General features: G+C 40.5%; 3 protein-coding genes across 9 annotated transcripts; all 3 read left to right on the top strand.

The window, feature by feature from the left end:
• The first annotated feature begins 18,560 nt into the window (after positions 1-18,560).
• Positions 18,561-27,727, top strand: LOC140710731 (sperm protein associated with the nucleus on the X chromosome N1-like). Of its 4 annotated transcripts, none has more exons than XM_073013144.1 (4): positions 18,561-18,677; positions 26,990-27,184; positions 27,323-27,474; positions 27,670-27,727. In XM_073013144.1, exons 1-4 carry the CDS (start codon positions 18,594-18,596, stop codon positions 27,725-27,727), a joined length of 489 nt encoding a protein of 162 aa, XP_072869245.1. In that variant the 5' UTR covers positions 18,561-18,593. The 4 variants fall into 4 exon arrangements, with proteins under 4 accessions (XP_072869245.1, XP_072869244.1, XP_072869246.1 ...); XM_073013143.1 differs by having other exon boundaries at positions 26,990-27,242; positions 27,360-27,474; XM_073013145.1 differs by lacking the exon at positions 27,323-27,474 and having other exon boundaries at positions 26,990-27,173; positions 27,564-27,727.
• A 12,650-nt stretch (positions 27,728-40,377) lies between these two features.
• Positions 40,378-49,544, top strand: LOC103232702 (sperm protein associated with the nucleus on the X chromosome N1-like). Of its 4 annotated transcripts, none has more exons than XM_073013141.1 (4): positions 40,378-40,494; positions 48,807-49,001; positions 49,140-49,291; positions 49,487-49,544. In XM_073013141.1, exons 1-4 carry the CDS (start codon positions 40,411-40,413, stop codon positions 49,542-49,544), a joined length of 489 nt encoding a protein of 162 aa, XP_072869242.1. In that variant the 5' UTR covers positions 40,378-40,410. The 4 variants fall into 4 exon arrangements, with proteins under 4 accessions (XP_072869242.1, XP_037844802.1, XP_037844803.1 ...); XM_037988874.2 differs by having other exon boundaries at positions 48,807-49,059; positions 49,177-49,291; XM_037988875.2 differs by lacking the exon at positions 49,140-49,291 and having other exon boundaries at positions 48,807-48,990; positions 49,381-49,544.
• Positions 49,545-61,757: 12,213 nt separating this feature from the next.
• SPANXN1 (SPANX family member N1) lies at positions 61,758-62,705 on the top strand. Its single transcript, XM_007992887.2, has 2 exons — positions 61,758-61,835; positions 62,475-62,705. Exons 1-2 carry the CDS (start codon positions 61,758-61,760, stop codon positions 62,703-62,705), a joined length of 309 nt encoding a protein of 102 aa, XP_007991078.1.
• Positions 62,706-71,879: the final 9,174 nt, after the last annotated feature.

Genomic DNA, 71,879 nt, shown 5'->3' with positions numbered 1-71,879 from the left:
GCCATGCTGCCTGTACAGCCTGTGGAACTATAAGCTAGTTAAGCTTCTTTTCTTTGTGGATGTGTAGGAGGGTGGGGCTATTTGCCCAGTGGTAGTTGGGTACCCCTAGCAGGTACCCCTATGAATGATGGGTACTCCCAGAAGGATCTGTGGGAAGGACTCAAAAACTTTGATCTCTTTACCTTGTGAGTCTCTTTTATCATCTGTGAAATGGGGATGATCACAGTGCTTCCTTCACTTCGTGGAGCTGTTGGGAATTTCAAGGAGATTCATGCCTTTAAAGCTCCTGGCACAAAAGGAGCCTCCATAAGTCAGCCCAAGTTGTTATCATGATGACTAGGAAGAACTCGGTTTGTGCAGTGTCGCAGCACTCTTGGGACAGCTTGGGAGGAAGGGGCTGCGGTGTGGAGCAGAGAGTCTGGCCCTGGTCCTTCTGGAGGGCTCTGTGGCCTTGGTGCTTATAGTCATCTCCCTTAAGCCATGCCCTAGTTCGTGAACCAAGAGGGTTCTTTGGAAACTCAGTGTGTGGTGCTCCAGAACTCAGTCCCATGCTTGTCTGAGTGCAGATGCACGTCCTATAAGCTAGGGGGACTGCAAAAATATTGAACACCTGCAATGCCATGGGCCCTGACAGATTGGAAAAATGTGTACTGCAGAGAACCCACACTCTACCTCACCTACAACATTCACGTGCAAAATCCAATCCTATGACCAAGTCCTCACTTTCCCAGTGGCAGATTCAGGTACACGCTAACCTTGATTGAATCATTATATAGACCCCACTCCATGTTAAGTCATAACAGACACCAAGCTATTGGCAAGTATGCACTCCCCATTGCAACTCCTGCCTGAGGAGCTCCCTAGCACTCCTCTGCCTTGAGTTTGGTCGGGGAAGGACGTACACATCTGTTTGAGGAACTGGACCTGACGTGGACAGGATGTGTAGGTCACAGGCACTTCTTCACTGGCTCTTGTTATTCACCATGGTGACTCTTCACAGCACACCACTGGCATTATTTCCTGAGGAAACAGGCTGGGAGTTAGTGAATGTGCCCCAAGTTACGTAGGTAGCAAGTGGCCCTGCTGGGACTTGAGCCTAGTTCTGTGGACGTCAATGCATCATCCTGACTTCCCCTTTATTGTAGGTATTATGCACCTTAACCCAGGCAATTGCTCCATTTGAACCGTACAGCACAGATATAGGGGGATGTGAACACTTGGCTGTCTCAGGATGCCTCCTGCTTCCCCCATAATTAAGACAGCCCCTTTCTCCAATCCATAATAAAGCAAACAGTGAGTGATGATCAGGTGCGATGTTCATGATTTCTATTCCACGTAGTGGGAAGAGGTGATGCTTCACAACTTCTCTCTTCTAGTATTTGCTCTGCTTCTCAGGGGCTCTCACCACATAGTGCTTTAAATCCCAGGATTTGGAGTTAGTAAAACTTTGGTCTGGTTTCCAGCTCTTCCACTTCCTAAGTGTGCCTGGTCTTGGGCCACTCACTTTCACCTATACATCCATCAGTTAAACAAATATTGATGACTCTCTTGATTGTCAAATTGCCACATGTTATTTTGTGCTAGAAATGGGGCTAAGGAGATGAGAACATGGTGGATTCTACTCACATGGAGGTCACAGTGTTGAGACAGAGACCGAGCAGTGAGCACATGAGGGTGGAGGAGTGACGTACGTGTGACATGATGGTGCAGAGAGGAGTCATCCTGCCCCACACCCCCTTCCCCTGTGCTGTTGCTTCTTGAACAGCTTCCTTTTTCACCACTAAAGAAGAGCTCTCCATCCATAAAAGCCCTTCCAGATACAACTTCCTCCATAGACCCAATCTGTCTTCTGAGATCTGTCCTTCTTTGAACCTCAAAGACATCCTATACCTTCCTTAAAATGCAGTCCCTTGGTCATGCCATATCTCACCTTATTTTCCACAGGGAATCCACGTCTGACTCATCTCAGCGTTCCTCACAGTTCAGTGGCTGGCACAGAAAGAAGTTCAGTAGATGTTTACAGGTTTCAACTGGGAATGCACTCAAATAATTCTGCCTTTCCCAAATGCTTCCTCTGGTATGGAAATTAAATGCAGGGCCTGGAAGAATGCATTCTGCTTAAAAGTGCAGCTGAATGTCCATTAATATGATACAAGAGTGTTCGTGACTCTAACTGGTGACCACATGGGATGGTATTGCTGTTTCTAATCCTAGTTATTTAGAAATGCACCCACATTTTTTCATACTGATAAGATTCATCTAGGCAAATGTAAGCATCTTCCTGTGTAATGACAAAATAAATTTAACTCCAAACACTTGCTGAAATAAAACATTATTAGTGAAAATCATATTTTACTCTATTAATGCCAGTGGCTAAGTTTCACTTCCATTGCCAAGTTTAACAAGGTGGAAACTTTGCTAATTCTAGGCCATTTTTTGGAAACCTGGAAACCTCTCTGCCTCTGTTTTTCTCCTCCTCCTAGAGTACCCCCACCAAGGAAAGTGGTAACCACGTTCACCTCTAAGACGTCCTTCAAGCTTTTGCAGATATTAGCTTTTGGTTTCCATTGAACAGAAAGGGCTTCGGAGGCAATGTGATGACTGACAGGTGAGAGATGGATTGTGTCCTGCATGGTAGAAACAGAATGGCTGTTGGAAGTGGAGATGTGTATATGTTCATGCAACTGTACCCAGCAGCACGTTGTTCTGGTGAATGTACATGTCAAAGGTATTTTCATCCCCTTTCCATCCTATATTTTCCCAGGCTAGAAATACCTGCTTCATAAAGGGTAAATGTTCTGTAAAATATAAAGCACAATACAAAAGAAGACAGCAGATATAGAATTAAATAAACAGCAAGAAAGTGTTGCTTATAATGAAATGATTGAAAAGCCCATTCTAAAACAAAATTGTCAGTGGATCCTAAATATTTATGTTACTGTGGTAATGACCTCAACAGTCTTTAATCAAGGTAAGTATGCTTTAGAAACATGTTGGTATCTGCAAAGTGTGAATATACAAAATTGTCATGAGTTGGGAAAAAGAAAGTAAACCATGCTAAGTTTGAGGAGCTTTTTTCATGGAATGTGAACTGGAAGGTGGTGGGAAGGGGTTAGGCGTGATGTGGTGAGATCATTTTTAGACCAGTGTGTCTATTATCAGCTTTATAACACTCCCATTGGGCATTATAATTTCCTGAAATTCATCATTTAATTAAGGCTATAGATTTTGATGACGGCATTTTTTTTTAAATGTCAAACAGCATAATGTTTATAGTGAAAAAGAAAACTGCTTGGTGGATACACATTGGTTTGTAGGACGAGGCACTTTAGGGATTCAGCATGGAGTCACCTGTCAAAGGGGTTTTAGTTTCTGTCTTTGAGATGACTTTCAGATAGTGCCTCTCTGTTGAGAGTTCAGAGGATGTTGGAGAGATAATTAGGTAAAACAGCAAGATCTTCTCAGGATACATGAGGGAGTTAAATAAAAATACAGGAGCAATTACAATTTTAGTTATTCATAATTGTTGTTTGCTAAGTCTTAACATTGTCATTGATAAAATGAAAAAATAAAATATACTAAATATCAATAGACAAAAACCAGTTTTCTTTTCTCCATCCAAATACTTAAATACCTAGCACTGATTTCCAGAACAAAATCCCCCAAATACCAACACTGGAATAAACGAATATTCTTTCAAGTTGTCGGACCACAAGTTAAAAACAAAAAAATCCCAATGCTTTGTTTCTTACTCTTTGGTATGTACAATTGAAAGTATTTCTCATTGAAAACTAATATTTTCATCCAGCATGTGACATTAAAGCATTTTTCATATTAGGATGGTAAGAAATGATCACACTCTTTAGCCTTAGGCATTGCAGAGGAAAAAAAAACTAAGGTGGGAGAGGTGGAGCAAGAAAAGCAGAACAGACGGCTGCACAGATCAGCCCCCTCGCAAGGACACAAATTTAACAAGTATCCACACAGAACGAAACACCTCCATAAGAACCCAAATCGGGGGAACTGTCATAGTACCTGGTTGTATCACTGAAAGAAGCGCTGAAGAGTCAGAAAAAACAGTCTGAAATCGCGGACCCTGCCCCTTCCCTAGCCTAGGCAGTGCAGTGTGCTGTAGAGAGCGTCTCCGGAAGCCGGAAGAGCAAGAGCACAGCAGTTCTGAGACACTGAACTCAGCGCTGCCTCTTACAGGAGAAAGGAAAACCAGTCCAAACTCAGCTGACTCCCACCTTGGAAGGGAGCATTTAAACCACCTCTAGCCAGAGGGAAATTTCCCATCCCAGTAATCAGCGGGGCTGTGGAGGGGTGCACATGACCTACTGAGATACCAGCTGGGGCAGCCAAGGGAGTGCTGGCATCACCCCCGCCCTAGCCCCAGACTGCACAGCTAGCAGCTCCATAAAAGAGTCCTTCCTTCTGCTTGAGGACAGGAGATGGAATAGTGGAGGAGCCCTTTTTTTCTTGCATCTTGAATACCAGCTCAACCACAGCAGCACAGGGCACTGGTCAGGGTTGTGAAGCCCCTGCTCCAGGCACTAGTTCCTAAACAACATTTCTAGACACACCCTGGGCCAGAAAGAAAGTTGCTACCACGGAAGAAATAACCAAGCCCTGGCAGCATTCATCACCAGCTAACTGAATAGCCCTTGGTTCCTGAATAAACAGCAGCAATACCCAGGTACTACATCAAGGACCTTGGGTGAACCTCTGAGACTTACCGGTTTCAGGTATCAGTATGATAAGAGGGGAATAGGGTAACAAGTGGGCTACTGGGGCCTTCAATTTCAGGACTTGACTATTTGACAGCAATTCTGGACCTGCCCATGACCAGACAGGTGCCCACTGCCCTGAAGGGTGAGTCCCAGGCCTGGCAGCATTCACCATGAGCTGACTTAAAAACCCTGGGGACCTTTACATCCCTTGGAAGTTGGATTCCTAGGTATTTTATTCTCTTTGAAGCAATTGTGAATGGAAGTTCATTCATGATTTGGCTCTCTGTTTGTCTGTTACTGGTGTATAAGAATGCTTGTGATTTTTGCACATTAATTTTGTATCCTGAGACTTTGCTGAAGTTGCTTATCAGCTTAAGGAGATTTTGGGCTGAGACAATGGGGTTTTCTAAATATACAATCATGTCATCTGCAAAGAAGGACAATTTGACTTCTTCTTTTCCTAACTGAATACCCTTGATTTCTTTCTCTTGCCTGATTGTCCTAGCCAGAACTTCCAACACTATGTTGAACAGGAGTGGTGAGAGAGGGCATCCCTGTCTTGTGCTAGTTTTCAAAGGGAATTTTTCCAGTTTTTGCCCATTCAGTATGATATTGGCTGCGGGTTTGTCATAAATAGCTCTTATTATTTTGAGGTACGTTCCATCAATACCGAATTTGTTGAGCGTTTTTAGCATGAAGGGCTGTTGAATTTTCTCAAAAGCCTTTTCTGCATCTATTGAGATAATCATGTGGTTCTTGTCTTTGGTTCTGTTTATATGCTGGATTATGTTTATTGATTTGCAAATGTTGAACCAGCCTTGCATCCCAGGGATGAAGCCCACTTGATCACTGCTCAGTGAAATAAAAGACGACACAAACAAATGGAAGAACATACCATGCTCATTGATAGGAAGAATCAATATCATGAAAATGGCCATACTGCCCAAGGTTATTTATAGATTCAATGCCATCCCCATCAAGCTACCAATGAGTTTCTTCACAGATTTGGAAAAAACTGCTTTAAAGTTCATATGGAACCAAAAAAGGGCCCGCATCTCCAAGACAATCCTAAGTCAAAAGAACAAAGCTGGAGGCATCACGCTACCTGACTTCAAACTATACTACAAGGCTACAGTAACCAAAACAGCATGGTACTGGTACCAAAACAGAGATATAGACCAATGGAACAGAACAGAACCCTCAGAAATAATACCACACATCTACAGCCATCTGATCTTTGACAAACCTGAGGGAAACAAGAAATGGGGAAAGGATTCCCTATTTAATAAATGGTGCTGGGAAAATTGGCTAGCCATAAGTAGAAAGCTGAAACTGGATCCTTTCCTTACTCCTTATACGAAAATTAATTCAAGATGGATTAGAGACTTAAATGTTAGACCTAATACCATAAAAACCCTAGAAGAAAACCTAGGTAGTACCATTCAGGACATAGACATGGGCAAAGACTTCATGTCTAAAACACCAAAAGCAACGGCAGCAAAAGCCAAAATTGACAAATGGGATCTCATTAAACTAAAGAGCTTCTGCACAGCAAAAGAAACTACCATCAGAGTGAACAGGCAACCTACAGAATGGGAGAAACTACTCATCTGACAAAGGGCTAATATCCAGAACCTATAAAGAACTCAAACAAATTTACAAGAAAAAAACAAACAACCCCATCAAAAAGTGGGCAAAGGATATGAACAGACATTTCTCAAAAGAAGACATTCATACAGCCAACGGACACATGAAAAAATGCTCATCATCACTGGCCATCAGAGAAATGCAAATCAAAACCACAATGAGATACCATCTCACACCAGTTAGAATGGCGATCATTCAAAAGTCAGGAAACAACAGGTGCTGAAGAGAGTGTGGAGAAATAGGAACACTTTTACACTGTTGGTGGGATTGTAAACTAGTTCAGCCATTATGGAAAACAGTACGGCGATTCCTCAAGGATCTAGAACTAGATGTACCATATGACCCAGCCATCCCATTACTGGGTATATACCCAAAGGATTATAAATCATGCTGCTATAAAGACACATGCACATGTATGTTTATTGCGGCACTATTCACAATAGCAAAGACTTGGAATCAACCCAAATGTCCATCAGTGACAGACTGGTTAAGAAAATGTGGCACATATACACCATGGGATACTATGCAGCCATAAAAAAGGATGAGTTTGTGTCCTTTGTAGGGACATGGATGCAGCTGGAAACCATCATTCTTAGCAAACTATCACAAGAACAGAAAACCAAACACCGCATGTTCTCACTCATAGGTGGGAACTGAACATTGAGATCACTTGGACTCGGGAAGGGGAACATCACACATCGGGGCCTATCATTGGGGGGGGAGAGGGATGGCACTGGGAGTTATACCTGATGTAAATGACAAGTTGATAGGTGCTGACGAGTTGATGGGTGCAGCACACCAACATGGCACAAGTATACATATGTAACAAACCTGCACGTTATGCACATGTACCCTAGAACTTAAAGTATAATAATAATAAATAAATAAATAAATAAATTTAAAACAAAACAAAACAAAACAAAAAAAACCCTGGGGACTTATGGGAGCATCAGTGGTAATGTTGCCGTACTCTCCATGGCCTGTAGTAGGGGTGGCTACAGGGTGAGGCTCCCCTGCCTTTGAAAAACGGAAGGAACGATGGGAAAAACTGCTTCTTGTGGTTTGAGTTGTGGTTTGAGTTCCAGCTCAGCTGTAGTACAATAGAACACTAGGTAGACTTCTAAGGTCTTTAACTCTAATTCCTGACTCTGGGATGGCATCTGCGAACTCACCTGGGCGAACTCACTGCCCTGAAAGCAAGGACACAGGCATGGCTAGCTTTGCCACCTGCTGATTATAGAGCCTCAGGGCTTTGAGAAAATATAGGCAGTAGATAGGGAGTGAATACAGCAGACCTTGGGCAAGGCCCAGCTCTGTGCTGACTTTAGGTCTGACCCAGCACAGTCATAGTGTTGGTGGCGACAAGAGTGTCTGTGTCACTCCACCCCAAGCTTTAGGTGGCTCAGAAAATGGAGAGAGAGACACACAGTTTGTCAGGGAGAAAGTAAGGGAAGAGAACAAGAGTCTCTGCCTGATAACCCAGAGATTTCTCCTGGACCTTTTCCAAGACTATCAAGGTGGTACCTCCAGAAGTATGCAAGAACTGAAGCATTACTCGGCTTGGGGTACCCACTAAAGCAGATAGAGCTTAAAACAAAACCCCAAAGTCTTTGCAAATACCTGGAAAATATTTCCAAAAAGGATGGTTACAAACAAGCCCAGACAGTGAAGACTATAGTAAATACCTAAGTTTTTAAGGACCAGACACTGAAGAATATCTACTAGCATCAACACCATCCAGGAAAACATAACTTCATCAAATGAAGTAAATAAGCCACAGGGACCAATTCTGGAGAAACAGATATGTGATCTTTCAAACAGAAAATTCAGAGGAGAAATGGGTTGAGTGTGGTGGTTCACGCCTGTAATCCCAAAACACTGGGAGGCTGAGAACCCAAAAAATGGGTTGGGTGTGGTGGTTCATGCGTGTAATCCCAACATTTTGGGAGGCCAAGACAGGTGGATCACCTGAAGTCAGGAGTTCAAGACCAGCCTGACCAACATGGTGAAACCCCATTTCCACTAAAAATACAAAATTATCCAGGCATAGTGACACATGCCTGTAATCCCAGCTACTGGGGAGGCTGAGGCCAGAGAATTGCTTGAACCCAGGAGATAGAGGTTGCCGGGAGCCGAGATCACACCATTGCAGTCCAGCATGGGCAACAAGAGTGAAACTCTGACTCAAAAAACAAAAAAACAAAACAAAACAAAAAACAAAAACAAAAAAATAACAGCTGGGTTGATAAAACTCAAAGAAATTCAGTGTAACACAGAGAAGAATTCAGAATTCTATCAGATAAGTTAACAACAAGTTTCAAATAATTAAAATGAATCAAGCAGAAATTCTGGAGCTGAAAAATGCAAGCGATAGCCCGTAGAATCTCTCAAACTCTGTTAATAGCAGAATCAATCAAGCAGAAGGTAGAATTAGTAAGCTTGAAGACAGGCTATTTGAAAATATACAGTCAGAAAAGACTAAAGAAAAATGGAGAAGAAAGCAATGAAACATGACTACAGAATTAGAAAATAGCTTCAAAAGGACAAATCTGTTATTGGCCTTAAGGAGGAGGTACAGAAACACATAGGAGTAGAAAGTTTCTTCAAAGAGATCATAATAGAGAACTTCCCAAACCTAGAGAAAGATATAAATATCCAAGTACAATAATGTTATAGAACACCAAGCAGACTTAACTCAAAGAAGGCTACTTCAAGTCATTTAATAATCAAACTCCCCCAAAACAAGGATAAAGAAGGGATCCTAAAGCAGCAAGATAAGAGAAACAAATAACATCCAATGGAGCTCCAATATGTCTGGCAGCAGACTTTTCAGTGGAAACCTTACCGGCCAGGAGACAGTGGCATGACATATTTAAAGTGCTGAAAGAGAAAAAGCTCTTTTACCTTAGAATAATATATCTGAAAAACAATCCTTCAAACATGAAGGAGAAATAAAAATGGTCCCAGAGTAAGGAAAGCTGAGGGATTTCATCAACACCAGTCCTGTCCTACAAGAAATGTTACAAGGAGTATTTCAATCAGAAAGAAAAGGACGGTACTGAACAATAAGTAATCAACTGAAGGTACAAAACTCAGTGGTCATTGTAAGTACACAGAAAAACAGAGTATTATAACAAAGTAACTGTAGTGTGTAAACTACTATTACTTTAAGTAGAAAGACTAAAGGATGAACCAATCCAAAATAAAAAGCACAACTTTTTAAGACATAGTCAACACAATAAGATACGAATAGAAACAACAAAAAATTAAAAAGTGGTGGGATGAACTTAAGGTGCAGTTTTATTAGTTTTCTTTTTGTTTGCTGTTTGTTTATGCAGATAGTCCTAAATAAATATAAGATTAAAAATAATGGTTTATAAGATATTATTTGTAAGCCTCATGGTAACCTCAAACCAAAGAACATGCAATGTATAGACAAAAAATAAAAGGCAAGGAAGTAAATCATATACCCACAGGAAAATAATCTTCACTAAAAAAAGACAGGAAGGAAAGAAAGAAGGAAGATAAGATCAAAAAATCCATTGGAAAATAAAAATCAAAATACAGGAGTACGTTCTTATCAATAATAACATTGAATGTAAATGGGCTAAACTCTCCAATTAAAAGACAAAGGCTGGCTGAATGTATGGAAAAACAAGATACATTGATCTGTTGCCTACTAGAAACACACTTTGCCTCTAAAGAGACACATAGACTGAAAAAAAAAGGGATGGAAAAAGATACTCCATGGAATGAAAACCAAAAAAGAAGCAGGATTAGCTATATTCATAGCAGACAAAACAGACTTCAAGACAAAAATTGTAACAAGAAAAAAAAAGTCACTATATAATAATGAAGGGATCAGTTCAGCAAGAGGATATAGCAACTTTACATATATGTGCACCCAACCCTGGAGCACCAAGGTATATAAACAAAATATTATTAGAACTAATGAGAGAGAGAGATCCCAACACTATAATGGCTGGAGGCTTCAACATCCTACTTTCAGCATTGGACAGTTCTTCCAGACATAAAATCAACAAAGAAACATCATACTTAGTGTACGTTATAGACCAAATGGATCTAACAGACATTTACAAAACACTTCTTCCAAGGACTGCAGAATACACTTTCTTTTACTCAGCACATGGATCCTTCTCAAGGACAGAATATGTTAGGTCATAAAACAACTTTTAAAACATTCAAACAAATTGAAATAATATCAAGCATCTTCTCTGACCACCAAAAAATAAAACGGGAAATTAATAACAAGCAGAATTTTGGAAATTATACAAATACATAGAAATTTTTTTAAATGCTCCTGAATGACCCATAGGTCAATGAAGAAATTAAAAAGTAAATTGAAAAATTTCTCAAAATAAATGATAATGGAAACACAACACACCAAAACCTATGGGATACAGCAAAAGCAGTAATAAGAGGGAAGTTTATAGCTATAAGTGTCTACATTAATAAAGAGGAACAACTGCAAATAAATAATCTTCTGATGCATCTTAAAAAACTGGAAAAATAAAATCCAACTGAACCCAAAATTAGTAGAAGAAAAGAAATAACAAAGATCAGAGCCAAAATAAATGAAAGTGAAATGAAGAAAATACAAAAGACTATCAATGAAACAAAAAGTTGGTTTTTTGAAAAGGTAAACAAAATTGATAAACCTGTAGCCAGACTAAGTAAGGAAAAGGAGAGAAGATGAGATAAATAAAATCCAAAATTAAAAGGAGACATTAGAGCTGATACTGCAGAAATTCAAAGGATCATTAGTGGTGACTACGGGTAACTATATGTCAATAAATTGGAAAATCTCCCTGAGATGCATAAATTCTTACCCACACAACCAAGCAAGTTTGCATGAAGATATCCAAAACCTGAATAAACCAATATCACATAACGAGATAAAAGCTGTAATAAGCAGTCTCCCAGTAAAGGAAAGACTAGAACTTGATGGCTTCACTGTTAAATTTTACCATAAATTTAAAGAACTATTACCAATCCTACTCAAACTATTCCAAAAACTGGAGGAGAAGGAAACACTTTCAAAGTCACTCTAAAAGGCCTGTTTTGCCCTGATACCAAAATCGGACAAAGACACATTCGAAAAAAAAAAAAAACCTACAGGCCAATATGTCTGATGGATATTGATGGAGAAATCATCAACAAAATACCAGCAAATCAAATTAAACAATACATTAGAAAGATCATTCATCATGATCAAGTGGGATTTATTGCTGGGATGCAAAAAAGGTTTCAACAGGTACAAATCAGCCAATGTGATTCATCATATCAACAGAATTAAGGCTACAAATCATAAGATCACTTCACTTGATGCTGAAAAGACATTTGATAAAATTCAAAATAACTTCATAGTAAGAATCCTGAAAAAAACTGGGTATAGAATGAACATACGTCAACATAATAAAAGCAATATATGTCAGACCCACATCTAGTATCATACTGAACGGAAAAATGTGAAAGCCTTTTCTCTATGATCTGGAACATGACGAAGATGCCTACTTTCACCACTGGTATACAGTGGTAGAAGTTCTAACTAGAGTAATCAAACAAGAGAAAGAAATAAGCAGTATTCAAATTGGAATGGAAGAAGTCAAATGATCAGTGTTTGCAGATGATATGATCTCATATTTGGAAAAACCTAAGGACTCCACCAAAAAACTCTCAGAACTCATAAACAAATTATATAAAGTTGCAGGACAGAAAATCAACATACAAAAATCTGTAGCGTTTCTATATGCCAACAGGGAACAACTTGAAAAATAAATTTAAAAAATCATTCCACCCACAATAGCCACACATAAAATTAAATACCTAGGAATTAACTTCACCAAAGAAGTGGACAAACTGTATAATGAAAAGTATAAAACACTGATGAAAGAAGTTGAAGATGACACCAAAAAAATGGAAATATATTCCATGTTAATGCACTGGAAGAATCAATAATTTATCATGTCCATACTACCCAAAGCAATCTACAGATTCAATTCAATCTCTATCAAAGTACCAATGAGATTCTTCATAGAAACAGAAAAACCAATCCTAAAATTTTTATGGAATCACAATAGATCCAGAATAGCTAAAGCTACCCTAAGCAAAAAGAACAAAACTGGAGGAACCACATTACCTGACTTCAAACTATACTACAGAGCTATCTTAACCAGAACAGAATGACACTGGTGTAAAAACAGGCTTATAGACCAAAAGAACACAATAGTGAACAAATCTGCATGCCTACAGAGAACTAATTTCTCAACAAAAGTACCAAGAACATAACTGGTTAATAGACAGTGTCTTCAATAAATGGTGCTGGGAAAATGGGATATCCACATTCAGAAGAATGAAACTAGACCCCTATCTACTGCTGTATAAGAAAATCAAATCTAAATAGATTAATGACTTAAAACTAACATCACAACCTGTGAAATTATTACAAGAAAACATTGCGGAAAATCTCCAGGACATTGGTCTGTACAAAAATTTCTTGAGCAATATCTTACAAGCACAGACAACCAAATCAAACATGGAGAAATGAAATTACATCAAGTTAAAAAGCTTCAGTGAACTATTAATAAAGTGAAGAATCAACCCACAGGATGGAAGAAAGTATATGCAAACAAACCATATGACAAGGGATTATTAACCAAAATATAGAAAGAGTTCAAGCAACTCTACGAGAAAAAAAACTCTAATAATCTTATCAAAAAATGGGAAAAAATTTGAATGAACATTTCTCAAAGGAAGACATAAAAAGAGCAAACAGGAGTATGAAAAGGTGCGCAACATCATTGATCATCAGGGAAATGCAAATATAAAGTACAATGAGATATCATCTCATCCCATTTAAAATGCTTTTTATTCAAAAGACAGGCAATAACAAATGCTGGTGAGGATGTTGAGAAAATACAACTCTTCTACACTGCTGGTGGGAATATAAATTAATACAACCATAGTTTGAAGGTTCCTCAAAAACCTAAATAGAGCCACCATGTGATCCAACACACCTACTGTTGGGTATATACCAAAAAGAAAGGAATTCATTATGTTGAAAACATATCTGTACTCTCATGTTTGTTGCAGCACTGTTCACAATAGCTAAGAGTTGGAAGCAACCTAAATGTCCATCAATAGATAAATGAAGAAAAAATGGGGTACATATACACAGTGGAGTACTATACAGCCATAAAAAGAATGAGATCCTGTCATTTGCAACCACATAGATGGGACTGGAGATCATTAGGCTTAGTGAAACAAGCCAGGCACAGAAAGACAAGCATCACATGTTGGCACTTATTTGGGGGATCTGAAAAACAAAACAATTGAACTAATGGACATAGAGAATAGGAGGATGGTGACCAGAAGATGGAATCTGTATTTAGGGGTTGGGGGAAAGGTGGGGAAAGTTATGAGTATAAAAAATAGAAAGAGTGAGTAAGACATACTGTTTGATAATGTGACGGAGTGACTGTAGCCAATAGTAACTTAATTGTACATTTCAAAATAACGAAAAGAATATTATTCATCTGTTCATAACATGAAGGATAAAATTCTTGAAGGGATGAATACCTCATTCTTCATGTCGGGATTATTCTTTATTGCATGCATGTATCAAAACACCTCATGTACCCCATAAATATATGCACCTACTATGTACTCACAAAAATTAAAAATAAAAATTAAAAAGACAAAACATTAAAATGTTGAGCACTGTAGACAATTTCTGTCTACTCAAAATGTTTGATTTTCAGGAGTCAGTTTTATTTTCTGTCAGGCTGGAGATTACTTCAGAACACTTTTTCAATATGCCAGATATGGAATATAGTCTTGGGTTGGCATGTAGAACAATTTTCTTCAAAGAGCACAGAATGAAGATCATGGTCTTTATATCCCTATGACTATCCCAGTGCTTGAGATAGAATATGATCCCTCTTTAGAGTTGCTGAGACTTGCTGGTCTTTGTTTCGTAGCTTATTTCTGTCTAAAGAATCCTATTTCTGGGCTAATACCCCATCTTAAACCAACAGCTTTGTTCTCAGGTGCTAGTATTTTCCCAGTGGTAATAGAATCAGAAGGAAGAACCATGGTAGTTCAAGGCAGGATAGCCCCACCACACTCGTATTCTCCCAGTGGTAATAGAATCAGAAGGAGGAACCACGGTAGTTCAAGGTAGTACAGGCCCACCACACATAGTTTTACACTGTGGAGTTGTAAGTCTGGTTGGCTTGAATCATAATATTGTCTAAAGTTTAAAGGAATGATAGTATCTTTAAAGGTGAGGATTACAGAATCATAGCATATTTTTTTAAAATGGCATTGGTTGTTCCAATTTACTCATTCTACAGCTGAGGGATCTGAAGCCTACAGAAGGTATGCAATTTACCCAGAGTCCCAGAAAGAAAATGAGATTTATGGCAGATTGAACTAGGTTTGAACACTGTTTTACAATTACTGAGTTACTGAGCTTCCCTGGGCCTCAATTTCCTCTCCAGTAAATCAGACCCCCATGATGATATCTACCTCCTGGGACTGTTGTGAGTATTGCACCTCGGCTAAACATCTTCCCTCTGCTTTTCCAGATTCACTCAGCACCCTTCTTCACCTGCTCTGTCCTGGGAGGCTATTTAGAAAGGATTCTCTCAATGGGCTCCTGGACTCTGATGTCCACTGGGTTTGGCTAATGGGGAGCTCCAAGGAGAGTCAGAGGTGGAAGGAAGGAAGGAGAGTGAGGGCTGTGGACTTATTCTCCTGGCTCCATCCCTGTGAGTCATCTCTGGCTGGATAAATCTCATTAGAGGTCACTGTTCTTCTCAAGATATCTATTTCCTCATGACTATTGATCATTTCTGGTTCTAGTAACCACCTCCTCCCTGCTCTCATTCCTCTGGGTCTGTAGTGATGGCAGCTGCAACAAACACTATCTCTGATCATCTCCCTGCATCCACTTGTTTCTAAATGGTTTCTTTGTAGATAAATATTGGTCAAATTACTCCATTTTGGATGCACCATCTGTTTCCTATTTGACTTTGAAACCATATGCTTAGAACAGAGACTGGCATATAGTAAGTTCTTGGTGTATGGAATCTATTGCTTGTAGTAACATTAGTAGTAGTGTAGAGGTACTAGTAGTTGCAGTGGAGATAATGGTGCTGGTATTTTTCAAAGCCACTCATTCAGTCACATGCAAAGCCCGTAGCAGGTTGTATCCCTCTTCCATACTCAGCTCTTTCTCGTTGATTGCTCCTCACCCATCTGTGCTCCAGAGGAAAACATATGGTTGGCCTCTAATTGCTTGCTCTTTGTGGCCACAGATTGGGGCAAATCCCAAGCAGATCCTATCCTATATCTGGTACTTTATGTGGTGTTTAAACCTGCCTTAGACAGCTAAAAATTGTGAAAAAAAATTATTAAAAAATGTAGCTGAGGGTTATTATAACTAAAGTAGTGTCAGTTTATAATATCACTTGTACAAAGGCCCCAAAACAAGAAGTAAAAGGTGCCCAGGACGCCACTGCTTCTTGTCCTGGTTGCATCTCTGATTTACAGTGTGACATGGGAGAGTCACTTTGAGTATGTTCCACAACCTGATACGATAAAGAAGAATACTCTTGAAAACTGAACACATCAGAAATAAAAAGTTCAATACATTGAACTCATTGTACACTGATGACCTTTACATTTTTATTATTCATTTTGCTTGAAAACATAATCACTAAGGTTTTCAATAGGATAAATAGGAATTATTTTATAAAGTCAGTTGTAATCTTCCAATAGAAATATGCACTAAATGTTTTCCTAACATTTGGATTAATTTTCCTTGGATAGTGATATACCCATCAAAATATTTTTTGGTAAACAAATTCAGAAAACAATTTTAAAAGGTAATAAGGTAATTGAAAGTTGTTATTTTCAGCAATTGTAATCAGTTTCTGACCTACTCTATTTGATGTGGCCTTTTGGTGTTTTGTTTTGTTTTGTTTTTTCTATAACATGACATGACAGGGTGTTATTCTCACTGTTAATTGCAGACAAGAGTACAAAAAATTATTCGAAGTTAGCTTGTGAGCATTTAATACATGGAACTGTTGAACTCTAGACAACATCTGAGGTTCACTAAAAAAATTATGTACGTTAATAGCAATCTTCTTTTGGTTCGTTTGTGTTTAGATGACAGTCATGGGAATGCAATAAATTGGTTGTGTCTGAAGGTCAGCAGGGTATTTTGCTAGGCCTCTCTTGATTTTATGGTGTATGAAGTAAAGAAATGTGACCTTGAAGAACACTGAAACAAAATTCCAGGGTCTGTTTCTCTTGTGTTTTGTTTTTAAAATTTATTTTCCATTATCAAGTTTTGTTATTTCCTATAGAGGATGAGACAAGTGTCAACCTGTGGGAGGAACCTGGGGCGACGCCACCTCTATATTTGGCCCTCTCTCTGATTGTCTTTTAAAACACCTTTAGCTTTTTATTTTGAAACAATTATAAGTTCATAAGAAGTTTCAAAGATATGTACATGGAGTCCTTATGTACCTTTCAACCAGTCTCTCCCAATAGTACACTCTTCAGTACACTACCATATTACACTATCAAAACTAGAACACTGACATTGATACAATCCAGAGCTTTTTAAGATTCAACACTTGTCTTTTGGGTATTCTAGGCACTTTATATTTCCATATGAATGTTGTAATTATCTTGTCCATTTCTATTAAAAATCTATTTTAGAATTTTGGTTAGAATTAAGTTGAAACTATAGATGAATTTGGAAATAACTGCCATCTTATAATATTAATCATCTAACCAAAAATCAAAGAATACATTTTAATTTTTCTATGCCATTAATTTATCTTTGCAATTTTTTTGTAGTTTTCAGTGTACAGTCATTTACATCTTTGTTCAGATTTGTCCCTGAGCCTTACTATTTTTAGTGATATTTTAAATTGCAATTGTTCTTAGTTTCAACTTTCAGTTGTTGAAATTAACTTCCAGTCCACCCTAGGACTACCATTGGCTGAAACACTGTCTCTTCTAATATATAAATTTCTAATATATAATTTCTAATATATAAACATACAATTGATATATATGTTGATCTCTCACTCTGCAATGTTGCTAACCTCAATTATTGTAGAAGCATTTTTTTAGATTGACTTTTTTACATATACTCTCAGGTAGTCTTTGACAAAAGACACTTTTATTTCTCCCTTCCAATCTGAATGCATTTTTTTTTTTTTTTTTTTTTTTTGGGCACTGGACAAAATCTCCAGTACAAAGCTTAACTATGCCCACACTGGTGCACATGTTGGTCTTAGATTGTAGTATCCTGCATGTAAATACTAAGAACAACTTCCAGCACTTCCCCCACCCACACACTGGCAGAATTCATGCTGGGAGACTACATTTACTATGAACATACACCCCTCATTTGAAACAAGACTAGAATACACGGGAAAGAATGTTTATTCACTAAAGTTCTGACGAACTGAAGGCCATTGTTTCAGATTCTACATGGACATTGCTTAAAAGAACATGGGTTGAAATTTGCCTGGTAGTAGCCTAAAAGTAAATGGTCTTCAAGGTGCATATGAAGGAACTATAGGAGGGAAATGGGATAATTTATTATTATTAATTAATAATTAAATGTAACTAGTAATTAATAACTAATAACTAAATGTAGCCACACTAGTTTGGAGGGATTTGCGGTGAGACATCTAAAATACTAGGGCATGGTGAGGGCTGGAAGACAAAAGAATGAATCACTTAATAGGAATGGCTGTCGGGAAGGGCTTGAAGGAACCATCCTCTCGCTTCCATGTGAGCTATGAACATTAAACATGGAGAAATGAGGAGTGGCGGCAGATCTGTTTGGGATGCATCATCTTCAGGGGATGCTGAAACAACAGCAGCATTTGGTTTCCTCTACACCCCTTTCCCCTCCCCCGCAAGCCCAGGGAGTGGACAGCAGTGGTGCTTTGTGATGTCAAAGCCACCCCAGGACTGCCATTGGCTGGGACGCTGCCTGTATGATCAAACAAAGCTCAAGGGCGTGGCTTTGCCTTGTCACCAGGAGGGTATATATAGGGAGGGCAAGAGCTCTGGGACATCTCCCTGGGAAGCTTCAATATAGCTGTGGAAGTCTGGACTCTACAAGAGCCTACTATAGACATTCTGCAACCAACCACAATCATGGAACAGCCAACTTCAAGCACCAATGGGGAGAAGAGAAAGAGAAAGAGCTCCTGTGAATCCAACAACAAAAAAAATGATGAGGTAAGATTGTTAGGTTTTGAAGGGAAGGTGAGGGTGAAAGAAAGACACACTGAGAGGGGGTGGCTCAAACAGCAACACAGGAATACTGCAGACCCCTGTGGAAGTGGGGGACCCGCTTAATGCCAGAGCCCACCGCTGCTTACAGGCTGGGGTGCTTGTAGGTATGGGTGGGAGGGGCCTGGGCAGTATGGCTTCCTGCCTGGCAGGATATTGATAAGATGGTTTTATGATCAGGCTGTTTGGCCCTTTTTCCAGTGGGATGTCATTGTGGTGTTTCTTGGAACTTTGCCCAGCAAGATATAACAGGAAAGTTTCTTTAGTTGGGCCTTTGTCCGCCTTGTGTTACAATGATTAGGTAAGATTTTTCTCCCAGCCTGAACCCCCATGGAATGTTTCACTTTGACCAAGGTCTGCAAAATAGCAGGGGGCTTACTAAATGGTGGTTTGGACTCACATTCTTGCCTTCTACTTTAGTATAAAAGGAAGAGGGGTGTTGTTGAGTATGTGGCTGCTTCCTGCTGAATAGGGGAGCTGTAATCAGGGTTTGAGTTTTGAAGCAGTGGGTGTTGTACTTCAGAGTTGTTTTCCTGGAGGCACTGGTACTAGACTTGGTAGAGGAGAAGGATGGTATCCATGTGTTGCTGGGTGGTTGCGTGGATGAGGGAGTTTAGCCTTCGGGTGATAAAGCGGGATATGAAGGTGAGTATACATGGGCCAATTGTAGTATCAGGAGGAGGAAGATTAACGGCCCTAAGAAAGGGGCCACCTGCTATCTCAGTGTTGAGTGCAGCAGAGATGTTTAGTTCTGCTAACACTAGAATGAGATGTAGAGCCTGCTTAGTGTGTGTGGAGGAAGATGAGACAGAAGCTACTAAAGGAACCTGGATGGTCTGCTTGTTAGGCAAAATGTTAATGTTTAGATTAGCAAAAAAGTTGTAGGTTATGGCGGTTAACAAAACTTGTAGGTTATGGTGGCAAGCCATGAGAAGGTGGGGGTTGAATTCTGCACAAACCCTTTGTTTTAACTTTTATATTTTTCCAAGTTGAATAGCTGCCAGCAAGGGTAGCCCCTCTGAGGGCCTCATAGGAAATGGTGGTGGGGGAGGAGGTGAAGGTTGTGTGGTTTTGGAGAGAGAGGGAGAAAAGGGTTTTTGTAACTATTAGCCACTGTGGTCCTGACAGGACAGAAGGATACAGGTTGCAGTTGAGGGAATTGTTTGTGGATTTTTTCCAGGGAGCGCCCTTGAGTTGGTTACATGGAGAGCAGTGCCGTCAGAGAGGGGAGGGGTTGGTAGGAGGTGTTTTATGAAATCTGACTGGTAACATCTTCAGTTAAGAGGCTCTGAGGCGAAGGAGGGTGACAGCCCTGTGTGTGACGGTGTGGGTGGATTTGATGGATTGCGGGGAAAAGGTGTTTAGCCGAGCAAGATTATAAACAGGTTGGGGAATGAATTGGTCAATTGGGTGAGATGAAGGTTTATTTTGGACCAGGTTTATGTGGCCAGGTTGACAGGAAGGGCTGTGAACTAATGGATTTGTGTGGACAAACAAGTTTAACAGTTGGAAGTAAAAGAGGAGTGTGACTGATTTAACAGGCAATGTGTGAGGCTGATGAAGGGGGCTCAACTGTTAGAGGTTTGGGGTGGGGACTTAGACTATTCCACAGACAAAGAGGACAAAGGAGAAAAAGGAGATTTGAGTAGGAGTGAAATTTTGGAAGGTGCCCTGCCGTCTTACCTCCTGGATTAGTGTGACAAATTGGCAGGACTATTCAGGGACATGGGGAAGGGAAACCAGGAAAGATCTGAAATAAAGTAGGAGGTAAAAGATTGGAAATTGGCGACGGCGAGTGTTATGGACTAGGGCATTTTGTATTGGCAACTTCTGGAATTCTTGTTAAGTACAGTGAAGTTGGTCCTGTGAGGGAAGGAGAATAATTTGGGGGTGATCAAATTTCTATATGTGGATCTGGTGCTCTTTTTAGTTTGGAATGGTGCATTCAGTGGGGAAAGGATGTTAGCTTTGCCCCAGTCAGAGTAGTTAGGATAACCTGGTGAGGACTCATCCACTTAGGTTGGAGAGGGGAGGAGGAGGAGGAGTCTGTGATTCAGCCCCAGTCCCCTGGTTGTAGGGACAGGGAGGAGTGTTTTGAGGTTGGACTTTTAGGCTGGGTCAGTAAGCATTTGCATACTGTCTCATTAGATGTTGGGTGAGGTGTAACGCCAGCCAAGTATTCCATACAGAAGGGGGAGAAAATACAGGGAGATTCTGGAGGATAAAAGGGGCATTTGTACATGAGTTTAAATGGGCTTAGGCTGAGGGGCTTTTGGGAAATGACTCATAAACGCATGAGGAACAGTGGGAGAAGTGAAGTCCAGGCCATTTTAACCTTTAGGGAGAGTTTGGTTAGTTATTGTCTTTTATATAATTTTTCCTGAAGATTGGGAGTGGTAAGGAATATGCAAAGGCCACTTAATGTTTAGAGCCTTTGCCACCTGTTGGTTAAACTGTGAAACAAATTGGCCCATTGTCTGACTGGATGCAAGAGGGGAGTTTAAACCGGTGGATAATATGGGTGGAGAGAATAGAAGCGATGGTGTGTGCCTTTTTGGTGGTGGTAAGAAAAGCTTTTATCCATCCAGAGAATGTATCTCCTATTGTCAGAAGGTAGAGGAATCATTTCATGGGGGGCATGTGAGTGATGTTGATTTGCTAGTCCTGCCTCAGGCTTTGTGGTTGGAAAGGAGGTGGTTTGATAGATTCCTGAGGGGAAGTTTGAGTGCAAAGGGAACATGCCTTAGTAATATGTTTGAGATGGGCAGCTATGGTGGAAGAATGTATATAAGTTTTTAAAAGCTGCAGCAGGGGCAGTAACCGGCATGGAAATGGTTGTGCACATATAAAAGTACAGAAGGTTTTTTCAACTTGGGCAAGACACTTTATCATTGAGGTAGAACCATTTTTTCCTGAATGACACCAGCCCTGGCAATTGGGATTTGTTCCTCCTGGGTATATACGGGGTGTATGCTGGGAAAAATGAGCAATAACGATGGGGTTGTAAGGGCTGCCTGCCAGGCTGCTGAATTCTCGGTTATGGCGTCTGTAGCCTTCCGGTGTCCCTTGCAATGGATAATGGTGGCCATCAGAGGTAGTTTATCCACCCCCAGCAGTTTATGTATAAGTTTGCCATTTCTTATGGGGGTTCCTTTTGTAGTTAGGAAACCCTGTTGCTGCCAGATTAAGGCATGAGAGTGTAGGACATGGTATGCATATTTGGAATTTGTGTAAATGTTGACCCTCTTTGCCTTTGCTAGGGTGAGGGCCCTGGCTAGTGCAACTAGCTTTGCCTGTTGAGAGGTAGCATGGGGTGGGAGAGCACTGGATTCTAGGAGTTTATTTTCAGCAATGATGGCATAGCCAGCTGCTGGACATGGGTCCCTAAAAGAGCTTCCATTAATTAACCAGGTATGTGTTCCCTGCAAAAGGGCACCTGAAATGTGTTCGAAGTGGGAGGAGAGGGAGTCTAAGAGGTCCAGACAGGAGAGAGAGAGCTTAGAGTCAGAAGTGCTTACAGGGAGGAGGATGGCTGAGTTGAGAGTTTTATATCTCTGGAAGGTGATCAGAGGGTTACCTATGAATAAGGCATGTACCTGCTGAAAGTGGAATGGTGGGAGGGATAGAAGAAATTGATGGTTTATGAGGTCCTGTAGGTAATGGAAAGATGCAATAGTAATGTGTTGGTAGAGAGGGAGTTTCCGTGCCTCTAAGGCCAGCGATGTGGTCACACCTGAGATTTTTAGTCTGAGTGACCAGCCTTGGATGACAGAGTCCAGTTGTTTTGAGAGATGTGCAGTGGCTCGTGGGGCGTCGCCGTATGTTTGGCAGAGTAGTCCAAGAGCAAGTCCTTGGTCGGAATATACATACAAAGTACAGGGCTTGGGATTGGGCAGTCCCAGTGCCAGGGCAATGAAAAGGGTATTTTTTAGTGTAGTTTAGTTTTGTTTTGTTTTTGTGGGAATTGATGGGGTAAGCTGGGTTTGGGGGTTTTAGGATAAGCCCATGAGAGGCTATGTAGAGCGCCTTGGCCAGCAAGTCAAAGTTGGGAATTCACAGCCATAAGTATCCCACAAGGCCCAAGAAGGAGGGGAGGTCCGTTTTTTTGTGTGGGGAAGGGGCATGTCCCAAATTAGCTCCTTTCATTGGGTTGGGATGGTTCGAGAATTAGGGGTTAGGACAAACCCATGTTTGTGCTACCTGAGATTTTGTGGGTTAGGCCCAATATCCTCAATTATGGAGGAAGTTTAAAACCTGAGTGGTGTGTTGAATGGACAGGTTAAGGAAGGGGCTACAGAGAAGGAGGTCACTGATGTATCGGAGGAGGGCACTAGGAAAAAGAGGAAGTTCAGCTAGGTCCTTGATGAGGGCCTGTCTGAATAGGTGGGGGTTATCCCGGAACCCCTGTGGGAGTATAATCCATGTTAGTTGGGTGGACATGTGAGTACTAGGATTTGACTATGTTAAAACAAAGAGACTTTGGTAAGCTGGGTTTAAGGGAATAGTGAAATAGGCATCTTTTAGCTCCAACACAGAGGAGTGTGTGGTAGATGTAGGAATATGGGAGAGTAGAGTATATGGGTTGCAGAACACCAGATGGATTGGTACCACTGCCTGGTTAACAACTTGGAGATCCTGGACAAAGGGGTAAGTCCTGTCTGTCTTTTGGAAAGCCAGAAAAGGGGTGTTGTGGTGAGAGGTGACAGGCTTGAGAATTTGAGCTTGTAAAATTTACAGATAATAGGTTTTAGGCCCCTAAGTAAGGCTGGATTAAGGATACGTTAAGACTGATGAAGGAAAATGGAGGGGTTTTGAAGAGTTATTTTAACTGGGATGTGATGTGTGGCTATTGTGGGTTTAGAAACATTCCAAACTTCAGAATTAACAGAAGGTAAGAGGGTAGATAATGAGGATGAGTGGGGGAAGAGGGAAGCATTAGGGAGTCAGAGTAAAATAAAAGGTATAGAATTGTAGGAGCCACATTGCATGGAGACCTGGGATTGACTTAATACGTCCCACCCCAAGATACATGTAGGGGATTGAGGAATAACCAGGAAACAGTGGGTGAAGGGGGGTGTTGAATAGGTTGTATAATAAAGGACCAGTCTGGAGGCTGGGCGCAGTGGCTCACGCCTGTAATCCCAGCACTTTGGGAGGCTGAGGTGGGCAGATCATGACGTCAGGAGATCGAGACCATTCTGGCTAACATGGTGAAATCCCATCTCTACTAAAAATACAAAAAAAAAAAAAAAAAAAATTAGCCAGGCATGGTGGCGGGCGCCTGTAGTCCCAGCTACTTGGGAGGCTGAGGCAGGAGAATGGTGTGAACCTGGGAGGCAGAGCTAGCAGTGAGCGGAGATCGCGCCACTGCACTCCAGCCTGGGCGACAGAGCGAAACTCTGCCTCAAAATAAATAAATAAATTAGTTAATTAATTAATTAAAGGACCAGTCTGTTTGTGCCTAGAGGTGATTCCATTGATTCTCATAATAGAGATCAAAGAACTGAAAAAGGGTCCAGAATATTCTGGTAAAACTGAGTAACTGGTTGTCCTATTGGGTATCCAATAGGAAAGACATGGGCTTACCAGAGACTGATAGCATTACCCTGGGTTCTGTGGTGGTGATGGCGGTGGGGGCGGTGGACTCCAGGCCCCATCAGACTTCAGGTACAGGTGTTGAAGCAGGATGAAGAGTTTCACTGAGCACAGTCTGACTTCCAGTGTTACTTGATACCACAGATGGGGCAAGGTTTCCAGAGTGTCCTGGGATTGGGTAGACTTTTTCCCAGTGTCCATGTTGGACGCACTTACAACAGGCTCCTGGAGTTGACCGTTGCCAAGTTGAGGAATTCTGTATGTCTTGGGAACCCTGTTGAGTGGTAGCGATCAGCATGTGGTATTTAGCCTGGTCCTTTTTTAGGTTTGGGGTTTTTAGTTCCTCCTCTCTATTCTTAAAGACCTTAAAGGCCACTTTGATTAAGTCTCTTTGGGAGGTTTGAGGGCCATCCTCCAGTTTTTAAAGTTTCTTTCAAATGTCTGGGGCTGACTGGGAGATAAAGTGTAAATGGAGGTCGCTTTTGCCCTTATTGTTATTAGGGCTTAAGGTAGTCTATTTAGTTGTGACCTTTGAAAGGTGGGAGAGGAAAGGAGAAGGGGCAGCTTTATTTATGCCAGCTAGAAGGCACGATATCATATGGCCTGGTTTCTGTCTGTCTACAGAAGTCGCCTGAAAATTCCACCTGGGGTCAGTTCTGGGGACAGCTAGGGTTCCTGTTGGGTTATGAGAAGCATCTTGTTGGTGGAGGGTGTTCTCATGGGCCTGGGTGCCAACAAAGATGTGTTCCCTGTCCTCCAAGCTGAGGGTAGAGGAGAAGATGACATATATGTCATGGCAGGTAAGGCCATAAGATTTAGAGAAGTAGAGAAATTCCTTGTAAAAGGAGGTAGGATCCATTGAAAAGGAGCCAAGTCTCTTTTCACTATGGGAGAAGTCAGCTAGAGAGAAGGGAACTTGAATTCAGATTATGCCTTCAGCCCTCGTGACCTCCTGCAAGGGAAGGACTTTGGAAGACCTTTGGACATGTGCCTGGTTTTCGGCAAAAGAGGGTTGGGTGTGAGACCTGGTTTGAGGTGGAGAAGGAAGGGGGATGGAGGGCTACAGTAAGGGGGTGGAGGAGCTGGATCCGAAGGAGAAGGTGGAGGGAATGGTGGTGGGCAGGAAGTGAAGAATGGGTGTGTTGGCCAGGTTGAAATTCAGAGGAGGAAGCCTTGTCTGTAGGAAGAGGCATTTTGGGGGGTTTCTCCTTGAGGAGGAAGATTTGAAAAGGTGAACAAGATTGGCAGAGAGAGAGAGTGAGGCATGAAAGAAGATAAGCAAAGCACTTAGAGTATTTACCATTGTGTTGGAGAAAGTTTTTTAGATTATGTTGAACTTGGAAGTTGAATGTTCTGTTTTATGGAAGAGGGGAGTGTACACTCTGGATGGGAGTGAATACCCCTAAGGAAAGTGAGTACCCTGGAAGGCAGTGAATACCCCAGCGGGGAACGAGTACTCCAGAGAGAAGTGAATACCCCAGAGGAAAGTGAGTACTCAGTTCCTCCTGGGAGAAGGGACCTGGAGAGTCGGGGCAGCCCCACAATTATTCATGCTCCCCAGAGGCCGGAGCGGCCAGAGTGGCAAGCATTCTGAGGCTGAGAAGGGAGGCTGCAGTCACCTGGTGACTGGGGAGAACTCTCACCCAGCACTTGATTATTTTTGGAGAACAGGCAGAAATAGAGAGGAATCCAGAAAGGAGGAAGAGGGAGACTCACCCACTAATTGAAGCCCAGTGTTGGATGTGATGTCCAGCAATGGGGGTGATCCTTGTTGCAGCTGCCCAGAAAGGGGAAGGAAGGGGAAAAAAAAGGTGGAGAGTTTGATCACTATCTGGAGGTTAGCCCAGGGCTCGAGAAGACTAGAGAATAACGGGAACCGGACTAGGAACAGGGAGATGACTCAGGATCTGGAAGCAGGCCCCAGTCTTGTTTGTGCTGCTTGCTGCTTTCCCAGTTGCAAAAGAAAACTTACCCATTAGAACCCAATCACCATTCCAGGTTTTGACACCAAAATGTTAGGTTTTGAAGAGAAGGTGGGGATGAAAGAAAGACACACAGAGAGGCACACAGAGAGGGGGCAGCTCAAACAACAGCACAGGAATATTGCAGACACCTGTGGAAGTGGGGGACCAGCTTCATGCCAGATCCCACCACTGCTTACAGCCTGGGGTCCTTACAGGTATGGGTGGGAGGGAGCTGGGCAGTATGGCTTGCTGCCCAGCAGGATATTAATAAGATGTTCTTATGATCAGGTGGTTTGGCCCTTTTTCCTGTGGAATATCATTGTGGTGTTCCTTAGAACTTTGCCAAGCAAGATATGATAGGGATGTTTCTTTAGTTGAGCCTTTGTCCGTCTTGTGGTCAGGTGGTTAAGCAGGATGTTTCTCCCGGCCTGAACCCCCATGGAGTGTTTCACTTTGACCAAGGTCTGCAAAATAGCAGGGAGCTTACAAAGTGATGCAGTTTGGACTAACAGGTGACCCTACCCATGCTCCTTTTCTTCTTCCCCATAGATCCCTACCCTATGACTCCACCTTGTTCTTCTCTGGCACAAACCCCTTCTTCAACCTTCATTTCTTCTCATAAAGCCCCCCTTGCTATCCAGTCTCTATCCTACTCACCCAAAATAATGTCTTTCTGGCCTCTCTCTGTTTTCTTAACAGATGCAGGAGACCCCAAACAGGGACTTAGCCCCTGAACCGAGTTTGAAAAAAATGAAAAGATCAGAATATCCAACAGTATTAGTGTTTTGCTACAGGAAGTTTAAGAAAATAAATTCAAATCAACTGGAGAATGACCAGTCCCGAGAGAACTCCATCAATCCAGTCCAAGAGGAGGAGGACGAAGGCCTAGACTCAGCTGAAGGATCTTCACAGGAGGATGAAGACCTAGATTCATCTGAAGAATTTTCAAAGCAGGATGAGGAACTAGAATTACTTGAAGGATCTTCAGAGGAGGATGAAGACCTAGACTTACCTGAAGGATCTTCAAAGCAGGATGAGGAACTAGACTTACTTGAAGGATCTTCAGAGGAGGATGAAGACCTAGACTTACCCGAAGGATCTTCACAGGAGGATGAAGACCTAGGTTTATCTGAAGGATCTGCACAAGAGGACGAAGACCTAGACTTATCTGAAAGATCTTCACATGAGGATGAAGACCTAGACTCAGCTGAAGGATATTCACAGGAGGATGAAGACCTAGACTTACCTGAAGGATTTTCACAAGAGTATGAAGACCTAGGCTTATATGAAGGATATTCACAGGAGGATGAAGACCTAGACCCATCTGAAGGATCTTCACAGGAGGATAAAGACCTAGACTCAGCTGAAGGATATTCAATGGAGGACGAAGACCCAGACTTATCTGAAGGATCTTCACAGGAGGGTGAGGAGAACTAGTCAAACATGGAGAAACCAAACTGGACAAATCCTCACCACCAATGGCGATGATTACAATAAAATCAAGTTTGAGAAGCTGATGACTGTGTATCTGTCTGTTTTCTGATGGTAGGGAGGAAGGGAAGGGAAGAAGTAGGCATTTGAGAAGGGAGGGATATGAGGTCCTGTAGGGTTGGTGGACAGACCCACAGGTTGACAGTTAGTTAGCCAGACATTGTACATAAGTCCTGGGGAATAACTGATTCCTAAAGAAAATTTTCTGCTTGAAATTTTATCTGACAGAAAGTGGAGATGTGTATATGTTCATGCAACTGTACCCGGCAGCACATTGTTCTGCTGAATGTATATATCAAAGGTATTCCCATCCCCTTTCCATTTTATATTTTCCAAGGTTAGAAATATATGCCTTATAAAGAGTAAATGTTCTTTAAAATACAAAGCACAATACAAAAGAAGATAGTAGATGTAGAAGTAAATAAACAGCAGGAAAGCATTGCTTATAATGAAGGGATTGAAAAGCCAATTCTAAAACAAAATTTTCAATGCATCTTAAATATTTATGTTACTGTTTCAATGACCTCAACAGTCTTTAATCAAGATAAGTAAGCTTTAGAAATGTGTTGATACCTGCAAAGTGTGAATATTCAAAATTGCCATGACTTGGGAAAAAGGAAAGTAAAACACTCTAAGTTTGAGGAGCTTTTTTCCATGGAACGAGAACAGCAAGGTGGTGAGAAGGGGTTAGGTGTGATGTGGTGAGATCATTTTTAGGAGAGTGTGTCTATTATCAGCTTTATAATACTTCCATTTTGCATTATAATTTCCTGAAATTCATCATTCAACACTGAACTCAGCGCTGCCTCTTACAGGAAAAAGGAAAACCAGTCCAAACTCAGCTGACTCCCACCTGGGAAGGGGACATTTAAACCACCTCTAGCCAGAGGGAAATTACCCATCCCAGTAATCAGCGGGGCTGTGGAGGGGTGCACATGACCTACCGAGATACCAGCTGGGGCAGCCAAGGGAGTGCTGGCATCACCCATGCCCTAGCCCCAGAGCGCACAGCTAGCAGCTCCATAAAAGAGTCCTTCCTTCCGCTTGAGGAGAGGAGATGGAATAGTGAGGATCATTTTTGTTGTTGTTGTTTTCTTGCATCTTGAATACCAGCTCAACCACAGCAGCACAGGGCACTGGTCAGGGTTATAAAGCCTCTGCTCCAGGCACTAGCTCCTAAACAACATTTCTAGACACACCCTGGGCCAGAAAGAAACCTGCTGCCTTGAAAGAAATGACCAAGCCCTGGCAGCATTCATCACCGGCCAACTGAATAGCCCTTGGTTCTTGAATAAACAGCAGCGATACCCAGGTACCACATCAAGGACCTTGGGTGAACCTCTGAGACATACTGGTTTCAGGTACCAGCATGGTAAGAGGGCAATAGAGTAACAAGTGGGCTATTGGGGTCCCGAGTTCCAGGACTTGACCGTTTGACAGCAATTCTGGACCTGCCCCTGACCAGACAGGTACCCACTGCCCTGAAGGGTGAGTCCCAGGCCTGGCAGCATTCTCAAGAACCACCAGCTGACTCAAGAACCCTGGGGACTTATGGGAGCATCAGTGGTAGTGTTGCAGTACTCTCCATGGCCTGTAGTAGGGGTGGCTACAGGGTGAGGCTGCCCTGCCTTTGGAAAAGAGAGGAAAGTGTGGGAAGAACTGCTTCTTGTGGTTTGAGTGACAGCTCAGCTGCAATACAATAGTACACCAGGTCTTTAACTCTAATCTCTGACTCCTGGATGACACCTCTGAACCCACCTGAGGGAACTCACTGCCCTGAAAGGAAGGACACAGGCATGGCTAGCTTTGCCACTTGCTGAATATAGAGCCTCAGGGCTTTGAGAAAATATAGACAGTAGCCAGGGAGTGGTTATAGCAGGGCTTTGGCAAGACGCAGCTCTGTGCTGGCTTCAGGTCTGACCCAGCACAGTCATAGTGTTGGTGGATACAAGAGTGTCTGTGTCACTCTACCCCCAGCTTTAGGTGGCTCAGAACATGGAGAGAGAGACACACACTTTGTGTGGGAGAAAGTAGGGGAAGAGAACAGGAGTCTCTGCCTCATAACCCAGAGACTTCTCCTGGATCTTTTCTGAAACCATCAAGGTGGTACCTCCAGAAGTATGCAAGAACTGCAGCATTACTAGGCATGGGGGACCCCTAAAGCAGATACAGTTTAAAACAAAACCCCCAAGTATTTGCAAATAGCTGGAAAATATTCTCAAAAAGGACGGTTACAAACAAGCCCAGACAGTGAAGACTACAATAAATACCTAACTCTTCAATGACCAGACACTGAAGAATATCTACTAGTATCAACAACATCTAGGAAAACATAACCTCACCAAATGAAGAAAATAAGCCACAGGGACCAATTCTGGAGAAACAGATATGTGACCTTTCAGACAGAAAATTCAGAATAACTGGGTCATGCCTGTAATTCCAGCACTTTGGGAGGCCAAGACAGCTGGATCACCTGAGGTCAGGAGTTCAAGACCAGCCTGACCAACATGGTGAAACCCCATCTCCACTAAAAATAGAAAATTAACTAGGTGTGGTGGTGCATGCCTATAATCCCAGCTACTGGGGAGGCTGAGGCCAGAGAATTGCTTGAACCCAGGAGGCTCAGACTGCAGGGAGCCGAGATCATGCTATTGCAGTCCAGCATGGGCAACAAAAGTGAAACTCTGACTCAAAAAAAAAAAAAAAAAAAATATAGGTGGGTTGATAAAACTCAAAGAAATTCAATGTAACACAGAGAAGAATTCAGAATTCTATCAGAGAAGTTAGCAACAAGTTTCAAACAAATAAAATGAATCAAGCAGAATTTCTGGAGCTGAAAAATGCAAGTGATAGACTACAGAATCTCTCAAACTCTGTTAATAGCAGAATCAATCAAGCAGAAGATAGAATAAATAAGCTTGAAGACAGGCTATTTGAAAATATACAGTCAAAAAAGACTAAAGAAAAACCGAGTAGAAAGCAATGAAGCAATGAAAAACCGAGTAGAAAGCAATGAAGGAATCTAGAAAATGGCTTCAAAAGGACAAATCTAAGAGTTATTGGCCTTAAGGAAGAGGTATAGAAACACATGAGTAGAAAGTTTCTTCAAAGAGATCATAATAGAAATCTTCCCAAACCTAAAGAAAGATACAAATATCCAAATATCTATAACAAGAATGTTATAGAACACCAAGCAGACTTAACTCAAAGAAGACTACTTCAAGTCATTCAATAATAAAACTCCCAAAAACCAAGGATAAAGAAGGGCTCCTAAAGCTGCAAGATAAGAGAAACAAATAACATTCAATGGAGCTCCAATATGTCTGGCAGCAGACTTTTCAGTGGAAACCTTACAGGCCAAGAGACAGTGGCATGACATATTTAAAGTGCTGAAAGAAAAAAAGCTCTTTTATCTTAGAATAATATATCTGAAAAAAAAAAAAAATCCTTCAGACATGAAGGAGAAATAAAAATGGTCCCAAGTAAGGAAAGCTGAGGGATTTCATCAACACCAGCCCTGTCCTACAAGAAATGTTACGAGGAGTATTTCAATCAGAAAGAAAAGGATGGTACTGAACAATAAGTAATCAACTGAAGGTACAAAACTCAGCGGTCATTGTAAGAACACAGAAAAACGAAATATATTATAACAAAGTAATTGTAGTGTGTAAACTACTCTTACTCTAATAGAAAGCCTAAAGGACAAACCAATCAAAAATAAAAAGCACAACTTTTCAAGACATAGTCAACACAATAAGATACAAAGAGAAATAACAAAAAATTAAAAAGCGGTGGGATGAACTTAAGGTGCAGCTTTATTAGTTTTATTTTTCTTTGCTGTTTGTTTACGCAAATAGTCTTAAGTAAATATCAGATTAAAAATAATGGTTTATAACATATTATTTGCAAGCTTCATGGTAACCTCAAACCAAAGAACATGCAATGTATACACAAAAAATAAAAGGCAAGGAACTAAATCAGATACCCACAGAAAAATCATCCTCACTAAAAACAGACAGGAAGGAAAGAAAGAAAGAAGACCACAAAACCATCTGAACATAAAAATCAAAATGACAGGAGTAAGTTCTTACTTATCAGTAGTAACGTTGAATGTAAATGGGCTAAACTCTTCAATTAAAAGACACAGACTGGCTGAGTGTATGAAAAAACAAGACACATTGATCTTTGCCTGTCAGAAACACACTTCACCTCTAAAGACACACATATACTGAAAATAAAGGGATGGAAAAAGATACTCCATGCCAATGGAACCAAAAAGAAGCAGGATTAGCTACATTCATAGCAAACAAAATAGATTTCAAGACAAAAAATGTAAGAGGAAAAAAAGTCACTATGTAATAATGAAGGGATCAGTTCAGCAAGAGGATATAGCAACTTTACATATATGTGCACCCAACCCTGGAGCACCAAGGTATATAAACGAAATATTATTAGAACTAATGAGAGAGATAGGTCCCAACACCATAATGGCTGGAGGCTTCAACACCCTACTTTCAGCATTGGACAGTTCTTCCAGACATAAAATCAACAAAGAAACATCACACTTAATCTACATTATAGACCAAATGGATCTAACAGACCTTTACAAAACACTTCTCCCAAGGACTGGAGAATGCACCTTATTTTACCCAGCACACATGGATCATTCTCAAGGATAGAATATATGTTAGGTCATAAAACAAGTCTTAAAACATTCAAATAAATTGAAATAACATCAAGCTTCTTCTCTGACCACCAAGAAATAAAACTGGAAAATAACAAGGGGAACTTTGAAAATTATGCAAATACATAGAATTAAAAAAAATATATGCTCCTGAATGACCTGCAGGTCAATGAAGAAATTAAAAAGTAAATTGAAAACTTTCTCAAAATAAATGATAATGGAAACACAACATACCAAAACCTATTGGATACAGCAAAAGCAGTATTAAGAGGGAATTTTATAGCTATAAGTGCCTACATTAAAAAAGAGAAACATCTTCAAATAATCTTATGATGCATCTTAAAAAAATAGAAATATAAGCTCAAACTGAACCCAAAATTAGAAGAAAATAATAAAAGACCAGAGCAGAAATAAATGAAAGTAAAATAAAGAAAATAAAAAGACTATCAATTAAACACAAAGTTGGTTTTTTGAAAAGGTATACAAAATTGATAAACCTGTAGCCAGACTAAGTAAGAAAAAGGAGAGAAGATCGAGATAAATAAAATCCGAAATGAAAAGGAGACATTACAGACTAATACTGGAAAAATTCAAAGGATTATTAGTGGTGACTATGGGAAAATTGGAAAATCTCCCTGAAATGTATAAGTACTTACCCATACAACCTACCAAGTTTACATGAAGATATCGAAAACCTGAGTAAACCAATAACATGTAACAAGATAAAAGCCGTAATAAGCAGTCTCCTAGTAATGGAAAGCCTAGGACTTGATGGTTTCAATGTTGAATCCTACCAAACATTTAAAGAAGAACTAATATCAATCCTCCTCAAACTATTCCAAAAAATGGAGGAGAAGGAACTACTTTCAAAGTCACTCTAAAAGGCCTGTTTTGCCCTGATACCAAAATCGGACAAAGACACATTCGAAAAAAAAAAAAAAAAAAAACCTACAGGCCAATATGTCTGATGGATATTGATGCAGAAATCCTTAACAAAATACCAGCAAATCAAATTAAACAATACATTAGAAAGGTCATTCATTATGACCAAGTGAGATTTATTGCTGGGATGCAAAAAGGTTTTGACAGGTACAAATCAGTCAATGTGATTCATCATATCAACAGAATTAAGGCTAAAATCATATGATCATTTCACTTGATGCTGAAAAGACATTTGATAAAATTCAAAATACCTTCATGGTAAGACTCCTGAAAAAAACTGGGTATAGAATGAACATACGTCAACATAATAAAATCCATATATGTCAGACCCACATCTAATATCATACTGAATGGAAAAATGTGAAAGCCTCTTCTCTATGATCTGGAACATGACGAAGATGCCCACTTTTACCACTCTTATAAAGTGCTGGAAGTTCTAGCTAGAGTAATCGAACAAGAGAAAGAAATAAACAGCATTCAAATTGGAATGGAAGAAGTCAAATGATCAGTGTTTGCAGATGACATGATCTTATATTTGGAAAAACCTAAGGACTCCACCAAAAAAACTCTCAGAACCCATAAACAAATGGTTTAAAGCTGCAGGATACAGAATCAACATACAAAAATCTGTAGCATTTCTATATGCCAACAGGGAACAACCTGAAAAATAAATTTAAAAAATCATTCCACTTACAATAGCCACACATAAAATGTAACACCTAGGAATTAACTTCACCAAAGAACTGAAAAATCTGTATAATGAAAAGTAAAAAACACTAATGAAAGAAATTGAAGATGACATCAGAAAATAGAAATATATTCCATTCTAATGAATTGGAAGAATCAACAGTTTTAACATGTCCATACTACCCAAAGCAATCTACAGATTCAATTCAATCTCTATCAAAGTACCAATGAGATTCTTCATAGATGAAGAAAAACCAATCCTAAAATTTATATGGAATCACAATAGATCCAGAATAGCTAAAGCTATCCTGAGCAAAAAGAACAAAACTGGAGGAACTACATTACCTGACTTCAAACTATTCTACAGAGCTATAGTAACCAAAACAACATGATACCAGCATAAAAACAGACTTACCGATCAATGGAACAGAATAGAGAACAATCTGCATGCCTACAGAGAACTAATTATCAACAAAAGTACCAAGAACATAACTGGGTAATAGTGTTTTCAATAAGTGGTGCTGGGAAAACTGAATTTCCATATACAGAAGAATGAAACTAGACCCCTATCTCTTGCCATATAAGAAAAACAAATCTAAATAGATGAAACAGTTAAATCTGAGATCACAAACTGTGATATTGCTACAAAAAAAAACATTGTGGAAAATTTTCAGTACATTGGTCTGCAAAAAATTTCTTGAGCAATATCTTAGAAGCACAGGCAACCAAGCAAACAGTGAGAAATGAGATTACATCAAGTTAAAAAGCTTCTGTGAACTCTTAATAAAGTGAAGTGACAACCCATAGGATGGGAGAAAATATTTGCAAACAAGCCACATGACAAGGGATTATTAACTGGAATACATAACGAGCTCAAGCAAATCTATGAGAAAAAACAATCTAATAATCCGATCAAAACCAGGCAAAAGATTTGATTAGACATTTCTCAAAGGAAGACATAATAATGGCAAACAGGCATATGAAAAGTTATGCAACCTCATTGATCATCAGGGAAATGCAAATATAAGCACAATGAGATATCAACTCACCCCAGTTAAAATGGCTTTTATTCAAAAGACAGGCAACAACAAATGCTGGCGAGGATGTTGAGAAACTACAACTCTTGTACACTGTTGGTGGGAATGTAAATTAATACAACCATAATCTGAAGGTTCCCCAAAAACCTAAATAGAGCCACCATGTGATCCAGCACATCTACTATTGGGTACATACCAAAAAGAAAGGAATTCATTATACTGAAAACATATGTGTACTCTCATGTTTGTTGCAGCACTGTTCACAATGGCTAATAGTTGGAAGTAACCTAAATGTCTGCCAATAGATACATGAAAAAAAATAAAAAATGTGGTACATATACACAATGGAGTACTATTCAGCCATAAAAAGAATGAGATCCTGTCATTTGTAACCACATGGATGGGACTGGAGATCATTAGGCTTAGTGAAACAAGCCAGGCACAGAAAGACAAGCATCACATGTTGACACTTATTTAGGGGATCTAAATAACAAAACAATTGAACTAATGGACATAGAGAATAGTAGGATGGTGACCAGAAGATGGAATCTGTATTTAGGGGTTGAGGGAAAGGTGGGGAAAGTTATGAGTATAAAAAATAGAAAGAGTGAGTAAGACATACTGTTTGATAATGCGACAGAGTGACTGTAGCCAATAGTAACTTAATTGTACATTTCAAAATAACCAAAAGAATATTATTCATCTGTTCGTAACATGAAGGATAAAATTCTTGAAGGGATGAATACCCCATTCTTCATGTCGGGATTATTCTTTATTACATGCACGTATCAAAGCACCTCATGTACCCCATAAATATATGCACCTACTATGTACTCACAAAAATTAAAAATAAAATTTAAAAGACAAAACGTTAAAATGTTGAGCACTGTAGAAAATTTCTGTCTACTCAGACTGTTTGATTTTAAGGAATCAGTTTTATTTTCTGTCAGACTGGACATTACTTCAGAATATCTTTTCAATATGCCAGATATGAAATATACTTATGGGATGGCATTTTCTTCAAAAAGTGAAGAATGAGGACCATGGTCTTTACATCTACATGACTAGTCCAGTGCTTGAGATAGATTATATTCTCTCTTTAGAGTGGCTGAGAGACTTGATGGTCTCTGTTTGGTAGCTTACTTCTGTCTAAAGAATCCTATTTCTGGGCTAATTCTCCATATTAAGTCGCCCGCATTGTTCTTAGGTGCTAGTATTTTCCCAGTGGTAATAGAATCAGAAGGAAGAACCACAGTAGTTCAAGGTAGTACAGGCCCACCACACACGGTTTTACACTGTGGAGGTGTGAATCTGTCTGGCTGGAATCATATTACCTAAAGTTTATAGGAATCGTAGTATCTTTAAAAGTGAGAAGTATAGAATCATAGCATATTTTTTAAAATGACATTGATCGTTCCAATTTACTCATTCTACAGCTGAGGGATCTGAAGCCTACAGAAGGTATGCAATTTACCCAGAGTTCCAGAAAGAATATGAGATTTAGGGCAGATTGAACTAGGTTTGAACACTGTTTTACAATTACTGAGTTACTGAGCTTCCCTGGGCCTCAATTTCCTCTCCAGTAAATCAGACCCCCATGATGATATCTACCTCCTGGGACTGTTGTGAGTATTGCACCTCGGCTAAACATCTTCCCTCTGCTTTTCTAGATTCACTCAGCACCCTTCTTCACCTGCTCTGTCCTGGGAGGCTATTTAGAAAGGATTCTCTCAATGGGCTCCTGGACTCTGATGTCCACTGGGTTTGGCTAATGGGGAGCTCCAAGGAGAGTCAGAGGTGGAAGGAAGGAAGGAGAGTGAGGGCTGTGGACTTATTCTCCTGGCTCCATCCCTGTGAGTCATCTCTGGCTGGATAAATCTCATTAGAGGTCACTGTTCTTCTCAAGATATCTATTTCCTCATGACTATTGATCATTTCTGGTTCTAGTAACCACCTCCTCCCTGCTCTCATTCCTCTGGGTCTGTAGTGATGGCAGCTGCAACAAACACTATCTCTGATCATCTCCCTGCATCCACTTGTTTCTAAATGGTTTCTTTGTAGATAAATATTGGTCAAATTACTCCATTTTGGATGCACCATCTGTTTCCTATTTGACTTTGAAACCATATGCTTAGAACAGAGACTGGCATATAGTACGTTCTTGGTGTATGGAATCTATTGCTTGTAGTAACATTAGTAGTAGTGTAGAGGTACTAGTAGTTGCAGTGGAGATAATGGTGCTGGTATTTTTCAAAGCCACTCATTCAGTCACATGCAAAGCCCGTAGCAGGTTGTATCCCTCTTCCATACTCAGCTCTTTCTCGTTGATTGCTCCTCACCCATCTGTGCTCCAGAGGAAAACATATGGTTGGCCTCTAATTGCTTGCTCTTTGTGGCCACAGATTGGGGCAAATCCCAAGCAGATCCTATCCTATATCTGGTACTTTATGTGGTGTTTAAACCTGCCTTAGACAGCTAAAAATTGTGAAAAAAAATTATTAAAAAATGTAGCTGAGGGTTATTATAACTAAAGTAGTGTCAGTTTATAATATCACTTGTACAAAGGCCCCAAAACAAGAAGTAAAAGGTGCCCAGGACGCCACTGCTTCTTGTCCTGGTTGCATCTCTGATTTACAGTGTGACATGGGAGAGTCACTTTGAGTATGTTCCACAACCTGATACGATAAAGAAGAATACTCTTGAAAACTGAACACATCAGAAATAAAAAGTTCAATACATTGAACTCATTGTACACTGATGACCTTTACATTTTTATTATTCATTTTGCTTGAAAACATAATCACTAAGGTTTTCAATAGGATAAATAGGAATTATTTTATAAAGTCAGTTGTAATCTTCCAATAGAAATATGCACTAAATGTTTTCCTAACATTTGGATTAATTTTCCTTGGATAGTGATATACCCATCAAAATATTTTTTGGTAAACAAATTCAGAAAACAATTTTAAAAGGTAATAAGGTAATTGAAAGTTGTTATTTTCAGCAATTGTAATCAGTTTCTGACCTACTCTATTTGATGTGGCCTTTTGGTGTTTTGTTTTGTTTTGTTTTTTCTATAACATGACATGACAGGGTGTTATTCTCACTGTTAATTGCAGACAAGAGTACAAAAAATTATTCGAAGTTAGCTTGTGAGCATTTAATACATGGAACTGTTGAACTCTAGACAACATCTGAGGTTCACTAAAAAAATTATGTACGTTAATACCAATCTTCTTTTGGTTCGTTTGTGTTTAGATGACAGTCATGGGAATGCAATAAATTGGTTGTGTCTGAAGGTCAGCAGGGTATTTTGCTAGGCCTCTCTTGATTTTATGGTGTATGAAGTAAAGAAATGTGACCTTGAAGAACACTGAAACAAAATTCCAGGGTCTGTTTCTCTTGTGTTTTGTTTTTAAAATTTATTTTCCATTATCAAGTTTTGTTATTTCCTATAGAGGATGAGACAAGTGTCAACCTGTGGGAGGAACCTGGGGCGACGCCACCTCTATATTTGGCCCTCTCTCTGATTGTCTTTTAAAACACCTTTAGCTTTTTATTTTGAAACAATTATAAGTTCATAAGAAGTTTCAAAGATATGTACATGGAGTCCTTATGTACCTTTCAACCAGTCTCTCCCAATAGTACACTCTTCAGTACACTACCATATTACACTATCAAAACTAGAACACTGACATTGATACAATCCAGAGCTTTTTAAGATTCAACACTTGTCTTTTGGGTATTCTAGGCACTTTATATTTCCATATGAATGTTGTAATTATCTTGTCCATTTCTATTAAAAATCTATTTTAGAATTTTGGTTAGAATTAAGTTGAAACTATAGATGAATTTGGAAATAACTGCCATCTTATAATATTAATCATCTAACCAAAAATCAAAGAATACATTTTAATTTTTCTATGCCATTAATTTATCTTTGCAATTTTTTTGTAGTTTTCAGTGTACAGTCATTTACATCTTTGTTCAGATTTGTCCCTGAGCCTTACTATTTTTAGTGATATTTTAAATTGCAATTGTTCTTAGTTTCAACTTTCAGTTGTTGAAATTAACTTCCAGTCCACCCTAGGACTACCATTGGCTGAAACACTGTCTCTTCTAATATATAAATTTCTAATATATAATTTCTAATATATAAACATACAATTGATATATATGTTGATCTCTCACTCTGCAATGTTGCTAACCTCAATTATTGTAGAAGCATTTTTTTAGATTGACTTTTTTACATATACTCTCAGGTAGTCTTTGACAAAAGACACTTTTATTTCTCCCTTCCAATCTGAATGCATTTTTTTTTTTTTTTTTTTTTTTTTTGGGCACTGGACAAAATCTCCAGTACAAAGCTTAACTATGCCCACACTGGTGCACATGTTGGTCTTAGATTGTAGTATCCTGCATGTAAATACTAAGAACAACTTCCAGCACTTCCCCCACCCACACACTGGCAGAATTCATGCTGGGAGACTACATTTACTATGAACATACACCCCTCATTTGAAACAAGACTAGAATACACGGGAAAGAATGTTTATTCACTAAAGTTCTGACGAACTGAAGGCCATTGTTTCAGATTCTACATGGACATTGCTTAAAAGAACATGGGTTGAAATTTGCCTGGTAGTAGCCTAAAAGTAAATGGTCTTCAAGGTGCATATGAAGGAACTATAGGAGGGAAATGGGATAATTTATTATTATTAATTAATAATTAAATGTAACTAGTAATTAATAACTAATAACTAAATGTAGCCACACTAGTTTGGAGGGATTTGCGGTGAGACATCTAAAATACTAGGGCATGGTGAGGGCTGGAAGACAAAAGAATGAATCACTTAATAGGAATGGCTGTCGGGAAGGGCTTGAAGGAACCATCCTCTCGCTTCCATGTGAGCTATGAACATTAAACATGGAGAAATGAGGAGTGGCGGCAGATCTGTTTGGGATGCATCATCTTCAGGGGATGCTGAAACAACAGCAGCATTTGGTTTCCTCTACACCCCTTTCCCCTCCCCCGCAAGCCCAGGGAGTGGACAGCAGTGGTGCTTTGTGATGTCAAAGCCACCCCAGGACTGCCATTGGCTGGGACGCTGCCTGTATGATCAAACAAAGCTCAAGGGCGTGGCTTTGCCTTGTCACCAGGAGGGTATATATAGGGAGGGCAAGAGCTCTGGGACATCTCCCTGGGAAGCTTCAATATAGCTGTGGAAGTCTGGACTCTACAAGAGCCTACTATAGACATTCTGCAACCAACCACAATCATGGAACAGCCAACTTCAAGCACCAATGGGGAGAAGAGAAAGAGAAAGAGCTCCTGTGAATCCAACAACAAAAAAAATGATGAGGTAAGATTGTTAGGTTTTGAAGGGAAGGTGAGGGTGAAAGAAAGACACACTGAGAGGGGGTGGCTCAAACAGCAACACAGGAATACTGCAGACCCCTGTGGAAGTGGGGGACCCGCTTAATGCCAGAGCCCACCGCTGCTTACAGGCTGGGGTGCTTGTAGGTATGGGTGGGAGGGGCCTGGGCAGTATGGCTTCCTGCCTGGCAGGATATTGATAAGATGGTTTTATGATCAGGCTGTTTGGCCCTTTTTCCAGTGGGATGTCATTGTGGTGTTTCTTGGAACTTTGCCCAGCAAGATATAACAGGAAAGTTTCTTTAGTTGGGCCTTTGTCCGCCTTGTGTTACAATGATTAGGTAAGATTTTTCTCCCAGCCTGAACCCCCATGGAATGTTTCACTTTGACCAAGGTCTGCAAAATAGCAGGGGGCTTACTAAATGGTGGTTTGGACTCACATTCTTGCCTTCTACTTTAGTATAAAAGGAAGAGGGGTGTTGTTGAGTATGTGGCTGCTTCCTGCTGAATAGGGGAGCTGTAATCAGGGTTTGAGTTTTGAAGCAGTGGGTGTTGTACTTCAGAGTTGTTTTCCTGGAGGCACTGGTACTAGACTTGGTAGAGGAGAAGGATGGTATCCATGTGTTGCTGGGTGGTTGCGTGGATGAGGGAGTTTAGCCTTCGGGTGATAAAGCGGGATATGAAGGTGAGTATACATGGGCCAATTGTAGTATCAGGAGGAGGAAGATTAACGGCCCTAAGAAAGGGGCCACCTGCTATCTCAGTGTTGAGTGCAGCAGAGATGTTTAGTTCTGCTAACACTAGAATGAGATGTAGAGCCTGCTTAGTGTGTGTGGAGGAAGATGAGACAGAAGCTACTAAAGGAACCTGGATGGTCTGCTTGTTAGGCAAAATGTTAATGTTTAGATTAGCAAAAAAGTTGTAGGTTATGGCGGTTAACAAAACTTGTAGGTTATGGTGGCAAGCCATGAGAAGGTGGGGGTTGAATTCTGCACAAACCCTTTGTTTTAACTTTTATATTTTTCCAAGTTGAATAGCTGCCAGCAAGGGTAGCCCCTCTGAGGGCCTCATAGGAAATGGTGGTGGGGGAGGAGGTGAAGGTTGTGTGGTTTTGGAGAGAGAGGGAGAAAAGGGTTTTTGTAACTATTAGCCACTGTGGTCCTGACAGGACAGAAGGATACAGGTTGCAGTTGAGGGAATTGTTTGTGGATTTTTTCCAGGGAGCGCCCTTGAGTTGGTTACATGGAGAGCAGTGCCGTCAGAGAGGGGAGGGGTTGGTAGGAGGTGTTTTATGAAATCTGACTGGTAACATCTTCAGTTAAGAGGCTCTGAGGCGAAGGAGGGTGACAGCCCTGTGTGTGACGGTGTGGGTGGATTTGATGGATTGCGGGGAAAAGGTGTTTAGCCGAGCAAGATTATAAACAGGTTGGGGAATGAATTGGTCAATTGGGTGAGATGAAGGTTTATTTTGGACCAGGTTTATGTGGCCAGGTTGACAGGAAGGGCTGTGAACTAATGGATTTGTGTGGACAAACAAGTTTAACAGTTGGAAGTAAAAGAGGAGTGTGACTGATTTAACAGGCAATGTGTGAGGCTGATGAAGGGGGCTCAACTGTTAGAGGTTTGGGGTGGGGACTTAGACTATTCCACAGACAAAGAGGACAAAGGAGAAAAAGGAGATTTGAGTAGGAGTGAAATTTTGGAAGGTGCCCTGCCGTCTTACCTCCTGGATTAGTGTGACAAATTGGCAGGACTATTCAGGGACATGGGGAAGGGAAACCAGGAAAGATCTGAAATAAAGTAGGAGGTAAAAGATTGGAAATTGGCGACGGCGAGTGTTATGGACTAGGGCATTTTGTATTGGCAACTTCTGGAATTCTTGTTAAGTACAGTGAAGTTGGTCCTGTGAGGGAAGGAGAATAATTTGGGGGTGATCAAATTTCTACATGTGGATCTGGTGCTCTTTTTAGTTTGGAATGGTGCATTCAGTGGGGAAAGGATGTTAGCTTTGCCCCAGTCAGAGTAGTTAGGATAACCTGGTGAGGACTCATCCACTTAGGTTGGAGAGGGGAGGAGGAGGAGGAGTCTGTGATTCAGCCCCAGTCCCCTGGTTGTAGGGACAGGGAGGAGTGTTTTGAGGTTGGACTTTTAGGCTGGGTCAGTAAGCATTTGCATACTGTCTCATTAGATGTTGGGTGAGGTGTAACGCCAGCCAAGTATTCCATACAGAAGGGGGAGAAAATACAGGGAGATTCTGGAGGATAAAAGGGGCATTTGTACATGAGTTTAAATGGGCTTAGGCTGAGGGGCTTTTGGGAAATGACTCATAAACGCATGAGGAACAGTGGGAGAAGTGAAGTCCAGGCCATTTTAACCTTTAGGGAGAGTTTGGTTAGTTATTGTCTTTTATATAATTTTTCCTGAAGATTGGGAGTGGTAAGGAATATGCAAAGGCCACTTAATGTTTAGAGCCTTTGCCACCTGTTGGTTAAACTGTGAAACAAATTGGCCCATTGTCTGACTGGATGCAAGAGGGGAGTTTAAACCGGTGGATAATATGGGTGGAGAGAATAGAAGCGATGGTGTGTGCCTTTTTGGTGGTGGTAAGAAAAGCTTTTATCCATCCAGAGAATGTATCTCCTATTGTCAGAAGGTAGAGGAATCATTTCATGGGGGGCATGTGAGTGATGTTGATTTGCTAGTCCTGCCTCAGGCTTTGTGGTTGGAAAGGAGGTGGTTTGATAGATTCCTGAGGGGAAGTTTGAGTGCAAAGGGAACATGCCTTAGTAATATGTTTGAGATGGGCAGCTATGGTGGAAGAATGTATATAAGTTTTTAAAAGCTGCAGCAGGGGCAGTAACCGGCATGGAAATGGTTGTGCACATATAAAAGTACAGAAGGTTTTTTCAACTTGGGCAAGACACTTTATCATTGAGGTAGAACCATTTTTTCCTGAATGACACCAGCCCTGGCAATTGGGATTTGTTCCTCCTGGGTATATACGGGGTGTATGCTGGGAAAAATGAGCAATAACGATGGGGTTGTAAGGGCTGCCTGCCAGGCTGCTGAATTCTCGGTTATGGCGTCTGTAGCCTTCCGGTGTCCCTTGCAATGGATAATGGTGGCCATCAGAGGTAGTTTATCCACCCCCAGCAGTTTATGTATAAGTTTGCCATTTCTTATGGGGGTTCCTTTTGTAGTTAGGAAACCCTGTTGCTGCCAGATTAAGGCATGAGAGTGTAGGACATGGTATGCATATTTGGAATTTGTGTAAATGTTGACCCTCTTTGCCTTTGCTAGGGTGAGGGCCCTGGCTAGTGCAACTAGCTTTGCCTGTTGAGAGGTAGCATGGGGTGGGAGAGCACTGGATTCTAGGAGTTTATTTTCAGCAATGATGGCATAGCCAGCTGCTGGACATGGGTCCCTAAAAGAGCTTCCATTAATTAACCAGGTATGTGTTCCCTGCAAAAGGGCACCTGAAATGTGTTCGAAGTGGGAGGAGAGGGAGTCTAAGAGGTCCAGACAGGAGAGAGAGAGCTTAGAGTCAGAAGTGCTTACAGGGAGGAGGATGGCTGAGTTGAGAGTTTTATATCTCTGGAAGGTGATCAGAGGGTTACCTATGAATAAGGCATGTACCTGCTGAAAGTGGAATGGTGGGAGGGATAGAAGAAATTGATGGTTTATGAGGTCCTGTAGGTAATGGAAAGATGCAATAGTAATGTGTTGGTAGAGAGGGAGTTTCCGTGCCTCTAAGGCCAGCGATGTGGTCACACCTGAGATTTTTAGTCTGAGTGACCAGCCTTGGATGACAGAGTCCAGTTGTTTTGAGAGATGTGCAGTGGCTCGTGGGGCGTCGCCGTATGTTTGGCAGAGTAGTCCAAGAGCAAGTCCTTGGTCGGAATATACATACAAAGTACAGGGCTTGGGATTGGGCAGTCCCAGTGCCAGGGCAATGAAAAGGGTATTTTTTAGTGTAGTTTAGTTTTGTTTTGTTTTTGTGGGAATTGATGGGGTAAGCTGGGTTTGGGGGTTTTAGGATAAGCCCATGAGAGGCTATGTAGAGCGCCTTGGCCAGCAAGTCAAAGTTGGGAATTCACAGCCATAAGTATCCCACAAGGCCCAAGAAGGAGGGGAGGTCCGTTTTTTTGTGTGGGGAAGGGGCATGTCCCAAATTAGCTCCTTTCATTGGGTTGGGATGGTTCGAGAATTAGGGGTTAGGACAAACCCATGTTTGTGCTACCTGAGATTTTGTGGGTTAGGCCCAATATCCTCAATTATGGAGGAAGTTTAAAACCTGAGTGGTGTGTTGAATGGACAGGTTAAGGAAGGGGCTACAGAGAAGGAGGTCACTGATGTATCGGAGGAGGGCACTAGGAAAAAGAGGAAGTTCAGCTAGGTCCTTGATGAGGGCCTGTCTGAATAGGTGGGGGTTATCCCGGAACCCCTGTGGGAGTATAATCCATGTTAGTTGGGTGGACATGTGAGTACTAGGATTTGACTATGTTAAAACAAAGAGACTTTGGTAAGCTGGGTTTAAGGGAATAGTGAAATAGGCATCTTTTAGCTCCAACACAGAGGAGTGTGTGGTAGATGTAGGAATATGGGAGAGTAGAGTATATGGGTTGCAGAACACCAGATGGATTGGTACCACTGCCTGGTTAACAACTTGGAGATCCTGGACAAAGGGGTAAGTCCTGTCTGTCTTTTGGAAAGCCAGAAAAGGGGTGTTGTGGTGAGAGGTGACAGGCTTGAGAATTTGAGCTTGTAAAATTTACAGATAATAGGTTTTAGGCCCCTAAGTAAGGCTGGATTAAGGATACGTTAAGACTGATGAAGGAAAATGGAGGGGTTTTGAAGAGTTATTTTAACTGGGATGTGATGTGTGGCTATTGTGGGTTTAGAAACATTCCAAACTTCAGAATTAACAGAAGGTAAGAGGGTAGATAATGAGGATGAGTGGGGGAAGAGGGAAGCATTAGGGAGTCAGAGTAAAATAAAAGGTATAGAATTGTAGGAGCCACATTGCATGGAGACCTGGGATTGACTTAATACGTCCCACCCCAAGATACATGTAGGGGATTGAGGAATAACCAGGAAACAGTGGGTGAAGGGGGGTGTTGAATAGGTTGTATAATAAAGGACCAGTCTGGAGGCTGGGCGCAGTGGCTCACGCCTGTAATCCCAGCACTTTGGGAGGCTGAGGTGGGCAGATCATGACGTCAGGAGATCGAGACCATTCTGGCTAACATGGTGAAATCCCATCTCTACTAAAAATACAAAAAAAAAAAAAAAAAAAATTAGCCAGGCATGGTGGCGGGCGCCTGTAGTCCCAGCTACTTGGGAGGCTGAGGCAGGAGAATGGTGTGAACCTGGGAGGCAGAGCTAGCAGTGAGCGGAGATCGCGCCACTGCACTCCAGCCTGGGCGACAGAGCGAAACTCTGCCTCAAAATAAATAAATAAATTAGTTAATTAATTAATTAAAGGACCAGTCTGTTTGTGCCTAGAGGTGATTCCATTGATTCTCATAATAGAGATCAAAGAACTGAAAAAGGGTCCAGAATATTCTGGTAAAACTGAGTAACTGGTTGTCCTATTGGGTATCCAATAGGAAAGACATGGGCTTACCAGAGACTGATAGCATTACCCTGGGTTCTGTGGTGGTGATGGCGGTGGGGGCGGTGGACTCCAGGCCCCATCAGACTTCAGGTACAGGTGTTGAAGCAGGATGAAGAGTTTCACTGAGCACAGTCTGACTTCCAGTGTTACTTGATACCACAGATGGGGCAAGGTTTCCAGAGTGTCCTGGGATTGGGTAGACTTTTTCCCAGTGTCCATGTTGGACGCACTTACAACAGGCTCCTGGAGTTGACCGTTGCCAAGTTGAGGAATTCTGTATGTCTTGGGAACCCTGTTGAGTGGTAGCGATCAGCATGTGGTATTTAGCCTGGTCCTTTTTTAGGTTTGGGGTTTTTAGTTCCTCCTCTCTATTCTTAAAGACCTTAAAGGCCACTTTGATTAAGTCTCTTTGGGAGGTTTGAGGGCCATCCTCCAGTTTTTAAAGTTTCTTTCAAATGTCTGGGGCTGACTGGGAGATAAAGTGTAAATGGAGGTCGCTTTTGCCCTTATTGTTATTAGGGCTTAAGGTAGTCTATTTAGTTGTGACCTTTGAAAGGTGGGAGAGGAAAGGAGAAGGGGCAGCTTTATTTATGCCAGCTAGAAGGCACGATATCATATGGCCTGGTTTCTGTCTGTCTACAGAAGTCGCCTGAAAATTCCACCTGGGGTCAGTTCTGGGGACAGCTAGGGTTCCTGTTGGGTTATGAGAAGCATCTTGTTGGTGGAGGGTGTTCTCATGGGCCTGGGTGCCAACAAAGATGTGTTCCCTGTCCTCCAAGCTGAGGGTAGAGGAGAAGATGACATATATGTCATGGCAGGTAAGGCCATAAGATTTAGAGAAGTAGAGAAATTCCTTGTAAAAGGAGGTAGGATCCATTGAAAAGGAGCCAAGTCTCTTTTCACTATGGGAGAAGTCAGCTAGAGAGAAGGGAACTTGAATTCAGATTATGCCTTCAGCCCTCGTGACCTCCTGCAAGGGAAGGACTTTGGAAGACCTTTGGACATGTGCCTGGTTTTCGGCAAAAGAGGGTTGGGTGTGAGACCTGGTTTGAGGTGGAGAAGGAAGGGGGATGGAGGGCTACAGTAAGGGGGTGGAGGAGCTGGATCCGAAGGAGAAGGTGGAGGGAATGGTGGTGGGCAGGAAGTGAAGAATGGGTGTGTTGGCCAGGTTGAAATTCAGAGGAGGAAGCCTTGTCTGTAGGAAGAGGCATTTTGGGGGGTTTCTCCTTGAGGAGGAAGATTTGAAAAGGTGAACAAGATTGGCAGAGAGAGAGAGTGAGGCATGAAAGAAGATAAGCAAAGCACTTAGAGTATTTACCATTGTGTTGGAGAAAGTTTTTTAGATTATGTTGAACTTGGAAGTTGAATGTTCTGTTTTATGGAAGAGGGGAGTGTACACTCTGGATGGGAGTGAATACCCCTAAGGAAAGTGAGTACCCTGGAAGGCAGTGAATACCCCAGCGGGGAACGAGTACTCCAGAGAGAAGTGAATACCCCAGAGGAAAGTGAGTACTCAGTTCCTCCTGGGAGAAGGGACCTGGAGAGTCGGGGCAGCCCCACAATTATTCATGCTCCCCAGAGGCCGGAGCGGCCAGAGTGGCAAGCATTCTGAGGCTGAGAAGGGAGGCTGCAGTCACCTGGTGACTGGGGAGAACTCTCACCCAGCACTTGATTATTTTTGGAGAACAGGCAGAAATAGAGAGGAATCCAGAAAGGAGGAAGAGGGAGACTCACCCACTAATTGAAGCCCAGTGTTGGATGTGATGTCCAGCAATGGGGGTGATCCTTGTTGCAGCTGCCCAGAAAGGGGAAGGAAGGGGAAAAAAAAGGTGGAGAGTTTGATCACTATCTGGAGGTTAGCCCAGGGCTCGAGAAGACTAGAGAATAACGGGAACCGGACTAGGAACAGGGAGATGACTCAGGATCTGGAAGCAGGCCCCAGTCTTGTTTGTGCTGCTTGCTGCTTTCCCAGTTGCAAAAGAAAACTTACCCATTAGAACCCAATCACCATTCCAGGTTTTGACACCAAAATGTTAGGTTTTGAAGAGAAGGTGGGGATGAAAGAAAGACACACAGAGAGGCACACAGAGAGGGGGCAGCTCAAACAACAGCACAGGAATATTGCAGACACCTGTGGAAGTGGGGGACCAGCTTCATGCCAGATCCCACCACTGCTTACAGCCTGGGGTCCTTACAGGTATGGGTGGGAGGGAGCTGGGCAGTATGGCTTGCTGCCCAGCAGGATATTAATAAGATGTTCTTATGATCAGGTGGTTTGGCCCTTTTTCCTGTGGAATATCATTGTGGTGTTCCTTAGAACTTTGCCAAGCAAGATATGATAGGGATGTTTCTTTAGTTGAGCCTTTGTCCGTCTTGTGGTCAGGTGGTTAAGCAGGATGTTTCTCCCGGCCTGAACCCCCATGGAGTGTTTCACTTTGACCAAGGTCTGCAAAATAGCAGGGAGCTTACAAAGTGATGCAGTTTGGACTAACAGGTGACCCTACCCATGCTCCTTTTCTTCTTCCCCATAGATCCCTACCCTATGACTCCACCTTGTTCTTCTCTGGCACAAACCCCTTCTTCAACCTTCATTTCTTCTCATAAAGCCCCCCTTGCTATCCAGTCTCTATCCTACTCACCCAAAATAATGTCTTTCTGGCCTCTCTCTGTTTTCTTAACAGATGCAGGAGACCCCAAACAGGGACTTAGCCCCTGAACCGAGTTTGAAAAAAATGAAAAGATCAGAATATCCAACAGTATTAGTGTTTTGCTACAGGAAGTTTAAGAAAATAAATTCAAATCAACTGGAGAATGACCAGTCCCGAGAGAACTCCATCAATCCAGTCCAAGAGGAGGAGGACGAAGGCCTAGACTCAGCTGAAGGATCTTCACAGGAGGATGAAGACCTAGATTCATCTGAAGAATTTTCAAAGCAGGATGAGGAACTAGAATTACTTGAAGGATCTTCAGAGGAGGATGAAGACCTAGACTTACCTGAAGGATCTTCAAAGCAGGATGAGGAACTAGACTTACTTGAAGGATCTTCAGAGGAGGATGAAGACCTAGACTTACCCGAAGGATCTTCACAGGAGGATGAAGACCTAGGTTTATCTGAAGGATCTGCACAAGAGGACGAAGACCTAGACTTATCTGAAAGATCTTCACATGAGGATGAAGACCTAGACTCAGCTGAAGGATATTCACAGGAGGATGAAGACCTAGACTTACCTGAAGGATTTTCACAAGAGTATGAAGACCTAGGCTTATATGAAGGATATTCACAGGAGGATGAAGACCTAGACCCATCTGAAGGATCTTCACAGGAGGATAAAGACCTAGACTCAGCTGAAGGATATTCAATGGAGGACGAAGACCCAGACTTATCTGAAGGATCTTCACAGGAGGGTGAGGAGAACTAGTCAAACATGGAGAAACCAAACTGGACAAATCCTCACCACCAATGGCGATGATTACAATAAAATCAAGTTTGAGAAGCTGATGACTGTGTATCTGTCTGTTTTCTGATGGTAGGGAGGAAGGGAAGGGAAGAAGTAGGCATTTGAGAAGGGAGGGATATGAGGTCCTGTAGGGTTGGTGGACAGACCCACAGGTTGACAGTTAGTTAGCCAGACATTGTACATAAGTCCTGGGGAATAACTGATTCCTAAAGAAAATTTTCTGCTTGAAATTTTATCTGACAGAAAGTGGAGATGTGTATATGTTCATGCAACTGTACCCGGCAGCACATTGTTCTGCTGAATGTATATATCAAAGGTATTCCCATCCCCTTTCCATTTTATATTTTCCAAGGTTAGAAATATATGCCTTATAAAGAGTAAATGTTCTTTAAAATACAAAGCACAATACAAAAGAAGATAGTAGATGTAGAAGTAAATAAACAGCAGGAAAGCATTGCTTATAATGAAGGGATTGAAAAGCCAATTCTAAAACAAAATTTTCAATGCATCTTAAATATTTATGTTACTGTTTCAATGACCTCAACAGTCTTTAATCAAGATAAGTAAGCTTTAGAAATGTGTTGATACCTGCAAAGTGTGAATATTCAAAATTGCCATGACTTGGGAAAAAGGAAAGTAAAACACTCTAAGTTTGAGGAGCTTTTTTCCATGGAACGAGAACAGCAAGGTGGTGAGAAGGGGTTAGGTGTGATGTGGTGAGATCATTTTTAGGAGAGTGTGTCTATTATCAGCTTTATAATACTTCCATTTTGCATTATAATTTCCTGAAATTCATCATTCAACACTGAACTCAGCGCTGCCTCTTACAGGAAAAAGGAAAACCAGTCCAAACTCAGCTGACTCCCACCTGGGAAGGGGACATTTAAACCACCTCTAGCCAGAGGGAAATTACCCATCCCAGTAATCAGCGGGGCTGTGGAGGGGTGCACATGACCTACCGAGATACCAGCTGGGGCAGCCAAGGGAGTGCTGGCATCACCCATGCCCTAGCCCCAGAGCGCACAGCTAGCAGCTCCATAAAAGAGTCCTTCCTTCCGCTTGAGGAGAGGAGATGGAATAGTGAGGATCATTTTTGTTGTTGTTGTTTTCTTGCATCTTGAATACCAGCTCAACCACAGCAGCACAGGGAACTGGTCAGGGTTATAAAGCCTCTGCTCCAGGCACTAGCTCCTAAACAACATTTCTAGACACACCCTGGGCCAGAAAGAAACCTGCTGCCTTGAAAGAAATGACCAAGCCCTGGCAGCATTCATCACCGGCCAACTGAATAGCCCTTGGTTCTTGAATAAACAGCAGCGATACCCAGGTACCACATCAAGGACCTTGGGTGAACCTCTGAGACATACTGGTTTCAGGTACCAGCATGGTAAGAGGGCAATAGAGTAACAAGTGGGCTATTGGGGTCCCGAGTTCCAGGACTTGACCGTTTGACAGCAATTCTGGACCTGCCCCTGACCAGACAGGTACCCACTGCCCTGAAGGGTGAGTCCCAGGCCTGGCAGCATTCTCAAGAACCACCAGCTGACTCAAGAACCCTGGGGACTTATGGGAGCATCAGTGGTAGTGTTGCAGTACTCTCCATGGCCTGTAGTAGGGGTGGCTACAGGGTGAGGCTGCCCTGCCTTTGGAAAAGAGAGGAAAGTGTGGGAAGAACTGCTTCTTGTGGTTTGAGTGACAGCTCAGCTGCAATACAATAGTACACCAGGTCTTTAACTCTAATCTCTGACTCCTGGATGACACCTCTGAACCCACCTGAGGGAACTCACTGCCCTGAAAGGAAGGACACAGGCATGGCTAGCTTTGCCACTTGCTGAATATAGAGCCTCAGGGCTTTGAGAAAATATAGACAGTAGCCAGGGAGTGGTTATAGCAGGGCTTTGGCAAGACGCAGCTCTGTGCTGGCTTCAGGTCTGACCCAGCACAGTCATAGTGTTGGTGGATACAAGAGTGTCTGTGTCACTCTACCCCCAGCTTTAGGTGGCTCAGAACATGGAGAGAGAGACACACACTTTGTGTGGGAGAAAGTAGGGGAAGAGAACAGGAGTCTCTGCCTCATAACCCAGAGACTTCTCCTGGATCTTTTCTGAAACCATCAAGGTGGTACCTCCAGAAGTATGCAAGAACTGCAGCATTACTAGGCATGGGGGACCCCTAAAGCAGATACAGTTTAAAACAAAACCCCCAAGTATTTGCAAATAGCTGGAAAATATTCTCAAAAAGGACGGTTACAAACAAGCCCAGACAGTGAAGACTACAATAAATACCTAACTCTTCAATGACCAGACACTGAAGAATATCTACTAGTATCAACAACATCTAGGAAAACATAACCTCACCAAATGAAGAAAATAAGCCACAGGGACCAATTCTGGAGAAACAGATATGTGACCTTTCAGACAGAAAATTCAGAATAACTGGGTCATGCCTGTAATTCCAGCACTTTGGGAGGCCAAGACAGCTGGATCACCTGAGGTCAGGAGTTCAAGACCAGCCTGACCAACATGGTGAAACCCCATCTCCACTAAAAATAGAAAATTAACTAGGTGTGGTGGTGCATGCCTATAATCCCAGCTACTGGGGAGGCTGAGGCCAGAGAATTGCTTGAACCCAGGAGGCTCAGACTGCAGGGAGCCGAGATCATGCTATTGCAGTCCAGCATGGGCAACAAAAGTGAAACTCTGACTCAAAAAAAAAAAAAAAAAAAAATAGGTGGGTTGATAAAACTCAAAGAAATTCAATGTAACACAGAGAAGAATTCAGAATTCTATCAGAGAAGTTAGCAACAAGTTTCAAACAAATAAAATGAATCAAGCAGAATTTCTGGAGCTGAAAAATGCAAGTGATAGACTACAGAATCAAACTCTGTTAATAGCAGAATCAATCAAGCAGAAGATAGAATAAATAAGCTTGAAGACAGGCTATTTGAAAATATACAGTCAAAAAAGACTAAAGAAAAACCGAGTAGAAAGCAATGAAGCAATGAAAAACCGAGTAGAAAGCAATGAAGGAATCTAGAAAATGGCTTCAAAAGGACAAATCTAAGAGTTATTGGCCTTAAGGAAGAGGTATAGAAACACATGAGTAGAAAGTTTCTTCAAAGAGATCATAATAGAAATCTTCCCAAACCTAAAGAAAGATACAAATATCCAAATATCTATAACAAGAATGTTACAGAACACCAAGCAGACTTAACTCAAAGAAGACTACTTCAAGTCATTCAATAATAAAACTCCCAAAAACCAAGGATAAAGAAGGGCTCCTAAAGCTGCAAGATAAGAGAAACAAATAACATTCAATGGAGCTCCAATATGTCTGGCAGCAGACTTTTCAGTGGAAACCTTACAGGCCAAGAGACAGTGGCATGACATATTTAAAGTGCTGAAAGAAAAAAAGCTCTTTTATCTTAGAATAATATATCTGAAAAAAAAAAAAAATCCTTCAGACATGAAGGAGAAATAAAAATGGTCCCAAGTAAGGAAAGCTGAGGGATTTCATCAACACCAGCCCTGTCCTACAAGAAATGTTACGAGGAGTATTTCAATCAGAAAGAAAAGGATGGTACTGAACAATAAGTAATCAACTGAAGGTACAAAACTCAGCGGTCATTGTAAGAACACAGAAAAACGAAATATATTATAACAAAGTAATTGTAGTGTGTAAACTACTCTTACTCTAATAGAAAGCCTAAAGGACAAACCAATCAAAAATAAAAAGCACAACTTTTCAAGACATAGTCAACACAATAAGATACAAAGAGAAATAACAAAAAATTAAAAAGCGGTGGGATGAACTTAAGGTGCAGCTTTATTAGTTTTATTTTTCTTTGCTGTTTGTTTACGCAAATAGTCTTAAGTAAATATCAGATTAAAAATAATGGTTTATAACATATTATTTGCAAGCTTCATGGTAACCTCAAACCAAAGAACATGCAATGTATACACAAAAAATAAAAGGCAAGGAACTAAATCAGATACCCACAGAAAAATCATCCTCACTAAAAACAGACAGGAAGGAAAGAAAGAAAGAAGACCACAAAACCATCTGAACATAAAAATCAAAATGACAGGAGTAAGTTCTTACTTATCAGTAGTAACGTTGAATGTAAATGGGCTAAACTCTTCAATTAAAAGACACAGACTGGCTGAGTGTATGAAAAAACAAGACACATTGATCTTTGCCTGTCAGAAACACACTTCACCTCTAAAGACACACATATACTGAAAATAAAGGGATGGAAAAAGATACTCCATGCCAATGGAACCAAAAAGAAGCAGGATTAGCTACATTCATAGCAAACAAAATAGATTTCAAGACAAAAAATGTAAGAGGAAAAAAAGTCACTATGTAATAATGAAGGGATCAGTTCAGCAAGAGGATATAGCAACTTTACATATATGTGCACCCAACCCTGGAGCACCAAGGTATATAAACGAAATATTATTAGAACTAATGAGAGAGATAGGTCCCAACACCATAATGGCTGGAGGCTTCAACACCCTACTTTCAGCATTGGACAGTTCTTCCAGACATAAAATCAACAAAGAAACATCACACTTAATCTACATTATAGACCAAATGGATCTAACAGACCTTTACAAAACACTTCTCCCAAGGACTGGAGAATGCACCTTATTTTACCCAGCACACATGGATCATTCTCAAGGATAGAATATATGTTAGGTCATAAAACAAGTCTTAAAACATTCAAATAAATTGAAATAACATCAAGCTTCTTCTCTGACCACCAAGAAATAAAACTGGAAAATAACAAGGGGAACTTTGAAAATTATGCAAATACATAGAATTAAAAAAAATATATGCTCCTGAATGACCTGCAGGTCAATGAAGAAATTAAAAAGTAAATTGAAAACTTTCTCAAAATAAATGATAATGGAAACACAACATACCAAAACCTATTGGATACAGCAAAAGCAGTATTAAGAGGGAATTTTATAGCTATAAGTGCCTACATTAAAAAAGAGAAACATCTTCAAATAATCTTATGATGCATCTTAAAAAAATAGAAATATAAGCTCAAACTGAACCCAAAATTAGAAGAAAATAATAAAAGACCAGAGCAGAAATAAATGAAAGTAAAATAAAGAAAATAAAAAGACTATCAATTAAACACAAAGTTGGTTTTTTGAAAAGGTATACAAAATTGATAAACCTGTAGCCAGACTAAGTAAGAAAAAGGAGAGAAGATCGAGATAAATAAAATCCGAAATGAAAAGGAGACATTACAGACTAATACTGGAAAAATTCAAAGGATTATTAGTGGTGACTATGGGAAAATTGGAAAATCTCCCTGAAATGTATAAGTACTTACCCATACAACCTACCAAGTTTACATGAAGATATCGAAAACCTGAGTAAACCAATAACATGTAACAAGATAAAAGCCGTAATAAGCAGTCTCCTAGTAATGGAAAGCCTAGGACTTGATGGTTTCAATGTTGAATCCTACCAAACATTTAAAGAAGAACTAATATCAATCCTCCTCAAACTATTCCAAAAAATGGAGGAGAAGGAACTACTTTCAAAGTCACTCTAAAAGGCCTGTTTTGCCCTGATACCAAAATCGGACAAAGACACATTCGAAAAAAAAAAAAAAAAAAAACCTACAGGCCAATATGTCTGATGGATATTGATGCAGAAATCCTTAACAAAATACCAGCAAATCAAATTAAACAATACATTAGAAAGGTCATTCATTATGACCAAGTGAGATTTATTGCTGGGATGCAAAAAGGTTTTGACAGGTACAAATCAGTCAATGTGATTCATCATATCAACAGAATTAAGGCTAAAATCATATGATCATTTCACTTGATGCTGAAAAGACATTTGATAAAATTCAAAATACCTTCATGGTAAGACTCCTGAAAAAAACTGGGTATAGAATGAACATACGTCAACATAATAAAATCCATATATGTCAGACCCACATCTAATATCATACTGAATGGAAAAATGTGAAAGCCTCTTCTCTATGATCTGGAACATGACGAAGATGCCCACTTTTACCACTCTTATAAAGTGCTGGAAGTTCTAGCTAGAGTAATCGAACAAGAGAAAGAAATAAACAGCATTCAAATTGGAATGGAAGAAGTCAAATGATCAGTGTTTGCAGATGACATGATCTTATATTTGGAAAAACCTAGGGACTCCACCAAAAAAACTCTCAGAACTCATAAACAAATGGTTTAAAGCTGCAGGATACAGAATCAACATACAAAAATCTGTAGCATTTCTATATGCCAACAGGGAACAACCTGAAAAATAAATTTAAAAAATCATTCCACTTACAATAGCCACACATAAAATGTAACACCTAGGAATTAACTTCACCAAAGAACTGAAAAATCTGTATAATGAAAAGTAAAAAACACTAATGAAAGAAATTGAAGATGACATCAGAAAATAGAAATATATTCCATTCTAATGAATTGGAAGAATCAACAGTTTTAACATGTCCATACTACCCAAAGCAATCTACAGATTCAATTCAATCTCTATCAAAGTACCAATGAGATTCTTCATAGATGAAGAAAAACCAATCCTAAAATTTATATGGAATCACAATAGATCCAGAATAGCTAAAGCTATCCTGAGCAAAAAGAACAAAACTGGAGGAACTACATTACCTGACTTCAAACTATTCTACAGAGCTATAGTAACCAAAACAACATGATACCAGCATAAAAACAGACTTACCGATCAATGGAACAGAATAGAGAACAATCTGCATGCCTACAGAGAACTAATTATCAACAAAAGTACCAAGAACATAACTGGGTAATAGTGTTTTCAATAAGTGGTGCTGGGAAAACTGAATTTCCATATACAGAAGAATGAAACTAGACCCCTATCTCTTGCCATATAAGAAAAACAAATCTAAATAGATGAAACAGTTAAATCTGAGATCACAAACTGTGATATTGCTACAAAAAAAAAACATTGTGGAAAATTTTCAGTACACTGGTCTGCAAAAAATTTCTTGAGCAATATCTTAGAAGCACAGGCAACCAAGCAAACAGTGAGAAATGAGATTACATCAAGTTAAAAAGCTTCTGTGAACTCTTAATAAAGTGAAGTGACAACTCACAGGATGGGAGAAAATATTTGCAAACAAGCCACATGACAAGGGATCATTAACCGGAATACATAACGAGCTCAAGCAAATCTATGAGAAAAAACAATCTAATAATCCGATCAAAACCAGGCAAAAGATTTGATTAGACATTTCTCAAAGGAAGACATAATAATGGCAAACAGGCATATGAAAAGTTATGCAACCTCATTGATCATCAGGGAAATGCAAATATAAGCACAATGATATATCAACTCACTCCAGTTAAAATGGCTTTTATTCAAAAGACAGGCAATAACAAATGCCGGCGAGGATGTTGAGAAACTACAACTCTTGTACACTGTTGGTGGGAATATAAATTAATACAACCATAATCTGAAGGTTCCTCAAAAACCTAAATAGAGCCACCATGTGATCCAACACATCTACTATTAGGTATATACCAAAAAGAAAGGAATTCATTATATTGAAAACATATGTGTACTCTCATGTTTGTTGCAGCACTGTTCACAATGGCTAATAGTTGGAAGTAACCTAAATGTCTGCCAATAGATACATGAAAAAAAAAAAATGTGGTACATATACACAATGGAGTACTATTCAGCCATAAAAAGAATGAGATCCTGTCATTTGTAACCACATGGATGGGACTGGAGATCATTAGGCTTAGTGAAACAAGCCAGGCACAGAAAGACAAGCATCACATGTTGGTACTTATTTGGGGGATCTAAATAACAAAACAATTGAACTAATGGACATAGAGAGTAGTAGGATGGTGACCAGAAGATGGAATCTGTATTTAGGGGTTGGGGGAAAGGTGGGGAAAGTTATGAGTATAAAAAATAGAAAGAGTGAGTAAGACATACTGTTTGATAATGCGACAGAGTGACTGTAGCCAATAGTAACTTAATTGTACATTTTAAAATAACCAAAAGAATATTATTCATCTGTTCGTAACATGAAGGATAAAATTCTTGAAGGGATGAATACCCCATTCTTCATGTCGGGATTATTCTTTATTGCATGCATGTATCAAAGCACCTCATGTACTCCATAAATATATGCACCTACTATGTACTCACAAAAATTAAAAATAAAATTTAAAAGACAAAACGTTAAAATGTTGAGCACTGTAGAAAATTTCTGTCTACTCAGACTGTTTGATTTTAAGGAATCAGTTTTATTTTCTGTCAGACTGGACATTACTTCAGAATATCTTTTCAATATGCCAGATATGAAATATACTCATGGGATGGCATTTTCTTCAAAAAGTGAAGAATGAGGACCATGGTCTTTACATCTATATGACTAGTCCAGTGCTTGAGACAGATTATATTCTCTCTTTAGAGTTGCTGAGAGACTTGATGGTCTCTGTTTGGTAGCTTACTTCTGTCTAAAGAATCCTATTTCTGGGCTAATTCTCCATATTAAGTCGCCCGCATTGTTCTTAGGTGCTAGTATTTTCCCAGTGGTAATAGAATCAGAAGGAAGAACCACAGTAGTTCAAGGTAGTACAGGCCCACCACACACGGTTTTACACTGTGGAGGTGTGAATCTGTCTGGCTGGAATCATATTACCTAAAGTTTATAGGAATCGTAGTATCTTTAAAAGTGAGAAGTATAGAATCATAGCATATTTTTTAAAATGACATTGATCGTTCCAATTTATTCATTCTACAGCTGAGGGATCTGAAGCCTACAGAAGGTATGCAATTTACCCAGAGTTCCAGAAAGAATATGAGATTTAGGGCAGATTGAACTAGGTTTGAACACTGTTTTACAATTACTGAGTTACTGAGCTTCCCTGGGCCTCAATTTCCTCTCCAGTAAATCAGACCCCCATGATGATATCTACCTCCTGGGACTGTTGTGAGTATTGCACCTCGGCTAAACATCTTCCCTCTGCTTTTCCAGATTCACTCAGCACCCTTCTTCACCTGCTCTGTCCTGGGAGGCTATTTAGAAAGGATTCTCTCAATGGGCTCCTGGACTCTGATGTCCACTGGGTTTGGCTAATGGGGAGCTCCAAGGAGAGTCAGAGGTGGGAGAAAGGAAGGGGAGCGAGGGCCGTGGACTTATTCTCCTGGCTCCATCCCTGTGAGTCACCTCGGGCTGGATGAGTCTCTTGGTAGAGGTCACTGTTCTTCTCAAGATAGCTATTTCCTCATGACTATTGATCATTTCTGGTTCTAGTAACCACTTCCTCCCTGCTCTCATTCCTCTGGGTCTGTAGTGATGGCAGCTACAACAAGCACTATCTCTGATCGTCTCCCTGCATCTACCTGTTTGTAAATGGTTCCTTTGCAGATAAATATTTGTCAAATTATTTAATTTTGCACGTACCATCTGTTTCCTGTTTGACTTTGATACCATATGCTTACAGCAGGGACTGGCATATAGTAGGTTTATTGTGTATGGAATCTATTGCTAGCAGTAATAGTAATAGCAGTGTAGAGGTAGTAGTAGTTGCAGTGGAGGTAATGGTGCTGGTATTTTTCAAAGCTACTCATTCAGTCACATGCAAAGCCAGCAGTAAGTTGTATCCCTCTTCCATACTCAGCTCTTTCTCATTAATTGCTCTTCACCTGTCTGCGCTCCAGAGGAAAATATATGGTTGGCCTCTAACTACTTACTCTTTGTGGCCACAGAGTAGTGCAAATCCCAAGCAGATCCTATCCTATATCTGGTACTCTGTCTGGTGTTTAAACCTGCCTTAGACAGGTAAAAAGTATTAAAAAAATTATTTAAAAAGTTGTGGAGGGTTATTATTGTAACTAAACTACTGTCAGTTGATAATGTCAGTTGTACAAAGGCCCAAACAAGAAGTAAAAGGGTGCCCAGGACTCCCTGCTTCTTGTCCTGGTCCATGTCTGACTTACAGTGTGACATGGGAGAGTCCCATGAGTATGTTTCACAACCTGATACGATGAAGAAGAATACTCTTGAAAACTGAACACATCAGAAATAAAAACGTTCAATACAATGAACTCATTGTACACTGATGACCTTTAAGTTTTTATTATTCATTTTGTGGAAAATATAACATCATCACTAATGATTTCAATAGGAGTTATTTTATAAAGTCAGTTGCAATCTTTCAATAGAAATATGCACTAAATGTTTTCCTAATATTTGGCTTAATTTTCCTTGGATAGTGATATACCCATCAAAACATTTTTGGTAAACAAATTCAGAAAACAATTTTAAAAGGTAATAAGGTAATTGAAAGCTGTTATTTTCAGCAATTGTAATCAGTTTCTGACCTGCTCTATTTGATACAGCATATGCCTTTTGGTTTTCTGTTTGTTTTGTTTTCCATAACATGACATGACAAGGTATTATTCTCACTGTTAATTGCAGGCAAGAGTACAAAAAGTTATTAGAAGTTAGCTTGTGAGCATTTAATAAATGGAATTGTTGAACTCTAGACAACATATGGGGTTCACTAAAAAAAATTTGTATACCTTGACACCAATCTTCTTTTGGTTTGTTTGTGTTTAGATGACAGTCATGGGAATGCAATACATTGGTTGTGTCTGGATGTCAGCAGGGTATTTTGCTAGGCCTTTCACGATTTTATGGTGTATGAAATAAAGATATGTGACCTTGATGAATGCTGGATCGAAATTCCAGGGTCTACTTCTCTTTTGTTTCATTAAATTTTTTTTCCCTTATTGAGTTTTGTGACTTCCTGTGTAGAATGAGACAAGTGTTAACCTGCGGGAGGAACCTAGGATCATGCCTTCTCTATCTTTGGCTCTCTCTCTTACTGTCTTTTAAAACATTTTTAGCTTTTTATTTTGAAACAATTATAAGTTCACAAGAAGTTTCCAAGATATGTACACGGAGGCCTTATGTACCCTTCAACCAGTATCTCCCAATAGTATACTCTTCAGTACACCTCCACATTACACTATCAAAAGTAGAACATTGACAGTGATAAAATTCAGAGCTTTTTAAGATTCAACAGTTGTCTTTTGGCTATTCCAGGCACTTTACATTTCCATATGAATGTTATAAATATCTTGTAAATTTCTATAAAAAAGCCTTTTTAGAATTTTGATTAGAATTGAGTTGAATCTACAGATGAATTTGGAAATAACTGCCATCTTACAATATTGAATCATCTAACCAAAAGTCAAAGTATACATTTTAATTTTTTCTTATGTCATTAATTTATCTTTGCAATGTTTTGTAGTTTTCAGTGTACAAGTCACTTACATCTTTGTTCAGATTTGTTCCTAAGGCTTTCTATTTTTAGTGATATTTTAAGTTGCACTGTTCTTAGTTTCAACTTTCAGTTGTTGAAATTAACTTCCAGTCCACCCTAGGACTACCATTGGCTGAAACACCATCTCTTCTAATATATAAACTCCTAATATATAACTTCATATATATAAACATATAATTGATTTATATGTTGATCTCTTACTCTGCAATCTTGCTAACCTCAATTACAGTAGAAGCATTTTTTTAGATTGACACTTCTACATACACTCTCATGTAGTCTTTGACAAAAGATCCTTTTACTTATCCCTTCCAATCGGAATGCAATTTTTTTTTTTTTTGGCACTGGACACAGTCTCCAGTACAAAGCTTAACTATGCCCACAGTCTTGCACATGTTCGTCTTAGATTGTAGTATCCTGTGTGTAAACACTCAGAACATGAATGTATTCCAGCTTCCATGTGAACCATGAACATTAAACATGGAGAAATGAGGAGTGGCGGCAGATCTGTTTGGGATGCATCATCTTCAGGGGATACTGAAACAACAACAGCATTTGGTTTCCTCTACACCCCTTTCCCCTCCCCCGCAAGCCCAGGGAGTGGGCAGCAGTGGTGCTTTGTGATGCCAAAGCCACCCTAGGACTGCCATTGGCTGGGACGCTGCCTGTATGATCAAACAAAGCTCAAGGGCGTGGCTTTGCCTTGTCACCAGGAGGGTATATATAGGGAGGGCAAGAGCTCTGGGACATACCACTGGGAAGCTTCAATGTTGCTGTGGAAGTCTGCACTCTACAAGAGCCTGCTATAGACATTCTACAACCAACCACAATCATGGAACAGCCAACTTCAAGCACCAATGGGGAAAAGAGGAAGAGCCCCTGTGAATCCAACAACAACAAAAATGATGAGGTAAGATTGTTAGGTTTTGAAGCGAAGGCGAGGGTGAAAGACACACAGAGAAGGGGCGGCTCAAACAGTAACACAAGAATATGGCAGACACCTGTGGAAGTGGACGAGCTTATTGCCAGAGTCCACTGCCACTTACAGGCCGGGTTACTTACAGGTATGGGTGGGAGGGAGCTGGGCAGTATGGCTTGCTGCCCGGCAGGATATTAATAAGATGTTCTTATGATCAGGTGGTTTGGCCCTTTTTCCAGTGGAATATCATTGTGGTGTTCCTTAGAACTCTGTTAAGCAAGATATGATAGGGATATTTCTTTAGTTGAGTCTTTATGAACCCTGTGGTCAGGTGGTTAGGCAGGATGCTTCTCATGGCCTGAACCCCCATGTAATGTTTCACTTTGACCAAGGTCTGCAAAATAGCAAACAGCTTACACAATTGTGCAGTTTGGACTAACAGATGACCCTACCCATACTCCTCTTCTTCTTCCCCATAGATCCCTACCCTATGATTCCACCTTGTTCTTCTCTGGCACAAACCCCTTCTTCAACCTGCATTTCTTCTCATAAAGCCCCCCCTTGCTATCCAGTCTCTATCCTACTCACCCAAAATAATGTCTTTCTGGCCTCTCCCTCTTTTCTTAACAGATACCGGAGACACCAAACAGGGACTTAGCCCCCAAACCGAGTTTGAAAAAGACAAAAACATCAGAATATCCAACATTATTAATGTTTCCCTACAAGAAGTTTAAGAAAATAAGTTCAAGTCAAGTGGAGAATTACCAATCCCCAGGGAACACCATCTATCCAATTCAAGAGGAGGAGGAGGAAGACCTAGATTCATTTGAAGGATCTTCACAGGAGGGTGGGGAGGACTAGTCTCACATGGAGAAACCAAATTGGTCAAATCCTCACCACTGACGGCAATGATTACAATAAAATCAAGTTGGAGGAGCTGATGACTGTGTATATCTCTGCCTGTTTTCTGAAGGTGGTGAAGAAAGGAAGGGAAGATGTAGGCATTTCAGAAGGGAGGGATATGAGATCCTGTAGGGTTGGTGGACAGATCCACATGTTGACAGTTAGCCCCACATTGTAAATAAGGACCAGGGGAGAACTGATTCCTGGAAACAAATTTCCTTCTTAAAATTTTATCTCACAAGATAGAAAGAAAAGGACTTGGTGTTTCTTGGAGCGTGTGAATATGTAGAAGGGCATATAAAAAGATATGTATTGTGTGTAAGTGACAGTGACACTCTTTCCAGAATGAAGACATCAAAATCACCACCTCCAGGCCACATACCTCATAGTGGTGTGGGCTATAACTCACCCAAGGCTGTGAGCCACTGAAGCCCCTCAAAAGGACCAAAAATCTCCACCCTACATAAAGTAAGACAGCATGTCACACACATAAAAATAATGGTGTTTGGAGGCCATGGTCCCAATACTAGGGCATTTCCTTGTTAAAAAACACCAGATGGAGCAAAGCCTACCAAGTGTGGGACACTGGGAGTGGCCATTGTCTACTGCAGGCAATAAATGAAAGCATAGTCTACAGAGAAATTGAATACAATTATACAAGTAAAAGTTGGTATTTTCTTTATCACTTTCATACACTAGCATTTCTTTTTTCTTTTTCTTTTTTATTTTTTTTTATTACATTTTAAGTTCTGGGGTACATGTGCAGAACCTACAATTTTGTTACATAGGTATACATGTGCCATGGTGGTTTGCTGCACCCATCAACCCGTCATCTACATTAGGTATTTCTCCTAATGGTATCCCTGCCCTAGCCCCTCACCCGCTGACAGGCCCTGGCATGTGATGTTCATCTCCCGGTGACCATGTGTTCTCATTGTTCAAGTCTCATTTATGAGTAAGAACATGTCGTATTTGGTTTTCTGTTCTTGTGTTAGTTTGCTGAGAATGATGGTTTTCAGTTTCGTTCATGTCCCTGCAAAGGACAAGAACTCATCCTTTCTTATGGCTGCATGGTATTCCATGGTACACATGTGCCATATTATGTTTATCCAGTCTATCATTGATGGACATTTGGGTTGGTTCCAAGTCTTTGCTATTGTGAATAGTGCCACAATAAACACATGTGTGCATGTGTCTTTATAGTAGAATGATTTATAATCCTTTGGGTATATACCCAGTAATGGGATTGCTCAGTCAAATGGTATTTCTACTTCTAGATCCTTGAGGACTCGCCACACTGTCTTCCACAATGGTTGAACTAATTTACACTCCCACTAACAGGGTAAAAGCATTCCTATTTCTTCACATCCTCTCCAGCATCTGTTGTTTCCTGGCTTTTTAATGATCACCATTCTAAATGGCGTGAGATGGTATCTCATTGTGGTTTTGATTTGCATTTCTCTAATGATCAGTGATGATGAGATTTTTTTCATATGTTTGCTGGCTGCATAAATGTCTTCTTTCAAGAAGTGTCTGTTCATATCCTTTGCCCACTTTTTGATGGGGTTGTTTTTTTCTTGCAAATTTGTTTAAGTTCTTTGTAGATTCTGGACATTAGCCCTTTGTCAGATGGATAGACTGCAAAAATGTTCTCCAATTCTGTAGGTTGCCTGTCACTCTGATGATAGTTTATTTTGCCGTGCAGAAGCTCTTTAGTTTAATTAGATCCCATTTGTAAACTTTGGCTTTGTTGCCATTGCTTTTGGTGTTTTAGACATGAAGTCTTTGTCCATGCCTATGTCCTGAATGGTATTGCCTAGGTTTTCTTCTAGGATTTTTATGGTTTCAGGTCTTACATTTAAGCCTTTAATCCATCTTGAGTTAATTTTTGTATAAAGTGTAAGGAAGGGGTCCAGTTTCAATTTTTTCTGCATATGGCTAGCCAGTTTTCCCAACACCATGTATTAAATAGGGAATCCTTTCCCCATTGCTTGTTTGTGTCAGGTTTGTCAAAGATCTGATGGTTGTAGACATGTAGCGTTATTTCTGAGGCCTCTGTTCTATTCCATTGGTTTACATATTTATTTTGGTAACAGTACCATGCTGTTTTGTTTATTGTAGCCTGGTAGTATAATTTGAAGTCAGGTAGTGTGGTGCCTCCAGGGTCATGGAAATAAAGGAGAGTGAATGTAAATAAATGGGAGAGGGTCTTGGGGAATTAACTCAAAGAATATAACTCAGTCTTCTACACTGGATGCCAAAACAAGTCTATTATATTGCCTTAAAAAAAAAACAATACTTTTTTCAAGGGAAGAATTTTTAATCATCGACTTATTCACTCTCCTTTATTTCCATGGTCCAGTTTTATTTCTCTTGTCTACACTGGCAATCATTGTATTGAATTTGATGTGTATCCTTTTCTCTGTATGAGTGTTAATACATGTTTCTTATTGTTTGTGGACATTTGTTTTCAATTTACATTTCCATTGTCAATACTTAATGTTTCACTCAGCCCTGTTTTTAAGATGCTTCTATATATGTATAATCTGTTCTTCCCTTGTAAATGAATATATTAGCTATATTTTGTGTTTTGTAATTTTTAGAAAAGTATGTTGATTTTTAATATCTGTACCCACCTTCTGGTCTGTGTTTTGTTTAATTTATACACCAGTATTACATTTTCTTTCAAGTGACTGTAAATAGTATCATGTTTTTAATTTTGATTTCCACATGTTCAATGTTAGTACATAGAAGTGTGATGGATTTTTTAACTTTATTTTAAAGAAATTTTATTGTGTATATTTTAGGTTTACAACATATAATGGAATACATAGAGAAAGTAAAACGGCTACTATGGTGAAGCAGATTAGCAAATCTCTCTTCTCAGTTCTCTTTTTTTTTTTTTTTTTTTTTTTTTTAGACGGAGTCTCGCTCTGTCGCCCAGGCTGGAGCGCAGTGGCACGATCTCAGCTCACTGCAGCCTCTGCCTCCTGGGTTCACGCCATTCTCCTGCCTCAATCTCCCAAGTAGCTGGGACTACAGGTGCCTGCCACCACGCCCAGCTAATTTTTTTTTTTGTATTTTCAGTAGAGACGGGGTTTCACCATGTTTGCCAGGATGGTGTTGATCTCCTGACCTTGTGATCCACCTGCCTCGGCCTCCCAAAGTGCTGGGATTACAGGTCTTCTCAGTTTTTTAAGTGTGTGACAATAGCAGTTAAAATCTATTTATTTAACAAAAATTCATGAGACAATTTCCTTAACTTTAGTCCCCCTGTACATTAGATTTCTATGCTTGCTCATCCTACATATCTGCTATTTTGTATCCTTTGGCCTACATCTCCCCATTTCCCCTCCCAACCTCAATGTTTCATTCTCTACCTCTGTCTGTTTGAGCCCCTTATCTATATAGTTCACATATGAAATCATCAAATCTTTTTCTTTCTGTCGGTATTATTTAACTTAGCACAACGTCCTCCAGATTCATCCATGTTGTGGCAAATGCCAAAATCTCCTTTTTTAAGGCTGAATAATATTTAGTGCTATATAACTATATATAACTACACACACACACCACATTTTTAAATCTGTTCATCCACTGATGAGCATTTAAGTTGTTTCTATATTGGTTATTTTGAATAATGCTACAATAAACATGAGAGTGCAGATATCTTTATGAGGCTGTGATTTCATCTCCTCTGGGTATTTATCCAGAAGAAGGATTGCTGTGTCATATGTTACTTTCTTTTTTTTTTTTTTGAGATGGAGTCTCTCTCTTTTCCCCAGGCTGGAGTGCAGTGGCGTGATCTTGGCTCACTGCAACCTCAGCCTCCCAGGTTCAAGTGATTCTCCTGCCTCAGCCTTTTCAAGTAGCTGGGACTACAGGCATGTGCGACCATACCCGGCTACTTTTTGTATTTTTAGTAAAGATAGGGTTTCACTGTGTTGGCTAGGCTGGTCTCAAACTCCTGACTTCAAGTGATATGCCTGCCTCAGCCTCCCAAAGTGCTGCGATTACAGGCATGAGCCACCATGCCCGACCAACTTTTAAATTTCTTTAGTAACCTCCATACTGTTTTACACAATAGTTATACCAATCTACATTTCCACCAACAGTGTACTAGGGTTCTTTTTTCTCCACACCCTCATCAACATTTGTTATTTTTTATAATAGTCATCTTAACAAGTGTGAAGTGATACAGTGGTTCTAATTGGCATTTCTCTTATGATTAATGATGTTGAACACCTTTTAATATATCTACTAGCATGCCATTGTAAGAAATACTACAGAGAGAAACCACACTGTATCTTTTACTCGGTTTCCCCCAGTGATAAGATCTTGCAAAAGTATAGTATAACATCACGAAAACTGACATTAATACACTCCATCTATTCAAATTTCACCAGGTTTACATGTGCTCATCTGTGTGTGTGTTTAGCTATATTCAGTTTTATAATATGCCTAGATTCAAGGGACAATCACCCTAATAAGAATACAGAAGAGTTTCATCAACACAAGGATCTCTCATGTTGTCCTTTAATAGCCACACCCAACCTCCCTCTCAAGTTCATAATCCCTAGTTACCACTATTCTCCACCTATATAATTTTGTTATTTTCAGAATGTTATATAAATGGAATCATTCAGTATGTAACCTTTTGGAATTGGTGTGTTAGTTTGTTCTTTCATTGCTATAAAGAAATACCTGAAGCTGAGGCCAGGCGCCGTGGCTCATGCCTGTAATCCCAGCACTTTGGGAGGCCAAGGCGGGTGGATCACGAGGTCAGGAGATCGAGACCATCCTGGCCAACATGGTGAAACCCGGTGTCTACTAAAAATACAAATATTAGCTGGGTGTGATGGTGCACGCCTGTAGTCCCAGCTACTCAGGAGGCTGAAGCAGGAGAATCGCTTGAATCTGGGAGGCGGAGTTTGCAGTGAGCCGAGATAGCACCACTGCACTCTGGCCTGGGAGACAGAGCGAGACTCCATGTCAAAAAAAAAAAAAAAAAGAAAGATGAAAGAAAGAAAAGATGAAAGGAAAGAAAGGAAAAAGACCTGAAGCTCAGTAACTTATAAAGCAATGAGGTTTAATTGACTCACAATTCTGAAGGCTGTACAGGAAGTGTGGTGCCAGCTTGTGCTTCTCGTTATAGTTTCAAGAAGCTTACAATTATGGCAGGTGAAGAGGAAGCAGACATTGTCACATGGTAAGAGGAAGACCAAGAAATGAGGGAAGAGGTGCCACACACTTTTAAAAACCAGATCACATGTGAACTCAGAGCAAGAACTCACTCATCACAAAGGGGATGGTGCTAAGCCACTCATAAGAGATCCACCCCCATAATCTAATCATCTACCACCAGACCGACCTCCAACACTGGGAATTACATTTCAAAATAAAATTTGGAGGGGACAAACATCCAAACCATATCATTTATTTTGTGACTCACCGTAAGTCTCTGAGGATTCATTCATGTTGTTGCATATATCAATAGTTTATTCTTTTATATTCCTGAGTGTGATATTCCATTGTATAAATGTACCATAGTTTGCCTAATCTTTCTACCTGTTGAAGGGCATCTGGGCTGTTTCTAGTTTTGGCTATTACAAATAAAGCTGTTATAATCATTCACATGCAGGATTTTGTATGAATGTAAGATTTCATTTCTCTGTAGTAATTACCCAGATTATGGGTACAAGGGTAGTTGCCCTATTTGGTTATATAAGGAAATTCCAACCTTTCTAGTGTGGCTGTATCATCTACATTCCCACCAGCAATGCATACATGATCCAATTTCTTTGCATCTACACTAGCATTTGGTTTTGTCACTTTTAAAAAGCTTAGCCTTTCTGGAAGGTGTGTACTGATATCTAATTGTGGTCTTAATTGGCATTTTCCTGATGGCTAATGATGTTAAATATCTTTTTAGGTACTTATTTGTCATCCATATATTCTCAGCCCTCTCTCTTTGACAGATTCATGACAACGGGTTAGAACAAAAATGTTGACAATATATGTATTAAGTCTGAAAATGACACAAAGATTAGAAGATTTTTCTAATAACAAGATTTAAATGCAGTAAGAGTTTAAACAGGCTAGACTGTGGACCACTTGAACTATGATTGTAATCAGACAAGAGAAATTTACTAAGGAACATTGGCATGCTGTGATCTTGGAATCTCAAAACTAGTATCTTGTGAATAGAATGAGAGACATTTGGTTTAACAGTAGTATCAAAAAATCAACATAGAGGTTTTCAATTGACAGTGAATAGATTGTGAATCAAGCATGTGAAAAGGCTTTTCGGAAGCTACTAGTATCTTTGAGTAACTTCCATCGAAATGTAATAAAGCAAGAGGTGACTTTCTCTTCCTGTCCTGTGTTGATCAGACTACAGTTGAAGGAGTAGTTCCAGTTGCGGACTTTTAAGAGAGACAAATTAAATAGTCACCTGAGGAAGGAAGAAATCTGAGTGATGTTGAGACCTGAAATGGTGTCGTGGGGCAAATGATGAAAATAACTGTATCAGGTATCGCTCTGATGGGAAACAGACCGTACACTCGAATAGGAAAATTAGAGGAAGGTTTAACAAATGTCTGACACTTAGTGATTACAGAGGAATGGGACAGTACAGGGAAACCAGAAGAAATAACTTGGAGTTGGAAACAGGAGGGCAACTGCTACTAACCCTAAGTTTGACAGGGAGAAGGAGGAGACTATTACTGGAACCTGGAGAATTAGGGAGCTGTGTGTAGAGAACTGTCAGACAAAAAGTGATCATCTAGGTCAAGAAATGAAATAGAAATTTCAGAAATTACAGAAATTCTGCAAGGAAGGAGCCAGATAAAGAAATACTCTGACTTCATTTTCCTCCTCCTCCAATCGTCTGCAGGGACCTACCATTCACTAAAGCTAACCCGAGGCCGGAGAACAAGACAGCCTATTGTCAGGCCTCTGAGCCCAAGCCCAGCCATCACATCCCCTGTGACCTGCACGCATCCATCCAGATGGCCTGAAGCAAGTGAAGAATCACAAAAGAAGTGAAAATGGCCCTTTCCTACCTTAACTGATGACACTACCTTGTGCAATTCCTTTTCCTGGCTCAGAAGCTCCTCCACTGAGCACCTTGTGACCCCCACCCCTGCCTGCCAGAGAACAACCCCCTTTGACTGTAATTGTCCATTACCTACCCAAATCCTATAAAACAGCCCCACCCCATCTCTCTTTTCGGAGTCAGCCCACCTGCATCCAGGTGATTAAAAAGTTTTATTCCTCACACAAAGCCTGTCTGGTGGTCTCTTCACCCGGACGTGCATGACACTTATTAATACAGTCCATGGTTTATATGAGTCAGATTTTTAGGAGCACAAAGCAGAGTGAAGAAGAGTGGAGAATGGATCTGGTGAAGCAAATGGACGGTATATTAAGAACACTGAACTCAGAGAAGCAAAAGTCTCAGATCAGTGTCTTTCTTCAACTCTCTCATATGGCGTCATGTGGAATCAGGTCAGACTTACACTTTTTGAGTGTCATGCCTATGATTAGTAGGGCCACAGCAGGGAACTTAGGGGAAAGTGGCATAAACTCCCTTAGGTAGTTGATGTGGATGAGTTTGTCCTGGAAATGCTGTTTACAAAATGATCAACTGTAATTTTGCTCTTTTGGAGCTCGGAAAACAATACCCCAAAATGAAGACCTCAGGAGCAAAAGTCTTTCTAATCTTCTAATCCAGTCTTTCTAATCCTGTCTCTCAGTCTCATTCTCCACCAAGGCTAGCCATAGAAACTAGAATCCTTCTTCCTTGAGGTGTGTCACAGAAACCAAAACATATTTTCCCCAAAGCCAGCAATAAAACCTAAAAATATGGCTGGGCACAGGGGCTCACACCTGTAATCCCAGCACTTTGGGAGGCCAAGGCGGGCAGATCACAAGGTCAGGAGATCGAGATCATCCTGGCTAAAACGGTGAAACCCCGTCTCTACTAAAAATACCAAAAAAAAAAAAAAAAAAAAAAATAGCCGGGCATGGTGGCATGTGCCTGTAGTCCCAGTTACTCAGGATACTCGGGAGGCTGAGGCAGGAGAATGGCGTGAACCTGGGAGGCGGAGCTTGCAGTGAGCTGAGATCACGCCACTGCACTCCAGCCTGGGCGACAGAGTGAGACTCCGTCCCAAAAAAAAAAAAAAGCTGAAAATATTGCTCTCATTTTCACTCCACTTTTCTGTGTAAAAACTAGCCATAAAGAAATTGCCTCATTACCTTGTTTGACTATAGGTCAGAAGACCCCCATTTCAGAGGGGTCCCTGCTCCACACCCAGAAGGAAGAATGCTACTCAAAGAAGCCAAGAATAATCTTGACATACAGGCCTTTCTGTGTTTTCCCACTCAGTTCATTAGTACTAGTTTATAGCCTTTTTGTCCAATCCTATTTCTGCGCCTCTGTCCATACTTCCTTAAACCTAGGCATAAAATACACAATTTCCCCTGTATCTTTGGGTCTTCATTCTGAAGGCTCCCATGTACACCCCTTAAACAAATCTGTATACCTCTTCTGCTATCAAGCTGGCTTTTGTTGGTGATATCTAGTGAGCCCTCAGAGGGCCTTGCCCGCTACAGCTCTTTCCTGTGGGTGCGAATATCTCACCATGCCTGTTACTCTCTACATCAAAATGTCTAACACTTGCTACCATATTTCCCTGGTGTAAAGGAGAAAGTTTTTGTGTTTTTTAGGCTTGATATCATTTGAAAAATAAGAGTTATGTTATGTAAAAACTTGAACAGTGGCAAGGATGTGTGGTAGCTTGACTGCTAATTTCCTGGAAGTTCAGACTTGACCTTGTTTGCTGTGGTACCATCTGGAAATAGCATGGAGCCTGACACACAATAGGCAATTAGTAAATATTTGCTGAATGATGGCACAAGCGTGGAAAGTAAAGTGTAGCACGGTCATGGAAAAAAAAAAGACTGATAGTGACTCATAAAATGTTCTAGCCCCAGCTGTGGTTATAACCAAAAATATAATCTTGAGCTAGTTAAAGAAACACCCCTTAAATGTGATGTCCAAGTACCTAATTCCATTAATTTAGATGTAATTGCTAAATGTTTGGGTCTATGGAGCACATCAATCTA

This window comes from Chlorocebus sabaeus, chromosome X (assembly GCF_047675955.1).
Source record: "Chlorocebus sabaeus isolate Y175 chromosome X, mChlSab1.0.hap1, whole genome shotgun sequence".
NCBI lineage: Eukaryota > Metazoa > Chordata > Mammalia > Primates > Cercopithecidae > Chlorocebus > Chlorocebus sabaeus.
This window is presented reverse-complemented; position numbering and strand designations above follow the sequence as displayed.

Bases quoted from the DNA above. Each gene is read 5' to 3' on its own strand.
- LOC140710731 (XM_073013142.1), top strand. From the start codon at position 18,594: ATGGAACAGCCAACTTCAAGCACCAATGGGGAGAAGAGAAAGAGAAAG. The intron at 18,678-26,989 runs GTAAGATTGTTA...TTTTCTTAACAG, and splicing joins ACAACAAAAAAAATGATGAG to ATGCAGGAGACCCCAAACAG. The intron at 27,414-27,686 runs GTTTATCTGAAG...ACGAAGACCCAG, and splicing joins ACAGGAGGATGAAGACCTAG to ACTTATCTGAAGGATCTTCA.
- LOC103232702 (XM_037988873.2), top strand. From the start codon at position 40,411: ATGGAACAGCCAACTTCAAGCACCAATGGGGAGAAGAGAAAGAGAAAG. The intron at 40,495-48,806 runs GTAAGATTGTTA...TTTTCTTAACAG, and splicing joins ACAACAAAAAAAATGATGAG to ATGCAGGAGACCCCAAACAG. The intron at 49,231-49,503 runs GTTTATCTGAAG...ACGAAGACCCAG, and splicing joins ACAGGAGGATGAAGACCTAG to ACTTATCTGAAGGATCTTCA.
- SPANXN1 (XM_007992887.2), top strand. From the start codon at position 61,758: ATGGAACAGCCAACTTCAAGCACCAATGGGGAAAAGAGGAAGAGCCCC. The intron at 61,836-62,474 runs GTAAGATTGTTA...TTTTCTTAACAG, and splicing joins ACAACAACAAAAATGATGAG to ATACCGGAGACACCAAACAG.